We start from the raw sequence: 60,948 nt of genomic DNA, 5'->3' as shown, positions 1-60,948 counted from the left end.
TACGAATACATAAATATTTAATCCCTAGATGACGTGCTTACGTCCGAATATGTTCATATATGCTGTACTTCTAATTATGCCCCACCCAACTTTGCAAACTGAACTTACTGGTTTGATTCAAAATAATAATACATACACACCATTGGGGGTAAAGGTAGGTTAAAAGCCAGCTAACTTTGTAAATCTGCAAATAATTAATATATTACACTGTATTTTGTGAAAATTTCCAGACCGTGGCAGTTAATATAAAACGACATTTACCTTCTTTTGAACTCTCCTTCACAGTTCGGTAATTCGGATAAATGCCTAATTACAAAGCTAAGAACGTTGAGTAAATTCGTCGATGTGTCCTGCTTGGAACATAGATGACTCACGAGTTGACATTTGTCCATTCAGTACCACATTCTAATATCTGTTTCAAGTCTGATATGATCCTACAATATTTCCTAAATTCTTCTGGGTTACATGTTCTTTTCAAAACCGGGTCGCCAATAAATGAAAATCTCGCCAATGTGGGCAGAACGTACTGAATAATAATAATAATAATAACAACAACAATACACCATTACATATGCTTTTGCTTTTGATCAACACAATATTTTTAGTATTGTGATGACGTAATGTTATACGAAATCCATCAGGGATAAATCCATATATAAATTATTCCTCTCATGTCTATTGAATGCATTATTGCGCAGACCCTTCAATATAACACCGTTCCAATTATAATGAACTTATTCATATGGCGATATCCTCGATTAATGTCATGTTCAGGGCTATAAGGCGTGAATGATGTAATAGATTCCTTAATATCAAAGAACTCGATTAATTGATTATCAAAAGAAGCTCGAAAAAGCGACAACTTAGTGACAATGTCAAAGAACTTTATTCATTATGTCCGTTTCTCACAGTATTATCTGAAAGAAATCTGCATTAAGTTTGCTTCCTTAATGCTCAATGTACAATTTTTTTTCTCCGGATAAAAAAGGTAGATCTGTTTCAATAGTTGCACTGGTTTACTGATTTTAAAATATTTACTGAATTTCGTTTTCCATTGATTGGTAAACAGTACATACCACAGAAAGAACTGAACAGCTTGTAGTACTGGTTGCGGAGAGCTCTTTCCTTGTTAACTAGAGTCTTGGAATGGGTGAGTGTTTGCTTTTGTGTGTATGGAGTGGGGTGTCTTTTACAGTGACTGATGTGATATACTGCGCAAGGAAGGGAATAGAAAAATAATGCAGAATTGTAATATTTACACATTCTGATGAAGTGTGAGAAGTTTGTTTTGCAAAATATGATAACGAAATGCATATTATATATGTTGTTTGATGGCGGTGGGGTTATCTAAATGTAGATTACGGGAATATATGACAAAATAGAACCACGAGATGCAAACATTGCTATGTGCTATTTTGGCAGGGTTGGTGTAACTAAATATTGAATATTGGAATAGACAGGGGTCGAAAACCATGCAATGCAAAAACAACATTCTGACCAGGTTTGGATGACAATGTACATGTAATTTTTAAAACAGTGAAGATTAATTTGTTTTATGCTGTTATGAATTTCTGTACCGCACTAAAAATATTATGAACTTTTGCATTCAACTTTTTTCCTTTATCCAGTGATACCTGTTCCACAGAAGCATATGGTGCTTTATGCGGAACGATAGAAGAAAAAAAAACTGAATGAGTCCACAAAAATAACCTGTCCATGGGTATTATATTAACGGTTTTGAATAGGGTGTATCTACACTGGTGAAGGCTAATTTATTTTATTGAATCGGGTTTGAGTTTTCGAAGATAGATGTATTATGACTTATTTCCATTTGTATATATGTAGTTAATTATCTCTCTCTCTCTCTCTCTCTCTCTCTCTCTCTCACTGAGCAAAGGAAATTCGGTACAAATCAGTTATTTTGCACTTTTAATACAAACAGTAGCTACGTGATGTATAGTTTTGCTATATGTTACCATAGACCGATAGACAGCTGCTAGCATTACATCCAGCCTGATTTAGCTTCCCCTTTATCACGCTGTCTGTCAGCATTAAAATAAATATCATACGGCATCACATGTGTATAATGTTGTTATACTATGCAGATTTATTGTGGATGTCTAGCTTAATAATATGAACAGGCATGGTCGCAACAACAGAATAATCAGTGGTTAAATGGAGCCAATTTTGAATCTTCACGAGTCTTTGCTCTCCCATCCATCCGCGGGTTCGACGATGTAGAATAGGCCCCACATACCTTATTGCATGTCGTAAGAGGTAATTAAGAATGCCAAGAGCCGTGGTGGAGCAGTGATTTATCATGCTAGATTCGCGACAGCAAGGGCATAGGTTCGAATCCAACAATCTGATCACCCCAGGTCATCTACTTTGGTGTCCCTATGTTATTTTTCTCAGATTTTCAAGTTTTTAAATGAACTACTTGTGTTGTGTCGTAAAACATCAACGCAAAGACGTCTTTCCCGTCCCACGACGGTTTATAAATCCAGATGTGGGAGGCCTTACAACAAAATCTGTCTATTAGGTCAGATAAAAACGCGTCGCGTTACATCGTAATTCCTGTTTGGTTTCACTGCAACATCACGTGTACAAATATTTTTGTACGTAAATAAAATGCTTCCTTTGAACGTATTACATAAGCCGGTCTGTTGTCCTTTGTTCTGTATTAAAATGCATTTAATTTCCAGTTTAAATCACGTGACTGATGGAAACGATCGATAATCAGATGCCATGTAGATTAGAGGTTATGTAACGGGAATTACTCTGATATCGTGGAAATACCGAAAATGATTTTTACGATGGCACATACATGACGTGATTTTGTAACCTTGATGTATATACTGAACAAAGTTTAAATCAGTTCGAAAATTGGATTGATGCCACCATGGCACTCGTTCTGGTACATCCGCAGTCCTACAGGAACTTATTAGATATAATTAAAGAAATAAATTTGTAACCCTCCGAGACGGGGAGAGTAGCGCCGGGGTTGGAGATGATAATGGACCACGAACATGAGCATATAAGTACATGTCGGCCTCAGACTGCCATCTCACCTCTGTCTGCGTGGGTTCGAGCCTCAGATTCGGGTAATGTGGGTATGTGAAGGTTCTTCCTCCACCATTAATACTGGCCGCCATGTATAGCCTATCGTGTGCTGAAAAATGGCGTTAAAGCCTACAACAACAAAAACAACAAAAACAACTAAATGGAATAACGAATGACTGGAAAGTGCTACAAACAGTATGCGTGAACACAAAACTAGTTAAAATATATATGTATGTTACTAAACAGTGTTTGATGTCTTAAGAGTTGATTCTACTGAATACAGGAGTGATATTAAGGTGGGCTTTGTGGAATGTAATCTGGGTACGTGTGCAGTACCTATATACATGTATGTTGAGACGTAAATATTTTCAGGATTCACCAAAGCTTTGAGCACTTCTACTCAAACTGACATAATTTGTATTACTTTCATAATTTATATTTGCTTCTTCACCAATTGCATCAAATCACTTATAACAAATTACGACATCGTTTATTAGCCTATACTTAAGGTGCTTACCTACCTACTCATTAGAAAACGGATTATTTGAAGTTCGTCCGAGAATGGAGGGTGGTTGTTCTTGTCACAAGATTATGGCAAAGCTAAGGATTAACTATTAATTAGTCATAATAGTTTAATATCTCTTTACTTAAGTCTAGCCTTTAGCTGTTCTTCAGATTGGCCACGGCTTACCAAAATATGAAAAGGGTGAGTGTCCTTAAGGAGGGGGGACTAAGCACGTCACGGTGACGCGTTAAGGCTTGTTTTGGTTTAACCAATAAAGTGCTACTTGATCTACATATTTTATATGCATTAGTTTACAGTTGTCGGTGTACAGAGCTTCAAGTTTCTAATGAAATATTGTCAGGTAAAAGCATTATATTTTCCTACAACAAGGTAAACGTCTGGCGAATATGATTTAGTAACCAGTGCCTGTGCAATAGCAAGTGATCACGGTCTTCTTTTTACTGCTTAATATAACTGAGAGAAACACAACGCAACAAAATATCAGTACTTAGGTGAGAAATACGGGAAGGGGTATCTTCTATTACAATGGTTCCCAACCTGAGGAGCCACTAAACACACATCATAAGGGGGGGGGGGGGGGGGGGCGTATTTCAAGGGCACTACAAATTTACAGACGAAATATGTTTCACTCATATACCACTATTCTTCAAATGTACTTTTTGTGACGGATAAAAAGTGAATTCATTTATAAAGTTTTCTGTGCTCATAATCCATTTTTGTCATTAGGTATTTTCTCATTTCAAGTAGGCTTAAAAGATCAACAATTAGCATGTGGGGGTTCGAACTCATTTACGTTTAAAATGGGTACTTATACTCGAGAAGGTTTTGAATTACTGCAGTCTACACATGTTGACGTGTTATTTTCAGTGTTTTTGGTTAGTTTGAATATCTGCTTTATAACTTCTATTACTTCACATGCATTTTTTGAAATTTGGTTCTGATATATACTGATTCATCTGAGAGAGAACATTTTACATGCAAGCTGTGAATTCCACTAAAGAAAAACAAATCGTCCATCTTTTTAACATGACATGCACGGTTTTGTCTGCGACAAGCCAGTTAGAAAGTGTCACTAGACCAAGACCCTCACTAATACTGTCGACATCATTACATACGATTTTCTTATTCGTATATACATCGAAATATATAATGATATTACTATGTTATCTGAAATTCTGTAACGCTACATTGAATTGATTTTGCAACCATCTCTTAAAGCGAAATTACTCTGAAGATGGCTTGCAGTCGTTTGAATGGATTCGGTTACAGGGACTGATTAAAGATATCACTGTCATGAATTGTTTAGGCCTCGACATGATGGAAATGATCAAAGGTTAATACATCAGGCAATATAAATCATTTCGAGCAGTGAATGACATGGAATTGTACACTATAGTTGCAAGAAAGTAAATAACAGTAAACATAAAGCTTACTACACTCACCACCTATCATTTATGTCGTAGACGTGACTTAGTTTGCAGTTTTTGCATCTTAACGTTGCTAACTATTGCAGCCGATCTTCAGGATGATTTGGTCTCGGTCATATGGAGAGAAGATTAAGCATCGCTAGTCCTTACGAGTGTGTATCTGCATCTGTGGATATATGTTCATGTGAGAAGCTACCTCGGCACTGTATATATGTTCCCTGGGATTTCTAGGTTTACGATACGCAGCCAAATGATGTTTGCAAAATATGACCTTCCGTCGTTGGCAAGAACCGAATGCTTCAGAATGATCTACTCAAAGCCAAAATGTCAGCATTTTACGACGAGTGAAATTTAGTTGAAATGAATATTTATATTACTGCAGCATTACATTTAACGTAAGATCTATACGAATAAATTGAAGTATATACTGTTTGCGTGCTTGATAAGCCTAAAACGTATACATTTATCTCAACCCGTTCAATCTCGCAAACATTACTTGCTGGAATTTTTGCCTGTTAAAACATGTTCTTTACAAGAATGTTGTTGTATGCAATGTTAATGAACGTTACAACAAATTATAAACGGAGGACCATAAACAAACTGAACGATTTTGATCTATACAATCACACTTGCCTAATGCCTTGGGCAAAACGAAATTCGGTATAGATCAGTTAATCTTAAACATGGGGGGGGGGGGCATTGGGGGGGGAGGGTGAAAGTTTTTTTTAGTTGTGCATGGTTATGTTCTGTAAAGTGTATACTCTGCAATCACGCCAAAGTACATATAAAAGCAGCTTTATTCACGTTTGTATGTACCACATTCCTGACATACATCAGAGCCCGCAATTTCGTTCCTTTATGTATCCTTTAGTTTATACGAATTATTGACAGTGTCATTTCCTAGCAGCCAATGTTTAAGGTCAGTCCCGCATTTTCTCGTGAAGATAATGTGAATATATTATTTTAGGCAATTATAACAAATATGAAATAAATATGTTTTAACTCCGTTTATCATTGACATTTTTCACTCTAATAATTATCCATGTATGGGATTCGCCCACCTTTATGTCCTAGCCAAGTCAGTATTAGTTTTGTGAGCTCAACTGTGCCAAACGGCCGACTTGGAACTGTGCCGAAAGGTGTTACCTTCTCCGATTTCAAGGTGACTATAAGATAAATCATGAGAAGTCTTTCACACGTGTGTTTGAAAAAAAAAGGAGTCGTCTAAACCAGTAACCACTAAAATATTCCCCACAAACAATCTTTATCGTCATTTGTTTACGTCATTATTACAATAGATAAAAAAAAAATACTTTTTGGTAAAAAATTAAGAGGATCAATATATATATTTTCAACTCATTATCAAAAGTTGGCTTGCCAACTGTTGTTTCGAACTATACAGCTAATTCGAATTGAACATGTATGACGTGGATGCAGAAGCAGATATGTGTGTGGAGAAAACACTCACCACAAAAAGCAAAGAGTGAATTCATTAGTATTCAAATGTTTCGTTTGGAAATTATACTAATATATGCATGATGACTTCTACTTTACGTGGAAATAAAGACAACTGCTATGATATATTAAAACGCGATGAAAATAACAGCAAGCAGCAGGAAAGGCGAACAGACCACTTGGTTGAAATATAATTTGCTTAAAGCAAAACATCATACGGAAAAAAAAAAGGTTACAAACATCTTAGGGGTTATTTTTTTTTTCTTCGTATGTACTTTGTTTATATATATGAGGTCGCGCCTTTCCTGCTGCTGTAATTAAATCATTATGTTGTAATAAATAATGGTATATCCGGAATCTTATACTGCAATGATAGCCCGAGAACGATTAGAAGCAATCAAAAAATTTCTTCCTGTTAGAGACTCATTTAGAAAAAATCTACAAGCGCAGCAGGAAGCACAAGTTAGTACGAAGAAGACACTAAAAAGTTATTTAAACCCGTCACTGCAGCTACTGAAAAAGTTACAACTGTCATCAAGGAAGATCTTCTTCCAGTATCAAAACAAACCGCAGAACAAAGTGAAAAAATAGCAGGGAGAACTAAGAAAATAAAAAGGATTTTACGAGATTTTCCAACTGATATAGCTGTAGCTCAACCTCCACCTCAACCTCCACCTCAACCTCTACCTCAACCTCCACCTCAACCTCCACCTCAACCTCCACCTCAACCTCTACCTCAACCTCCACCTCAACCTCTACCTCAACCTCCACCTCAACCTCCACCTCAACCTCCACCTCAACCTCTACCTACTGTCATTGGCCCTGTTGATGAAGAACATGTTACTTTTACAGAAAAAAATTACTGATGAAGGTATGCAGGTAATTAAAAAAAAATTTAATTAATAACTAATGACGATATTATTAATTTTGGTGTGTTTGCTACTTCAAGTTTCCCATACAGATATAATTATTTAAAACCTGAATATGTTAAAAACGTTAATCGTAAAACATGGATTGATTGGGTGTATAAAATAAACCGGGGTATTAGCCGGATAACTAAAGATAATATTTATGATATTTTTAATAAAGGAGTGTTATTACAAGAAAAATTTGAACGAAAAGAAAAGGAAAAAAAGAAAAAGGAAAAGTTGGAAAAAATTAAACAAAACAGAGGAAAAATGGCACAAGAAGAGGAGGAAATGACACAAGGAATAAGTAAATTAATACAAAAAAGTAAGAAGGAACTAAAAAGTGATCAAAAACAGCTAGAAAAGCAAGAACCTTCATATCAACTTCCTCCACCTTTGCAAACACAGCAACCTCTTCCACAGCAACAAAATACTCGACCACAGTCTCCAGGAGATGATACACCTGGTGCTACTGGTAGTGGTTTGGGAAATGGTTTTATTGCCTGTCCTGATAATATCCTCAATGACATATCACGGTTAGAAGTTCTCATAAGGGGAAAACGTGCCCGAAATAATCCACCAGAAATAATTAATGAAGCAGCTGATATTTGTCGGCTATTATTTCAAGATGGTATCATGGATATCAATATTTACCGAGAATTTATCGATGAACTTGTTGATGATTACAGTGACTAGTTGTTACCATGATTAGATAAATGGCAATTAAAATAAGATGATTGTACACAATAATGATCGTAAATCTGTACCTGTCAGAGTAGTGAACTCACGATTACCAGTCTACGAGGTCTTTTACGGAGATGGACTTGGTGATGTTGTACGGGGATTATTTACAAGGATGGCCCCAAAAGCAGCGCCTATTGCAAAACAATTATCGATGAAGGCTATTGATACTGTTCGTGACAAAAATTGTTAATGTTGCTGGTAAGGCTTTCTCAGCAACCAAAGATAGACAAACACGAGTAATAAGACGAAAGTCACAACCAGTAAAATTACCAAGTACTGAAATTATGCCCGCAGACGTCAGTAAAATAATAAATCAAGCTGCAAATCAGAGACTAGCAGCACCAGCAGATCAAGGGCTCGGTGAACCAAGGAATAATATTTCAAGTTTAATATCAGGAAGCGGAATTTCCCGAACACGATGATTCTCGTGTTAGACGAAAATAATTATAATAAAATGTTCAAACGCGTATCCGACGAAGCATTTGATATGGAAGAACCTGTCCGTAACGATGAATCGGTACGTGATTATCAATTTTATTCCCATGATGCACGATTACCAGATCAACGTGGAAGAATTGAACTACAAGTTCATGACACAAGTAGATATTTTCTACCCGCTGATGCTTTTATTGAGGTAGAAGATGAAATTATAAAAACGGATGATACTGAATTCGCAGATGCAGTACAAGCTGGTTTTGTCAACAACGGTATTATGGTATTGTTTGATAGCGCCACCTATATGATATATGGAAAAAATATCGAGACGATACAGAAAGATGTCGACGTTGCTATAACAATAATAGGGTTGGCAAGATACTCTGATGATTATACAACATCAGCAGGTCCCACGATGATGTTTGTAAAAGATAATTCTAATCATCCAGATGATAATCCGTATAATATACGACGACCAAGAACTTTTGCAGGAAACGATAACGCTGATGTGGCGCCAGTAGTTCATGGTTCTAATCCAAATTTCAACTTGGGATTTGCAACACGCCGATCAATGTTGAATACAGGGAGGCGAAATTTTTCGTGTGCTATTCCACTATCGCACATCTTCGGATTTTGTAGAAATGTTAGAAAAGTTATCTTTAGAGTTAGACACACGGTTGCTGTCGTGAGAAAGTTTACCGAGACGATGCTCTCTGGAGACCTGCTGGTGATGCTGGTAAAGTAGTACTAACAAAACTATCGTTGTGGATGCCGGTAATGACTCCAACGATCGCAGAAGAACAAACATTGCTTTCTTTCATGGATACAGGTGGTAAGTCTCTGTTGTCGTGGTTAACAACAACCAAGGATAGTATGCAAACTAATACTAACCAGTTTACATGGCATGTTGCATCACAGCAAAGTGTTTCTGCACCGCGACATATTTTTATTGCGCTGCAAAATTATAATCGGTTGAATAGTCAGGAACGTTCACATATGATATTTGACCAACTAGATGTTAGAGAGGTTTCGATAAACGGACAACAAGAACCAATGGAAAATATACTAGTAAATTATGAAAAAAATTATATAGCACATGTTTGATGACATTCATGGGGCGTGATCAAAATGTAGATACTGGGTTGCAAATATCACAACATGATTTTAGAACTCGGTATCCGATCTATTATTTTTCGCTGGAGCATCTTGATTTATTGAAGCAATCTGTTGTAGATATACACTTTAAAGCCAGCGTGAATGCAGGTGGTGTTAATTACAGAGCAATCGCGGTTATACTCAGTGACAAAACAATGTTACTTGAAGGTGGTAGTGGTCGAATGAGAATCGTTGATGCACCAGTGGAAAATCTATAATCATTATTTGGAACGTGGCAAGTATTTATCATAAAATGGCATGCAATCATGTTAACGTAACTCTGACTCCCGGTCAGGTGAAAAAACTTCAATCAAATTCAACAAACAAACTGCGGAACAAAAATAACGTTAAAACAAGATCAGATTTCTAGTGGTGGTCCAAATAAACTGTCACTAACCAAGAATCAGATTAAATACTTCAATAAAGCACTGAAATCAAAAACTGGAGTTCAACTTGTTCTTTCTCTGAGCGCCATTAAAGATATGGTTAAAACAGGTGGTACTTTCCCACTTCGTGCAGCAATACCAGCATAAATAGCTGCTGCCGCTCCAGCTGTCGCAAAAGCAGCCGCGTTAGGTGCTGTTGGAACAGCTGCTGGAATGGCTCTAAAGAAAGCAACAGGAAAAGGATATAAAAAAGGGAAGGGGTCTTACATTACCAGCAACTTACCTGGGGAGAGGCCTAAGATTACCAGGAACCTATCTAGGAAAAGGTCTGAGGATTCCAGGAACCTAAACTTCACACCGATGTCAAATTTTGATTTACTTGATGCTGCTAAACAACTAAAAATAAAAAAAACTTCAGAGGTGTTTTTATGCGAGATCAATTGCCGAAACAACCAAACGGTGTTGAAACAGGTATTATTAATCTTGACTCGAATTCAGGAACCGGTACTCATTGGGTATCATACGCGGTTGATCCACGTGGAATCGTTTATTTTGATTCATACGGGTTAGCTCCACCGCGTGAGTTTATCAAGTATGTCACGCCTCTTCACACGCTATTTTGGTATTCAACGCTACCCACACAAACAATGACAGATCCGCCAATACGCGGCCGTGAAGTAATTAATGTACTTAACGCTATATCAAAATCATCCAAACCGCCACATAAAGTCGTGCATGATTATACAAGTAACCGCTTCGTTTTAAACAGATCTTAGATCTTATATAATGGTTGATATTTACGGAAGATCTTCTTGTACAGACGTTAAAAAAAAGAAAGATGACATTGATCTGTCGAAGTACGCGACTAAGATGAACTCGCTGATATTATGAATCTTGCTGGAGTTGACCCAGATGAGGTTGTTATTTTTCAGGATCGATATGGTAAACTAAAAACTAGCAATATCAGGTGGAATGATATAGTTCGACGAGTACTCGGTGCGGTCACGGATAACATCCCTGTGTTTACTGACAGCGAAAAAATCAGGGATTCAAGTATATCGTTTGCAACTATCAGAGATGAAATTACAACAAGTGTTGCTAATCGCATGAAAAATACCGGTGACACAATGACGGGAGAACTCAGTATGAACGGGAATAAGATAGTATTTTTAAGAGATCCAACATCCGACGAAGACGCAGCAACAACAAAATATGTTAACGTTAACTACAACACCGTAGATGGTAAATTATCCACGTTGCGGGCTGAGTATGACGTTCACGTAAACGCCTTTATAAATCTCGTAGAAATTTTAGAAAACTTAACTAAACCGCAGATGAATTTTTTGGTAATCAGTTGACCGTTGGCGCAAAACTATCTGATATAAACAAAACGTTAGATACGATCAAACAAACACAGCAAGATATCGTAAGTGGAATTCCAGAAATCGTTAATAAAACTAGTTTGATTAAAATTCCACTCGGAGTAGCTTCCGGGCATATTACCAACATCGTATACACGGTATCATCTGGATTTACAACATGTGAAGCGCAAAATAATATTCTTAAATATACCGCAACAGTCACTGGCATGTACAGGTTGTCTGTGTTCAGTGCTGCAAAATTTGAAATATTTAAAAAGTATCCATGGCAACATTCCACCGATAGGTTTTCCGGGGTTGTGTCTGTTGTATTAAATAAAGGAACCAAAGAAGAAATATTCTGGAAGCAGCTGATGATAAATTAACCGCGGCATCTTACTGGTGATGTTTGGAATTTGTAGCTGGAACACCTCAATTATTTACTACATAAAATAATAATGAGTACCCCAATCGACGATGCATCTCAATACAGGTACAATCAAGCACGTGAATGGCAAGCAAAATTAAAAGATATCGTCGAACAATATACAGAAAAAATAAAAAAATATCGACGACGACTAGTTATCGTCGACGTGATTGTTTATTTAGTATCCGCTGTTGTTGCTGGAACCGGTGTGATATTATCAACAATGACAATGATGGCACCAGTAGCTGTGACAATCTGTATTTCAGCTACAAAAACGATTGCAGGTGTTCTTAATATCATCGCAAAAAAAATATGTACTTGCACGAATGAAAAATTATTCAATTACATGATAAAATTACATACGGCGACAACAGCGTACTCGAAGTTATCTTCGTTGTTATCAGCAAGTCTCAGTGATGGAATTATATCTGATTTCGGGTTTTCAGAGTTGATTAAAATATACAACTGCGCTGGTATTAATGGTACAAATATATTAAATAATGACATCAGTAGAACTACTCCAGCAGATCGTGATAAACACAACCCCGCACAAGACCACGATGATCTCAGTAGGCCCGACTAATCCTGAATTTAGCATCAATTTTCCAACTGCAATTCCAGTAAAAGAAATCGCACTAGCACAATTACGGGTATATCATAGTTGGCCAAATATCAAATCGAAATCATTTAATGGTACACCAGCAAATAATTCACTTGTATTTACTAATAAGAACAAACCCGATGGAACTCCCGATTAGCAGGTTGTTGGAATATCATCTGGTAGTTATCAGATTGAAGAGATCAATGAAGAATTTGCATGTAGAATAAAATCAATAACGGGAAGACAGTCAAAAATATCAATTAACGTTCATGAACCGACTTTATCTGACACGATTGAAATACATTCACCTGATTATACCGTAGATAATTATCAGAGTTCGATCAGAACGGTGTTAGGATGGTCTGAAATCCCACAACCGACACCACCAGAACCAAATAAGTCTGACTATATCACGAACAAGCAATCATATCATGATGTTAATCCCCATACGAATACCATATACCTAGGATAAAAAGCGCAACGTTGGGTAGTAGGTTTATCTTTATCAACAAGGACAGTATTCAGTGGACTTTTATTGCTGAGATAATTCCCATAAAAGAAGGAATAAAGGAAAATTTTATATATATTGAACTAAGTCAAATTATTGAATATCTTAAAGAACTTAATCAAGAACATAAAACACAATTACAGCGACTACGGCAAAGTTTCCAAGAACATATTTTTGATTTGTCCTCACCACGCAGCGAAATCATTAAACACATAGAAATACTAAATCAGCTCGTATCCGACATGGAATATATTAACCAGCGATTAATTCAGGCAACAAATATTGAAAAGTCAGACAACAAACAAGTTTTTAAAAAGTATTCGTTGACAGAAGCTACACTGGTAAATTATAAATTTCCCGGGTATAACGCACCCGAATAAAGAAAATCAGTCAATAATATAATTGATAAATATTTTTCTGAAATACTAGCTGCGTGGAGAAAAACAATACCACCAGCAACTGTTCTTAGATACAACAATTATCCATACGGTGGCGGTAGACATGTATCTCCGGGAATAGTCAATATAACATTGACAATCTCGGTTAATCTCGTTTGTGATGTGATCGATGGCAGCTATCAAATAGACCTTGGAAAATCAAATCAAGCTCAACAAGGATATATCTTATACACGTTCACTTCACAAGTTCCTCCTGGAAGTTTAATCGTGCAAGAACAAACTAATCCTGTTTATCTACGGTGTCATAATAGTGTATTATCACGAATAAATTTCAAACTCACTGACCACCTCGGACACTTTATTGACCTGCATGGGGAAGAATTAATTGTGAATCCATATGTGAAATCGTAATGATTTTTATCGTAATGATCTTTGATCAGAAATATTTTATTTTGTCAGAAATATTTTATTTATTCTGAAATATTTTATTTTTATTTATTTTATCAGAAATATTTTATTATTATTCTGAAACATTTTATTTTATAGAAATATTTTATTTTATTCTCAAATATTTTACTTTTATCAGAAATATTTTATTTCATCAGAAATATTTTATTTATTCTGAAATATTCTTTTTAAATCTGAAATAATTTATTTATCAGAAATTGATGGGTTGTTACATACTCAAAATTATACAAATCAATCAGTTTGTCAATTCTGATGGGTAGTTAGGTGCTCAAAATTATACAAATTGATCAGATTGATAATTCTGATGGGTAGTTAGGTAGTCAAAATTATAAAAATCGATCAGTTTTGCAAAAGATACTGCAAAAAATATCTTATTATTATTTCGAATTTTTTTATTATTCTGAAATATCTAATTATTATTCTGAAATTGATGTGTAGTTAGGTAGTCAGAATTATATAAATCAATCAGTTTGTTAATTCTGATGGGTATTTAGGTACTCAAAATTATACAAATCGATCAGATTTTATGGAAACAATATTCAGAATAAATAAAATATTCAAAAAGATTCAGAATAAATAAAATATTCAGAATAAATAAAATATTCAGAATCAATAAAATATTCAGAATAAATAAAATATTTCAAAATAAAAAGATATTTCAGAATAATAAATTATTTCAGAATAATAATTAAATATTACACGTGCACATGTTCGGTCGTTTCATCAGTAATGAAGTTACATTGGATCGTTTCACGATCTAACATAATTTTTCTTAATTGTTTACACGGGCATTAATGTTTTTGTGCCTGTATTCACGAGATAACTCCAATCTAAGTTTATCTACTGCGGCAGATGGAGGGACGAATTCCTTGACCTGATCGTCTTTTACTGTAGCTAGTGACTGGAACATCGCCGCCTGAATTCGGTTTATAAACCTGTATTCTGACGGCAGTGTATAACCACCATCATTTTTACATTCTTCTAAAAATTCATAATCAGAAATAATTTTTTCAGGATTCATTCCATCAGATAGATTAATACCACCTTTTCCTAATTTTTTAATAGCAACAATTACATCATTGATATTTTCGTGATTCATTATTTAGTATATATATATATATATATATATATATATATATATATATATATATATATATATATATATATATATATATATATATATATATATATATATATATATATATTTATATCTTTAAAAAAGTTGTTAACAATCTGAAGTGTTCGATATATCGTTTCTTCAGCAATAAAAAAAATCCCCATAACCCATAAACTCCTATATTGCCACCGCATTCTAGCAAGTTCAGAGGATACACATAAGGACAATACAACTCTCATATAAACTCCTAGATTGCCACCGCATTCTAGCAAGTTTAGAGGGTACACGAAATACAACCCCCTATGAGAACCCATAACCCATCAAACAACGGTCTAGCAGGTTCAAGAGGGCGTGTTTGGTGAATGACGACACAGACAGCACAACATATAATCCCCATATAAACTCCTAGATTGCCACCGCATTCTAGCAAGCTTAGAGGACACACATAAGGACAATACAACATATAATCCCCACATAAACTCCTAGATTGCCACCGCATTCTTGCAAGTTTAGAGGGTACATGCAATATATACAATATATAACTTATTTCTAAGGACAGCACAAACATATAAATATTAATTCAGGACGGCACAACACGCAGTATTGATAATATTTACATATTTGTAGCATTGTATTTACAAATTTACAGTAGGACAGCACAACATATACGGGGGCCTTCTCTACACTCAACAGATTTTGACACCCACCCACCCCAGTAATCAGCCCATGGGTGATATAAAAACGTATCCACCACTGGTGACGTGGTAGGAGGGTGTTTTTACTGTTGAGTTCCGAAGCTTTAGCGGAGCCCCCAATTAATTATAAAAATTGCAAATAAGCGTAACCACCGACAGTTGTCAGTCACGGGACTCGATCGCCAGACCTCGAGTTTCATAGTGTGAATCGGTGACAGAAATAATTTTTCTTCCCAACACCAAGCATTAGATAACCAGTATTACTAACAAGACCAACTGGTTTTTTAATCTGCAATTTCTAATCATACCATCACGATTTGATTCGTAGTTAGTTATTATAGGATGCTTCACAAATTCTCCGTTCATTATAATAATACTATTTGTTTAAATCATAACTTGTCTGAAAACTTAGATAATCCTCCACAGATTTTATAGCGTTGTTGCTGTTATTTTTTTTATGTCATAATATCTTTTAAGCTCGCGATAGTTTTTTTACCACAACTTGCAAACAACTGTGTTTTCCTCGTATTCCAATACCACATCGCAGACATGGTATTGGTCCTAAGCTTCCACTACGAACGCTCTGTAAGTGTTGTCCGCAGAATTCCTTTTTACAGGATTTATTGCAAGGAGTTAATGAACCCACCATGAGCCATTTGCATCGAGACATTATATACATAGTATTTTAATTTAGACATTTGTTTGAAATATAATATGAACGAATTCGATAGATTATCCAGAATCAAGCCTTGGAAAACAGATAAATTTAATCTCGACAGAATATCTCCTGACCTACCGATGCGAGATCTGGTTGATCCGAAAAATAAAAGTTTGATTAATAAAATTCACGACGCCAAGAAAGAATTTCACGCAGAATGCGCATCTCATGTCTGGTCAACGTTCAAGATTGTACGCACAAAGATATCATCGACGCTACGATGAACGACAAACGAGCGGCAACTATCATTAAATACCTTGATAATCGAAGATATCTTTTCAGAATAAAATTTGTCGTGCTAACAGAAACAGACGATTGGATTATCCGTGACAAATATGATAATATGATCCCGTTCATGCTAATAAAAAAAACTGTCGTACTAAGTAAAGATTCCAAACCAGGAATGTTGACTGGCGTTGACAAACCGTATCATGAGCGAGCGTATCCTGTAATAGCAGTTATTTATGAAATCTATCCGATAAATGAAATACCTAGCGTTGATAATCTGAAGCCGATGAAATTTTCAAAAATAAGCTGTGTAGCTGAACGAGTAAGAGAACATTTTACCGTTTCGACTCGTGGAAACGGTTTAACAGATAAAAGACTTAAAATAATAAACGAGTGGGGAGAAATGGTTAAAGATACCGGGACGTCTATCAAGGATGTCGCCGAGTTAGGAAAACAATAAAAATTCCCAATAACCATAGCAACGATAACAGGAGAAATATTATATGAATCAAAATATAAATCAAATGGAGCTTCGATTGAAATTATTAATCATAACGCGCACGTGTGGACTAGCGCAGTAACAATATTTCCACGAAATCGAACTGCAAAATTTTACCGCGGAGACATATTTGATTTTATTAACGAAATAAGGAAAAACGATCCTGTGTCGGTATGGTTGTTTCAAAGTTCCGAAAATGACGAATATTGTACCGAAGAAAAAAGTAAATTTGATCAGTTTGTAAGACCGAATAGAGTTGCTTATCGAACAGATCTTCTCCACGAGAAAATGAGAAATCTTGCGCTGTGATATACTGATGATACTGACGAACTATTGAGCAGCTGTTTTACTGTTCCGTCAGTTGCGGCTCATTTTGCTAGCAAGAAAATTTCGTGGAAACCAACTAGATTTGATTTTCTCAATGATATAATATCGAGTTGTGTCGAATACGGATATGGTGGACTATGGAATACTAAATGCGATCATAAAGATGTTATTTCGGTTGATATGGTTGCGTGTTATCCGGGAAGCTTTCTCAGATATGGCGATTGTTCTGTATATTTTAAAAGATTCGAAATGACGCGAGTATCGATAAATGGAACATTACCGGATTTTGATTTAACTGGATTTGCCTGTATCGAATCATTCGAGTTTGCTAAAGATCTCCATACGATTTGTTATGTTTGGATCGGTAGGCATTTTTCAGAAAAAACACTGGGTACCAATAGTACTATTACGATATATGCTTGATTGTGCGACATTAATATCGTTGATTGTAAGTGAAGCAATTATATCATATCGGAAACAAACCGAAGTTTGGTTACCACAACAAAAAGAATATTCCGATGATGAAAACCCCAACAAATCTGATTATGAGAAAATAATTACGAAGGATCTTGGCAGAAAAATAATTGGCAAGTTCACCCAAGGAGGATCATATGATCATAAACGACATTGTGCAAGACTGATCATGGACGATGCTGAGTTAGATTTTATAATCGCTGATACAACGAACAGAAATAGGTTTATAAATCCAGAAATAGCTTTCTTACCAAATGGAAATAACTTAGGTACAATTGTGAGCTATATGGACGGTGAGTCACCTCAATAAACTCATTTAAAATCATCAATGTTAGCGTACGTTTCGATAAATTTATTATCGATGATAAATAAGGTTTCTGAGTTTGCTGTCAGAGTCGCTACGGATTCGTTTTATATCAATAAAAAATATTTATGATTGTTAAAAAATTAAATACAGACACTTGTGTATCGTGGGGTTCGTGGAGAATAAAAAAGGAAAATATACTTAATTATTCCGAATCCGCTGATGTTGCGGTTAAAGATATTTATTGTAAAAAATATCAAACATTAAAGCTATCATCTTCACCATCTGTATACGATCCAATAACTAGAAATAAAACGGTTTATCTGAACGGACCTGGAGTTCTGGTAAAACCAGTCGAGCGATCGAACTATTTTAGAATTCAGATATGATCGTGCTAACACCTACACACAGACTCGCTCGAGAGATGAAACAACGAGGAGTACAATCGTGTACTTATCACAGCTTCTTCAGATTAAAGGGTAACGCTTGGACTTCTGATCGAATCGGAGAAAAATACATTCCAAGGATTATGATCTGGGATGAAATATGGACAGTATCATCAGAAACATTAAAAACATTTATTGATTTGTTATTAACAAGAAACACTGCTGTGATAATGTGCGGCGATCATGGTCAACCACCAACTATAGTTGGACCATCTCCACACGATTGGCTGAAAAACTTCGTTGATTACTATGGAGAAATAACTGATGATCATAGAGCACTTGATGCAGAATTAAGAGAATTAAAATAATTAACCAGACTACAACCGAATAAAATTCAGTGTGAAGTAATGCGTAAAATATTTTCAGAAACTTCAATGAACAATTTTTGCAAACGTGGAGACCGAATGATTTAATAGTTGCAAGTAGAAAGATAGTTCGTGATACACTTCAACGCTAGTTGTTTCAGTAACAACGAGAAAAATTTCCAACGTTGCCAGTTCCGTTATGTTATCGACCAGCAGATACGCGACGACAAAATATTGACGTTGATATACCAGGACAGGGGAACAGAATCTTGTACTGAATGATATCGCTGCAGTTGATGTTGATGTTGTTGAGGATGCTCTACGTGCTGATAAATCCCCGTGGACGCTTGGATACGCGATGACGATTCATTCATCTCAAGGATTAACTATTACTGATACAGTTGTTTGGATCGTTGATGATCGTATCGAATGGTCGAACTTAGTTTATCTTGCAGTGTCTCGAGTTAGAAAAATATCTCAACTGCGGAGAATCGTCATGGACTCGTCAGTGATCAATGATGACATCGATAAATATCGAGGCGATATAGTAAGAAAACATATTGGCTCGTTATAAACAAAGTGACAAAAAAAAAATAAACGCGATTTTGATCTCGATGTTCAATTTATCAACACGCTGAAATAACAGCAGAATAATCATTGTGCAAGTTGTAATTGTATAATGTTATGGCGGTATCTGAAAAATGATCCAAGACAATTTACCGTAGATAGAAAATATAACAGTCTTGGTCATACACGAGAAAATACTATGTTGACCTGTCTTGAGTGTAATCGACGTAGAGGTGCTAGTTAAGTGATTTGGGAGGTAATTGTGTGACCTCGGGAATTACTTGTAATTGTTCACGTGTAAATCCACGTTGAGGAGCAGTTGAATCCAGTCTGTAGATTGCGGGTCTACCAGTGGATTTTGTTACGCTAGATATCTTATGAGTCGTAATACTCCAAATAGGATCAGTCGCTCTTTTTCTACCACCTTCAAGTTCACCGGGTTCCTATAAATATCTCACAGTGGTATTACCTAATACTGGCTGCGCTGAAAAATCACGTCGTTGTGTAGGTTTATGGTATTTTTTTTGCAATTGCATTAATGGGTTTCATGTTGGTTGTTCGAGTAATTTCATTATTTAACGCAGCTATCACATTTGGTAATCTTGCAACCCATTCACGAGATCTTTTATCTTGAGTAAATTCTTTCGCGTACTGATATCCAAATAATCGCTCAGCAAGTGTTCGGTTAAATCGTTTAACGAATGCCTCATCACGATGAATTGCAGTATGTCCTCGTCGTATTTTGACATTATGTTGTTTCATCAACGATGATACTGGACCAAGAAATTCCTTGCCAGGATCAACCTGTAACAGCTGTGGCCATCGTAGACCACCTCGTTGATAAATTCGTTCAAACGCAGAAGCTATCTCAGATGCTATTTTAGTTGATAGTGGTTCTGCATCTTTATATCTACTTGCAACATCAGCAACAGTTAGCGCGTACTTGTATGTTATTTGACGTCTTTGGATTTTAACGGTATCATGTTGTAGAAATAATATATCAGCTTGATGAACTTCATTAGGAACACTAACATCAAAATGTGCAAATCGAATTTGCTTAGGTGGCGGTAGATAAAATTTGCCATATTGCCTGTTTGGATAACCACGCTTTAGCAGTAGAATGTTTAACCGCTGCTGCATTAGCGAATTTACTAATTGCTGCTTTACCCCTCCAGTATCCTCTTGGAGAATAATAAATAGATTCCATTTATACATTACCAGCACCTAGCGCTAATTTACCTTTCATTGCGGATCTTACTAACCAGTTAGCTAATGATTCTCTTATATTTTTTTTTATATAGAATTTAGCGCATGAATCAACCTCACATCTGCAATATGTCTGTCTTGTAGGTTTTTGCTTTTATATGCTACATCATGCACATGACACGCTTTATCAATAGCGTTTATTGGTTCCTCGCCTGGGTTTGGTTGATCCTGATTATCAAGTCTGATATCAAGTCAAGTACCAGGACCGCAATAATTATATCCTGGTAGATGCTTTTCTCCTTGGTATTTAGCCCACGGAGTTCCTGGGAACTTTAACATTAATATAGCAATATCACCACCATCTCTTTTAGGTAAAAAAGAAAACTTTTTTCTGTTACATACTGCACATCTTCCACCATATGCTATTTTCGCATTGTTTTTGTAACCGTGGATAGATCATTAGTTAGGGTTTTAGTTCTACAGCGTAAACAATATAGATTTATGTATTTATATAATATGGATATAATTGATTTCTCAGCGACTCGAAAACGAGAACCTGTCAAACATCATCCTGCGTTACCGAACTCGATTAGGATGATAATAATAGGACCATCTGGAAGTGGAAAGACACAGTTGTTACTTAATCTTATAATGAGATGGCTAAAATGGGATAAGTTGTATTTGGTAGCCCGGTCTGTAGATGATCAACGATGTTATGATGTACTTAAAGATTTTAATGAAAACGCAAAATTGTTAAATGAGCATGGTGATGATGTTATCGAATTTATCACCGATATTAATGAAGCACCGTCCCTCGATTCTATTGATGGATTTATTAATAATTTAGTTGTATATGATGATGTGATGCTGGACAAACAATCAAATCCTGCTAGGATTTTTTCTCGAGGTAGACATAAAAACACTGATGTGATTTATGTTACTCAGCAATACACACAAATACCAAAGGTGATCAGAGACAACTGTAATATTTTAGTTCTGTTTAATGGAGTTGATACACATACGTTGCGAAATATTCATCAAACTTGGTGCAGCGGTGACATGGATATAAATAAATTTAGAAACTTTTTTTTCACAAGCGCAAGCTACTCCGCATGGATTTATAACAATAAATTTACATGATCCTCGAACACGATATCGTGTAGGTCTCGATAAAATATTTCGATAAATTAATAGCAGCAGGAAAGGCGCGACCTCATATATATAAACAAAGTACATACGAATAAAAAAAAACAATAACCTCTAAGATGTTTGTGACCTTACTTTTTTTCGTATGATGTTTTGTTTTAAGCAAATTATATTTCAACCAAGTGGTCTGTTCGCCTTTCATGCTGCTCAGCACGCTTTTAGTATTGGCCGTTTAATTTTTTAGTTTAAGGTCTCTTGAGTAATTATCACTTTCTCTTAAAATTCTAGTCATTTACAAACCTTTTATATATCTATCCATTTAAATGTGTATTTTTATATATGTATACGCCTGTCTTTTGCGCTTCCAGCTATATCATCAATCTGACTCTTCGTTTCGTTTGCATATCTTCCCATATGTACCCTCGCTTATATTTGTATCATAACTGATCATGAAATACTGTTTTAAGTTGCAAACAAAAATACCAAGCGGATGAAATTTCCATCATTGTAAGATAACTATAATACATTTTCCTTGAAATACACATACTTTATTTTACTTTTCTGTTTTAATACTTGAGGTGTGACATTGTAATGTTCCATTCTGGGGCATGCTTGAATCCCCGAGAGACAATTAAAATTTTCCAGGCAGCGTACCTGAGGCAAGCTGACGTTTATCAAATTTTTGAAGCCCTGCAGACTGACTCTCAACTTAAAGGATGTAAATGCGAAAGATCATCGCGATATTCCTGTTTCAGGTGTTCTTGAAGTGAAGTAATTAGCAAATCTGGTGTATAGTAGGATTAGATATGTATTTCAAATGTCACAGTGAAGTAAAGTTTTCAATGAGCATTGAAACGGAAAGAAGATTAGATGCAGATTAAAGCAATTACCGCTAATCTAAAGTTAAAAAGCCCTTTTTACCAATTTAACAGATCCGGCGCAGACACTTCAGTTAATAGAATGTTTGTAAAAGGTGGTTTATACTGAGAAACGCAAGATACCTATAACTTAACAAATTTATATATATATATATATATATATATATATATATATATATATATATATATATATATATATATATATATATATATATATATAACACAGTTAGGTCCTTAAAATGAAAGCAAAACGCCACAGCATTACAGAAATAGAAAAAAGAGAACATACATTTTTAGAGGAAAACAATTGTGGATACTACAGATAAGTGGCTTAATTTATTTGGAGAACATTTAGAGACAATCGAATAGAGGGTATACAGTGAGCTGGAGGCTTTACATTGAGACATGGATGGATAGAAGAAATTATGGAAGACTATAATATTTTGCAACAGCAGTTATACCAGTTAAAGAGAGTCCTGAATTATCAGCTCCGACAAAATAGCCAAACACTTATAATAGTAGTACAATACAATACTTTTGGATACATATTTCTTTTTTAAACAGCGTAATCTTTACTAATTCTAGTAACCATACAGGGCTGTAAAAGAAGAATAATTTAGCAAACATAATAAAACCAAAGAGAGCAAAAATATAAAAATGTGTGGCAAGGCATAATATAATCTAGTGAACTTGCAAATGGTATGCGTTATCTTTGAAAGATGGCATCAAAACGTTAGATTAATTTTTCAAAAGGTATCGGTTAAGCTTGAGGAATATGAGTATCCAGTTGAGAATATTTATAAAACATGATTAGCATACTGAGGGACAATGTAATATCGATCAATTCCATAAAAAGATGAAACGAAAGAGAAAACATTTAATTTCAAGCATCGTATTACAACGAATTTAAATTCGTCATTCAAAACTGATTCGTAGCAATAAGTTCTAACATTGACGGAGGTCAAACCGAAATTCCAAATTGACATAACAACGGAAATGGGTGTAAACAATATTAGAATTAGAATACTGAATAAGGAAATCGATAAATTCAAAAAAAAATATTTTAAAAAAAGAAAAATAGAAATGGATACCTCTGGCCGTTAAGAAGTTTATGTTATAAACGTGTGAGTTCAGGTAATCTAAATTTCACTTTTTGTAAAAAAAAGAATACTTATTATGTATTAGTATTAAATGGCAGGTCAGCACAGGTATGGCGATATGGTACATCTATTCAGAAAACAGAGGATTCAAATAATATGGGGTTAAACAATTAATGCTTTGAAAGAGCTTTTGAGCAAATTAAATTTTGAATTAATTACCCAACGACATTATCTGAGTTATGCAGCCTCAGTATTCCAGTTAGTAATACAAAGCAAGGGCGCCTTACCTTGTCCATTTTCTTCCACTGTCCGTCGCTCTCCTACTTCGGTGCGTTTCTCTTTTTTCTTGAACTGCCAAATTTTCGCCTTTATAAACACTTTAAATTTAGTTTACATATGACTCGCTACTTTAAATGTTTTTTATAACTGTTTTTCAAAAATTCAAACACATAGTTAATTAAATGCCAATAACATCCGATTTATATCCATACAAGTAATTGGTATATGTCTCACCCTAACGTAACTATGGTCTGAAAGTATATCAAACATGGAATCATAACCCCATCAAGGTCCACTAACCTCAAAGATGGCTAACTATATTTTAATTCGGTAACATTTAGTTATATGTATCAAAATCTAAATATTTCGAGCGTATTGCAGATTGTCTTTATATTTTTTAAAAAAATGCAAAAAAAATTACAAAAACAAAACAGATTACAAACCTTTCCGTTGCATAACGATCATTCGAAACGCCTCTATTACAACAATGGCGGGTAAAACAAGTCACATTTCCCAGCTGGAAAATCATAAAAGTTTCAACCATTCCATTACAATCTGTTTTGGGACAAACATGTTCTCTATTAAATTGCCATTTTGTCTGAGATCGCAATGTTTGCACGTGACAACATATTTTTAATCATTAAGCTAATCATTTGAATAAAACAACGGAATATGAACCAACATACACCACCCAAATTAGGATGGTTAAACATTTGAAAGTAGCATAATGCCTAATTTTGGGAAATCATAATCACTATGTGAGATGTTGTGAACAGCCGATTCTAGCAGTGTGTATAATGCCATCGTCCTCTCATCTTAAAGGATGTCACGCGTCTTTAAACATGGATGATCTGTCAGTCATTGTGTTGACAATTGTGTATTCGGCCCTCGGCTGTCAAATCATGGGAAACAACTCCAGCTGCAGCATATAAGATAACAAACATGATAATAATATAAATAATAATAATAATAATAATAATAATAATAATAATAATAATAATAATAATGATTATTATTATTATTATTATTATTATTATTATTATTATTATTATTACTGGACTAGCTTAGAGAAAATCCGTTGTAAGCTCTGGCTTAATTGTTTGATTTTCTATGATTTTGTATTTGGCTGAACCTAATGTCCTATATTGGTTTATATGCCAATAGATCGAACCAATTAAACATAGTAAAGACATGTGTATATAAAGTACATAATTATACTATCCCTGATTATCTTTTAGTGACACGTTTATGTTTATTATGTAAAATTTACTAAATTATTATTGTTATTATTATTATTATTATTATTATTATTATTGTTATTATTATTATTATTATTATTATTGTTATTATTATTATTATTATTATTATTATTATTATTATTATTATTTTGTTTTTGTTTTTCAGATGAGGCAATTGATCAGATTCCTCACACGGAATGGTATAGCGTAAGTTTTCATATACTTTTTAATTTTAAATTTGAATCTCAAAAACCGAATATGAAATCGGTACATTTATACTAACTTAGCACACAGACGAAATCAACTAAAATAGAATATTGGCAAAATATGGTGACAACTTTAACAGGATTCCTATGTGCAATTATCTAACTTTTAATTTCCCTAAGCTAGTTTAAGGTTTTCAGTTCGTTATATGGAACAATATTCGTCATATGCAATTAAAGTGGAAAGCAAAAATTGTCATTTGTCCACGTTAGAATTGGTATTTGTTATTCAAAGGACAGTTATATGGGTAATTTCTTTGTGATTTGTTTTCAATGTGTACTTTATATTTGTTTTCTAGTTTATCCATGCGTATGCTAATTCATGAAACTTTAAAAGCATAATATTTATATTTTACCTAGAAGGGGCGTTCTTATTTTGATGCACACTTAATCTGCGGTTGATTGTTCATGTCATATATCATAGTTTCTGAAAGGCTAGATCTAGTTAAGCGATGTAACTCATTTTAAACTGCGACTTATTGTTGTTTGTTTGTTTTTGTGTTTGTTTGTATGATCATTTCGAGGAACATAACAGTGTTTGATTTTTAGAATCAACAGATTTCAAACTAAATCAAATGTAAGACGGAACGAAACGTGAAACAGGTTTGTCTGGTTGAAACATGATTCTAGCCCTCCAATAGAAGTGATGCGTTCCTCGAAAGTAACACACAAATACAAAAGTCATAATTTGAAGTAAATTTTTATTTTTTTAAATTAAGTTACAGTCATATATTCTCAAGAATTGTATTAAACACTCTTGATGGTTCAAATGGGTCCTTTGTGGTCTTTTGTGAAGGGGTTAGAAAGGGAGATAAGCCACAATATTACCCGCACCTGCTAGAGCAGGATTCCAGAAATGCATGTCGAACGTGTTAACACTATTTAGTCCAGGCCTCCATATCAATGGAACACGCGAAAACATTGTTTTTTGTCCAGATATGTACGTACTTTATTTAACAAACTGTAACCATGTCAGATAGACTTTATCAATTCTTTGTACCTATGGAATGCATACCAATGGCAAACGTACAGGTATTATGTAATCACTTGCACAATGGAAACGTGTCAACCATTCAGCTTTATGGTCCTTCATGTACGCCACCGTCACTGCATATCATACACATATAAAATTGTTAGAACTATTAGATTTTCATCAATCTTTTACGATATCGCCATTTTGTATTTAAGCCAAAGGACCGCTCCGGTGGCCTTGTGGTTAGAGGGTCAGCCCAGGATGCGGGAGGTTGCGGGTTCGAACCCAGGCCGAGTCATACGAAGGTCTTATAAAAATGGTACTAACAGATGCATCGCTAGGCACTCAGCATTAACATGTTAGTGTTAGGACTGGTCGGACGGGTATCAGGAGAATGTGACTGGGTGGGACATGATGCTGCATGTCTTCGGCATCTAGCCCCAGTGCTAGATATCACTAAAACTGTCACACTGTAGACATCGTAGTGATATGACTGAAAACTTGTTAAAGCTACGTTAAAAATCCAAATCACACACACATACATTTAAAATAAAAATTATTTTAATGGGTTTGTTGCTAGAAATAATCATTTGATCTTGTGAGAGATATGCTATGCAGATACTATATGCATATGCGGGTTTTCTCTGATCTTGAGAAATACTATATTTTATTTCATTTCAGGATTCTTCTGGCGTTATTTATCATTGTTTCCTTCGAACTTTTCAAACTCCCAGGCAGCAATAAAGACAAAAGGACATTTGTGGATCCTTGGTTCCGTAACATCGTTGATCCAACGCAAAGAGGGTCTGAACAGAAAGCAGAAGTACAACATATTGCCTTCCTTAAAGTCCATAAATCTGGAAGTACAACAGCTCAGAACATGTTCCTTCGATTTGGATTCCACCGTAACTTGACATTCATTCTTCCTCCATTTAAGAATCCATTTAAATATCCTAACATCATTAGCTTAAGAGACAGTCTTAACGAGAACAATACTCTTCCGGCACCTAAGGGGAAAAGCTTTGACTTGTTGTGTAATCATGTTATTTACAACAGAACTGCATTCAAAATGTTTTTGCCAAAAGATACTGTTTATATTGGTATTTTGAGAGAACCTTACGAACAGTTCAAGTCCACACTAAATTATTTGAGACCTGGCTACGTGTTTAAATTGAAGAGTTCCCTTCCGGGGTCGGAATATCTGAAGGACCCCTTGAAATATGAACCAAAAGGCTCAGCTGTTCGGTCTTTTACAAACAACAGAATGGCTGTTGAATTTGGATTGCCAAATGACATAATACAATCACAAGATCTAAAGGAGGTCGCAAATTATATTGCGACCTTAGATAAAGAATTCGCTCTTGTTATTATCACAGAACTCTTTCAAGAATCCATCGTTTTGATGAGGAGAATTTTAAACTGGAGTACAAAAGACGTACTCTATCTCGACAAGAATATTGCCTTGAAAAAGAATGTCTCTAGTTATATGGGACCCTATGACAGGCAATTATATCGAAAATGGGCCAAGATAGACTACGGGCTCTATGACTACTTCTACAAACGATTACGTCAGCAAATTCGGAAACAGGGAGCTGATTTTGATGACGAACTCCTACATTTTAACGAAATCCTTAAAATGGTGTCAGAATTTTGTGCGCAGAGTAAATTAATACGTAATGCCAAATTAGAGGTACATGCAAGTACATGGAGCAAAGCTTTCGATGTTAATCAAGACGACTGTGAGTTACTGAAGAAAGGAGAAATGCAGTTCATTCAAATGATTAGAAAACGCCAATATGGAACAGAGAATATATGAGTTGCACATGAAAATCCTAATATGAGATTTAAAAGAAGGAGACATATGTTTCCCGCAGCTTTGTGGCAGCAGAAACGTGACATTGTCATTGCTGTCGGAATTTCTAAAAGAAGGCTTTAGGATATGCACCTGGGTAACTGCATTGGGAGTTTTTAATGCATGTCCCAGTTTAAACTGGTACACATAGATTAATAAATTCATTAATATGATGACTTTGCACGAATTTTTATATTTCAGTCTTTCATATTGACCTTGTCTATGAAAGCTGTACGACGTTCCGTAAATTGTGCATTGATTTAATTTTATTCCTATTATTATAAGTTGTATGTGTTCATATTTCCGATAGGAATTCAACGAATAATACGCATAAATAGGCAATTTTATTTAGACATGCTATTATCTTTATCGAATACAGCAGATCTATATTTTGTATCTCGGTATTCCATTATCATTTTTGTTATGGTTTTTAGATATCATTCATCTGCCACTGCGGGTATTGTTAATCTGCATATATACTTGCCTTGCAAATTCCAGAAAAATCGAAAATTAAGTCTTCAGCAGCCTACATCTCAATGTATATCATAACATATCGGGTAATGGTTAGGGATTATGGAAAGCATTAGATATTGAAAAGTATGGTACTGGAAACCTCAAACAGTTTATGCGAAAGACAGAAATGTAGGATATTAACATTCTAGGAAAAGACTAGCGCTGTGAAAATCTATCTAGGCCTCACAAGGGAAATTATTCCTCATCTAACTTATGTCCATACATACTAGAATTGATTGATGTCTTCAATTTCGAAAGACGTTTCGGGGACATAAACCAAGATTTGTGCAGTGGAGAATTTATCTTCATAGATGTATTCTAAAATTATGGGACAACTAGATAATATATCCTTCACACACCACGTTAAAATGGTTTAAATCACAATGTTTATTTATAACAGTTGTCATTTCCATTTACTTAATTAAATAGAATTTTAATAGATAATATTTACATATTAGGTAAGGAGTATACAAAATGTTTGTTTAGTTTTCCGACCATTTATTCATTGCTGATATTGTGAAACGTGAAGTTGGTGCGGTTTGAACTACTGCACATAAAACTGGAATGATTTTAACTGCTGCGAGTGAAGTCAGTTAAGAATTTAACGTTGTTTTTTCTGAGATTATCGTGGTATAAACTGTCAGTTGCCGACTCACAGAGCAAATAACGCCCGAAGGGCGTTATGTAAGCTATGTGAGTCGGCAACGGACAGTTTATACCACGATAAACTCAGAAGAAAAAAAAAGTTAAACTCTTATAATTGAAATTTCAATTATTTATTATCTTATTTTGTTTGCATGATTAAAAAACAGAAATCTTATATGAGCGTAGTAATACATGTTTGGGGTTTTCTGTTACGTAGCTATTTATAGTAGTTGGGATTGTCCTGCTTGATCATAATAAGGTCATCATAATATCAGTCCTTCAACCAATGGAAGCCAAATGTATTCAGTTATGTTTGTGTTTTGAATTATTATAATGTTCTTTTCCTTTAATTCTTAATTCGTGTCTGCCTTCACTGGCAGTGTTTATCTTATGCTGTACACGTGACTATTTATAGAAGCGGGTATTCTTAGAAAAGTAGTTCTCCTTACAGTTCTTACTGAAGTAAACACAGTTCTTTAGATCACGTGGTAACATTCTGACCAATGGAAATTTTACTTTCCTTTACCAGCTACTGGCTTTTCAATTATTGCAATGTGATGTGCTGCAAGAAAAGTCAGTGCGATGTGACCGGCTGCACTTAGAGTCGGTGAGATGTGAACTACAGCAAGTAAAGTCAGTGCGATCTGAACTTCTGCATGTAAAGTCAGTTCTGCGTTAACTACTGCAGATAAATCGATGATATGTGAACAGCTGCAAGTAAAACTGATCCGATATGAACTGATGCATTTAAAGGCATCTGATTAATACGAATGTTCAAGACCTTGAGCTGAAAGAAAGGAAATTAAAGAAAGATTATATGAGAGAGCTGACATGCTTTGTTGTTTAAAATCGGTAGTTTGTACGGATAAATTATCAAATGGTCATTTACTTGAAAAACTAAATGATGAAACAGTGAATATAAAAATAAGGACCAATGTATGTCAAATATTTAAAAGTAGCGTGTCCTATAAATAGTCACAAAACAGTCCTGTGGAAAATAAGAACGTAATGTAGCCACTAAAATAACTAATGACATCTAATTTACTTGGCAAAAGTGGCTTTCACTCGTTTTAATTTTGGTAGTGTGCATATGACTTTAGGAGAACATATGGGGACATTTTTCCTTAGTGAATGTTCTAGTAGAATATGAAAGTACATGCTAAACTATAAATAGCTGTGCTAACAAACGCATCATTTTGTCTTTTTTTCCCTCTTTTCAAACGTGTATTCTCTACAAAGTGGTGTATATATGAATGTTCACTGTTACTACTATCTTCCCAAACCTGTAACGTTTGTTGCAGAAATTTATAACTTTACATATATGCAGAATTTGCGTTATTGTTCGAGTTATTTTCCCCACGTTGAATAACCATAATGTATGTATGTAATTAAAGCAATATTGAAATACAAAATAAGTCATTTTGGTTTAAATTATGAAAAGAATCTTTAACGATGATTTGATACATTATTAAATGCTTGTCATTGTTACCATCAAAGGTGATTAGGGGCGCCCACAGAATTATTTAAAGGGTCGGTGGGGTCACATATGTAGTGGTCAGCTCTTTTTAAGTTTTACATGCTTAGAGGTGAATGGAGGAGTCACTCTGTCTTACCCCCTAGGTGCTGTCGCCTATGTAGGTAGTTGATGTCATTGCGACTCACTCAAAAAAGGTCCTTTCTCTGTCTTAGTTTCAAACTATCAAGTTGATAGACTCATTAAAAACTTTCCACCCAACACGATACTGTATGTATGCAATATGTGTGTTCGATTTAATTATCGTCAGAAGGCTTTGAATGTCTAGTGGATAAAATAAAGGTACGATAAGCTGACGAGTAAAGACATACTTAGCTTTGTATGTATATGTATGTATATATTCAATTAACTGACAACGGACAGTACAAATCTAGTATCCAATTAGCCTAAGCATTTTCGACTCTAAATGAGTCTTTTTCAATGGCAAATACAAAACAGAGACAAGACAAACAAAGAAGCAGATTTTTAAGAAAACGTTGATGAGCAATATCGCCATATGCTGTTTGATGTAAATTATGTAACCGCAAATTATGTCCTGGATATTTAATTTTTATAGTAGTAATTATATTGGGTGACAAATAAGCAAACGTAGTGAATTCTTTTAGAGAAAAGTGCAGGCTGCAAAAGGATGATTTCATTTGTGCGTTGCTCTCTTCTACTAGTCTTCTTGAATTAGATCGCTTCGTTTTTTTTGTTCAAAGGTAGCGTATCATGTGAGTTTCCTTTCCTTTCCTGGTTTTGCAACTACAGTTGGGATGGCGAGCAATTGCAACAAGTGTTCTATCAATGAAAGTGTGGCCACGGGAGGAGAAATTTTCTGCGACAGGACATCTGTACAGCTTCTTCGTCATCCAGTCAGAACTGGGAAGGTTGAACCTTTTGTGTAGCTTTCCAGTTTATCCGACATACTGAAGGCAACATATCTTAAAAGTGATGATATAAATTACATTCTCTGTTTTGCACGTTTACTTTTGACCATGAATGTTATTTTCTCGTTAGTCGCTGTGCTAGAAAATGTGCTCGCATCCATTGTATTTTGACAGAATTTTCACCTTATATCGCCACAGGGGCCAGATTTACTAGAGTGGTCTTCTTTGGTGATTGGTGTTAGCTCTGATTAGAGTGTAATTGGAGTTTTTATGGGTCTCCGGTAGGCTACTAATGGTTTTTTCGGGAGGATTAGCATTAGCGTGTCACACGATTCCACGATGGGCCAGTGTTAACTGATGATTTTTACCTACTTTAGGGTTGTATGGATGGCAGGTCATGATAAATGGTATCCTTTCAGCCCTTTCATTTTCTTTACATTTCCGTAGGCCATTGCTGTTCGTTTCTTTAGCCATCGTGGTTGTCTCAGCTAGCGGGACTCTGTCCTAGCCTCGGTTAGTCAAATGTTCAGATACCCCCCCCCCCCAGATCTTTATTGCAATGTTTCATTGTTGAAGCAGAATCCGCGTATCCTCAATGCCTGCCTATATGGGATGTTCCGAATGCAGTGTTTTGGATGAAAACTGGTTAGGAGAAGATATTTATGTTTATCAGCTGGATTGGAGTCGATGTCTATATCGAGTTTGTTTTCTACCAGTCTGGATGTTCTTTGCAGGAACACATGGTTTGGGTGGGAAAACCTCTGCCATGAATTTTATTGAAGGATGGAAGTTGTTTTCAATTGATACGAACTGTTCAGTAACGGCATCTTCAATATTCACAAGCCTGTTTGGATGACAATGAAGCTGTACAGAAGTTCTTTCGCGTAAATTGGTTTTCAAAAAGTTGCATAACTTTGAAGATGGCGATATGGCTCGACAATTTCTAGGTCAGTATAAAATATGTTTCATCATCAACATCAAGTTGAAGCCAACTAAATGAGACATTACAACTTTCAAGCATTTATTCCTGTAAATATAGGTATGTAAAGTTTTGTAACATTAAATATTTTTTCTGTTTTTAAGTTTGACTTGTCTCTGTTTTTAATAAGATTCCTTTAGAATCTAAAGCACTCAGGCTAGTTAGAATCTAGTTTTGCACTGTTCGTTGTCAGTTTAATACATGTCTGTCTGTCTGCCTGTCTGTTTGTCTATATGTATGTATGTATGTATGTATGTATGTATGTATGCATGTATGTATGTATGTATGTATGTATGTATGTATGTATGTGTAAATGTATGTGTATGTGTGTGCGTGTGTATGTATGTATGTATGTATGTATGTATGTATGTGTGTGCGTGTGTATGTATGTATGTATGTATGTATGTATGTATGTATGTATGTTCGTATGTATGTAATTTCATGAATCATTTTTAGATTGCTATATTAGTAACAATAACATATGTGTATAAATGCCGCTTTAAGATGAAATTATTGATACAATATTTGCATAGTTTATTATTCTAATGATGGATATAGTTTGCATGTAAATGATGCAAATAATTGCTGAATGGGTATGTATTATATTCCTCTGCTGACAGTTTTCTCTTGCCTCAGTTACAGATACAAACGTTGTGTTTTTTGTCTCAAATTCTTTATTTTATATATTTTGAAACGTACATCATGATAGTTTATGTTCCACTTACAATAATGATAAAGAAAATATACAATACCAAAAACGTGATACTGAACTGATATGTATTGTCCGCCTTATTTGATTCCTTTTCTTTTCCAAAGCGTATTTGATCCAGTTAGGAAAGTTTAAATACAAACTTTTCATCACTAACTGTTACTCAGCTTCGTTTAAACAGTAAAACAAAAATTTGCAACCTGTCTGTCTGTCTCTCTCTCTCTCTCTTTCCTTCTGTGTATATATAGATTTGCATCTTTCTGTGTATCCGTGTGTGTACGTGGCGTTATTTGGTGTATATGTGACAGAAACGTGAGAAGGCACATTTGCAACCTGTCTGTCTCTCTCTCTCTCTCTCCTTCTGTGTATATATAGATTTGCATCTTTCTATGTATCCGTGTGTGTACGTGGCGTTATTTGGTGTATATTTGACAGAAACGTGAGAAGGCACATTTGGCCGCCTTTTTATGACACCCTTCTCTCAACTCTAACCACCCAACAAAGGATCTAGTAAATTTAGTGCTGTCCCATGAATTAAGACACTGTCATATATGCCAATTTACTAGGCAACGTAGAGTTTTCATCATCACGAATTCTGAACCTTTTCTTATACGAAGGCTCAAGCCATGATACGGATTCTCTGACTCTTACATTAAGACGTGAGCTAGCAATGAATATCGAATTATTATGAAAGTTATATTTTTGTTTTAAATCTTTCACGATGATGATAATGTAATAAAATTACTACCCCTAAGTAAACAAGAAAACCAACTGCTGAATATTTAAATCTGTTCAGACTATCGTCATCCTAAATCAAGAACCGAATTACACGCTGATTAGCATATATGCGCATTAATATTGTTCTTTTTGAGTTAAGCTCACGAAACGTCGTTTACTCAATTTCACTACGAGTAGTGTCAGTAAGAATTTTTTGGGGGAAGTATTGGGCAGCATATGGTATACAGTTGTTGTGCAGTTGACAAACGTTTTATCGTGTAAGTTTTCAACAACTGAATGTCACTGAAAGTTTATCTTTTGAACACAATCGGAACATTCTAGAAGGCTGAGTTCAAGTCAAAATAAGTTCAAGTTGAAGATGCAGTGACTGACTATGAATGGGTTATCCTGACTTTTAGACTCTTAAAGAAATCCAGTCTAAGCGATTTAACAAAATTACTGAGTGGTACCATCTCTCATTGAAAGTGTTCTCGCTATTACAAAGTCAGTAAATATAATATATATTTTGTACACGTTATGTAAACGTATGTGGGTGTGGGAATGATGCCTCCTCTTTCTTTAGAAGGCTGCAATGAACGTGACATATCGTATAATTCCAAAATGCACTTGTCGTCAAGAGGACTGCCGTACACCAGGTACCTAACAAAGGGTCTGGTCTTGGAGAAAGCATTGCAATTATAATGGGACACATGATGTGGATGTTGTCCACGCTACGAATATGTATTTTGTCCATTGGAACTTCCCTGAAGTTAGACGAATTGAGTTATGATTGCTTCTCGTTCGGTTTTGTGGGGAAACACACTATTTTGCACCACTTGATAGGCTCTTCGTGAAGGCCATTATATTTGTTGTAGGAAGAACACGGAAAAATCCTAGGAACGACCACGCTGTAGACCATCTGGGGGCAGGTATATAAACATAAATACATACATACATACATACATACATACATACATACATACATACATACTTTGAAATATCAAAAGCAAAGAGTTATACCACAACACAAGTATGCTGCTGAAATGAGACTAAACGCATATATTCTGTGCCGGAATTCATTTTTTAAAAATTATTGGTGAGTGTGATATTTGGGCTATTTGTGTATCACCTTCGTTACTAAACAATACGAAGATGCCGTCTGTTTTATGCCGTGTGAAGATATGTATTGTGTTCCTTTGAAAATCTTTGTTTCCAGATCTTTTCATACTAATGAGTCAATGTTACAAAATTAAGATTATGCTTTTAAATTTTCTCATACTAGTGAGTCAATGTTACAAAATTAAGATTATGCATTTAAATCTTCTCATACTAATGAGTCAATGTTACAAAATTAAGATTATGCTTTTAAATCTTCTCATACTAGTGAGTCAATGTTACAAAATTAAGATTATGCTTTTAAATCTTCTCATACTAATGAGTCAATGTTGTAAAATTAAGATTATGCTTTTAAATCTTCTCATGCTAATGAGTCAATGTTACAAAATTAAGATTATGCTTTTAAATCTTCTCATACTAATGAGTCAATGTTACAAAATTAGGATTATGCTTTTAAATCTTCTCATACTATTGAGTAAATGTTACAAAATAAAGACTATATTCAGCAACAGTATCAAGAGGCAACCGTTATATTGCCAGGTAGGTGGTGGCTGGGAGAAGGGGATTAGGTAGTCCCTGTAAAATAAAATCTGTTGAATTAAAAACGCATTTGCCGGAGAAAGAAGACCCTTCCTTTTGTGACATGGATTTCCTTGACGATTTGTTCACATGTTGCTGTATCATATCAGCTTTGGTTGTGCTGGCGAAAGTCTCACATGATACGTACGGGCAAAGATTGTAATTTAAAATGTTTAGTTTACGGTCCTACTGGTTATCGTTCACATGAAAATAACCATTGTATAAAACTGATATCAGAAGCAGTAAATGTTAACACAAACAATCCTCACGCCAGCTATTACTTGAGATCAACAAGGAAACAACTAAAAGAAGCGATTAATTGGTGGTAACATATGACACTATTAGATTTTCGTGTATGTAAAACACACTTCCGAAAGACACACGAGGCAATCCATCTGAGTATCCGCACTGGTACCTCAGTATATCTCTGGGGAAACACTTTGTTCTTATTTAATCGACATTATAGTGCCAGACTGCAAAAAGAAGAAACAATAGATTACATGCAGATGGGTCTAGGACTAAGTACACTTTCTCCTGTGTCCCCAAATTTGTCAAAATTGAAATCTAGTTATAATGTAAGCTGTTCATTTTACTTCGTGCTTTCATCAACATAAAAATTTGTTTTCAGTTTGTTATTCCATCGTCGCAAGTCATTGGCGACAATCCGCTTACTTCGTCTTCTCAGTAGAGCTGTGGTTTGTTGCCCATACCATGCGATTCTTTCAATTCATTTTAGTCTTGTGATCTCTGCTTTGTAATTATGTCAGCGTATTTATTGCCCAGTAGATTTATCTATCAATGTATATGTGCTGAATGTTCTCTCAGTGTGTGTGTGTGTGTCGTGTGTGTCGTGTGTGTGTCAGTTGCCGACTCACACAGCAAATAACGCGCGAAGGACGTTAAGTATGATGTGTGAGTCGGCAACTGACAGTTGATACCACGATAAACTCAGAAAATAAACAACGTTAAACTCTTATAATTGAAATATCAATTATTCGTTATGTCATTTTGTTTGCGTCATTCAAAAACAGAACTCTTAATTCAGCGTAGTAATACATGTTTGGGGTTTTCTGTTACGTAGCTAAAAAAATTTAAATTGTTAGAAAGTTTTTTTCCTTTAATGCTTTAGTTAATAGCTGTACTTGCGACCACTAACAATAAATGCGCCTACATACAATGAGTCAAATTTTTAATATGGCTAGCTTTTTTGAGGCCCAAGCACGAGAAACTATTAAAAAGACTCAGTGTGATGTGGATGAAATAACAAATTATAAATATCGCTATATTAATTAACTTCTGTTTATATTTCCAATTGTTCCACTTTGTTATAAGTTCAGATACATTATTGTATAGCTATTCTTTAATACCGCTATCTGTATATTATGAACTAATTAAGGAATCTCCAGGTCAAATCAGCGACAAAATTCATGTTCTTTTAGGGATTGTAACTGGACAGACAAATACCGTCAGGTTCTATATTTTTTAATTTTCTTCATTCGGATATAACAGGAAATGCTGTTTTGCTCAATATATACTTTCGGACTGGGTTCCTTCAGTTCATTAATTGAAGGACGAATGTTATAATGCCCCATGTAAAACAGCATATATGTTATAATCGACTGACTTTTTGGCTAAATTTTGAGGTAAGCTCAAACGATAAAAAAAAACATTAATTCCGTAATTTATATTAAACCTTGTTATTGTAAGCATATTTCATAAAATATTCTCTCATAACCAATGAGCGAAGGGTAAAATCATTAGATAAACATCTCATTTGTCTGCGCCATATACATGCTTATCAGCCACTGATGAAACAGGAACGTGCTACCCATAAACATATTTGAGTAAGAACACCTTGCTGCCAGTTTACACAATAGTAACTTCAGTACTTTGAGATATTATCTTTCCCCATTGTAACAGCGGCCCATATAGTTTGAATAAAATACTCTTTATCCACAAATTGATATAAACAGCTTTGCAGTGTAATATCAAAATATTACTACTAGATGTAAACTTTTTTTTAAAAACTATACACCTCTCAAATATATTATTTTTCACTGTTCTTGATTATGGACTGTACGTTTACTTGAGAGGTTGTCTTTTTACCAACGCACACATGCCAATAATCCTCATATAGTTATATTTTAACAAGATGTTTATTCTTATTGCAATTCCACTTCCTTCGTAGAAATATTATACACTTAAGAAACGCATGGACATGATTAGGCTTACAATAGCTGGAGTTTTGTACCAGTTAACATTGATCATATATTTTGTGATTGTGAGATTGGGGACCACATAAAAGACTGACTTATACCCACTATTGAAGAGCTTTACGCCATGCAAAGAATAAGTGCTGCAGGAAACTCGGATAATGTTACGTTTTGATAACACACAACTTAACACATTTATATAAAGAGATTTACATAGTTTAACTCACAAGCAAGACATATTTGATTGACTATAGCAAAACACCGAGAGAAAGAACATCAAGGGCCGAGGTTTAGGAACTATTTGTTAGAATGTAACATTCATATGTGCCCACCTTGCGGATCCATGCCATGTGGTATCCAGTCTGTACAAATAGTATCTTCACGGTAGAAGATAAACTACATTATACCTAAATGATGTATATTGTTACATGCAGTGCTCGGGTGGCAGAGTGATCTAAAGTGCTCGTCTTTTGCCATCACTGCCGTCTCACCTATGTCAGCGTGGCTAATGTTGGTATGTGAGTTTTCCGATCACTGTCGTCTCACCTGTCAACGCGGCTAATGGTGGTATGTGAGTGTTCCGATCACTGCCGTCTCACCTATGTCAGCGTGGCTGATGTTGGTATGTGAGAAAGCTACTAATGCCTTTCCGTGAATCCTGGTTCTTACCGTAGTTTTCCGTGCTTCTTTCTCCACCAGATATCCCAGCTGCAATGTATATCGCCTATCTTGCGATGCTAAATGGCGTTGTTATACCCCAAATCAACAAGTTTGCTTGCTTGATTGTGCCTTGGAATTCTAGCATAAGCAGACCTTTAACCTTATGGCGTGTACAGTTGGAGATATACAACTACTTTAATATTGATCTATTTAGTTTTTGTGATGCCAAATCGAAATAAAATTGTAAAAAGTTCGTTTGTAACTTGTAAGTCTACCAAAATCGCTTTGTTAGGTATTCAGTGGTGGTTTGTAGATGCGTGCGATAAATTCACACCTATTAATTATTATGTCAGGTGACCATGAAGAAATACTGCGAATGATATTTTCATAATTGTTCATACGGTCTGTTTTGAAAGTAGTTGGTACGATTTTCTAGCCGGATGAGGAGGGGTTGTATTGCGAAGAAAGGTATATGAATTAATATTTCTGAATCTCGATGGCAGAGGTTTTCTTGTATGCTTTGGGACCTCCCGTGGAGCTGGATTGAATGAGTTATGTATCTCTAAATGACTAATGTTCAATAGAATATTCTTATGTATTTTTGGTTTTCATTTTTGTTGTTGTTGTGTGTTTCAGACCATTTTCTCAGCACATGATAGGCTCTACATGGCGATCAATATACTTACTGGACTAAGATCCTGGGAAAACTCGAGGAAGAATAATGTTTTAAACAATCTACGTATAAGTATGATTGTATGTATGGATATTTCTCTGTATGTACGTATGTATTTTAGTTTGTTAAAGGTTAATTTTATCTGTGTAAAATGCCACTTGTACGTTGCTGAAAGAATCATGCCAAGATATATTTTCATCCTATTTTTAATAATTCCAATATATATGACCTACAAAACCATGCAAAACAATATGTGATAACAACAAGTATGTTGCCTAAATGAAATATCACGTGCAAATAGATTTTAAAATGTTAGTGATGTGCAATACAGTTTAGCATTTTGTGTAACACCTTTGCTACTTGACAATGCAAAGACGTAGTTGTTGGTTTTTGATGAGTGAGGCCTTTGAAATGTGCTGTTTTCCGACACTGAGCAAACTCAGGTTTTTATGAAATTACAGATTGCCAGTAATATGGTGGCTAATTGAGATTTCACAGTACTTCCATAGTCAATGTGGATTTCTTATACATCTTAATTTACCTATCCAAATTTATCATACGGATAAATCAGAGCCTCCCGTTTATTGTATTGATTCCCTACAGTCAGTTTTTCATACATGCTCATTTTGCATCACCTTTTATATAGCTCAAACAGCTATCAATTGATGTAAAGGTAACCACAGACAATCACAAATATGGCTTAAGATTAATAAGAAAAACAGAAGCGAGTAAAGTGATATGCCACAATTTGACTTTTTTTCTTTTTCTTCTTATTTTGTTGTTGCATGTAATGATACTTGCAACACATATATAGTTGTATCATGCTGAGGAAATTGGAACCAAAGACCATCGACCGACCCAATTGCCTGACCAGGCCAAGTCATCTCCACTGTCCCTGTGTGTCCTGGTGTGTCACTTAGCTCTCATTTCCTCGGTATGATATAGCCAATAATATATTAAAAGTGCCAAACCGCAAAAAGGCTAACTACGTAGGACATGGATATAAGTCTATAAATAAGTATATTTTTTTACGTGTGCCAAAATCTGTCTAACATCAAAAGAGAAATCACTCTCTTATATGTATGTGTATATGTATATACATATATGATGCAAAATAAATACACTTTGCTTCAAATATTAAATTGTGTTCATTTGTTTTTATAAATAAATACCAGTTGTTTATGCGCGTACTCGACGGTAATAATAGTAATAACAATAATAATAATAATAATAATAATAATGTCTTAGTACAGCTCTTAATCTCCAAAAGATCTTAGCCATTTACAATACTAGTTTTCACACCGCTAAATTACAAAGAAAAGCTTGGTGACTGCAACTAAGGTTAAATGACAAGTGTTATGTATTAAGTCGGTTCTATCAGTCTAACGAAGTGAGTGTTTAGATCACTCTTGAATGTGATCACTTTTCAATGTGCCTAAAATCAACTGGCAGCTCGTTCCAGGTACGTGAGCGCTGGCAGTCGAAAGAACGTTTTTTTTTTTTTTTTTGTTCTGTAGGACATAGTATTCATAGTTTGAATATTGAGAATGCGAAGCTCTTGAGAGAAGAGTGATTGACCTAGAAGGAGTGGACAAATAGGTGTGTCAGAGAGTTATCATACTGGTGGCGGTCAACGAAACGTATATTCCAGAATGGATTTTTTTCTTTTTCGTTCTGGAGCGAACGAGTAGTCAGAGAACGGCACAAAACACGGGAAGGAATGCTCAATTTTTGATAATCTAAGGACGATTCGAGTAGGTCAGTTTGAACACAATGCAGATAGTTCGTCTCAAATAAGCTATATATTCACACACACACACACACACACACACACACACACACACATATATAGGTGAATTAGTCGGCTACGTAGACATCGAGGCTGTCACGGGTACTAAATTTGACGGAAGTAACTTGTTTTTCTTTATGAAGGAGGGGAAAAATCATGCTTCCCCTATGGCGCCTAAAACGCTCGATCCGGAGACTACCTACTTCTGCCTTCCTTAGATCAATGGGCTCAAATTAACTTATTCAGTTATATAAAAAAGAAAAAAATTAATCAATTTATCAAACAAACAAGCAATCAAAGAAATAAATATATAAATATTTATTTAGACATGCAAATAAAAAAGAAATAAATAATTAGACAAAATAAATATATAAGAAGCAAATCAACAATATGAATGTGGAAAACGGTGTATATATATATATATATATATATATATATATATATATATATATATATATATATATATATATATAACTTAACCAAATAAATGTATATGAAGAAAAGAAAGAAAGAAAGAAAGAAAGAAAGAAAGAAAGGTAATTAGGTAGGTAGGTAGGTAGGAAGGACGGAAGGAAGGACGGACGGAACGAACGAACTAACGAACGAACGAACTAACGAAGGAAGTAATGAAGGAGAATATCGGTACAATATGAAAGTAAAACCATATTTTTGTACATTTGTTAATTGATATTAAACGGCTAATGCATTCGCCAAATTCGTATTTTGATTTGGACTTATTACATGTGAAAATAAGTATTTTTTTGCAAACGATACATTGCAGGAAGGTGAAGATGTCGAATATATTGAATGTTCAATTTGCACCTTTTTCATTTGGAACCATCTAAACATAATTGTTGTATCCAAACGTAACATGCCCATATGTACACTTAATGTCGCATTGTCATCATTTGTACGAACTTTAGAAACCTCTATACAGGATCATCTGCACGCTTTTAGTATTGGCCGTTTAATTTTTTAGTTTAAGGTCTCTTGAGTAATTATCACTTTCTCTTAAAATTCTAGTCATTTACAAACCTTTTATATATCTATCCATTTAATTGTGTATTTTTATATATGTATACGCCTGTCTTTTGCGCTTCCAGCTATATCATCAATCTGACTCTTCGTTTCGTTTGCATATCTTCCCATATGTACCCTCGCTTATATTTGTATCATAACTGATCATGAAATACTGTTTTAAGTTGCAAACAAAAATACCAAGCGGATGAAATTTCCATCATTGTAAGATAACTATAATACATTTTCCTTGAAATATCACATACTTTATTTTACTTTTCTGTTTTAATACTTGAGGTGTGACATTGTAATGTTCCATTCTGGGGCATGCTTGAATCCCCGAGAGACAATTAAAATTTTCCAGGCAGCGTACCTGAGGCAAGCTGACGTTTATCAAATTTTTGAAGCCCTGCAGACTGATTCTCAACTTAAAGGATGTAAATGCGAAAGATCATCGCGATATTCCTGTTTCAGGTGTTCTTGAAGTGAAGTAATTAGCAAATCTGGTGTATAGTAGGATTAGATATGTATTTCAAATGTCACAGTGAAGTAAAGTTTTCAGTGAGCATTGAAACGGAAAGAAGATTAGATGCAGATTAAAGCAATTACCGCTAATCTAAAGTTAAAAAGCCCTTTTTACCAATTTATCAGATCCGGCGCAGACACTTCAGCTAATAGAATGTTTGTAAAAGGTGGTTTATACTGAGAAACGCAAGATACCTATAACTTAACAAATTAATTGATACCGCAACATGAAGGGAATACACTGCGAATAAACCAATATATATATATATATATATATATATATATATATATATATATATATATATATATATATATATATATATATAACACAGTTAGGTCCTTAAAATGAAAGCAAAACGCCACAGCATTACAGAAATAGAAAAAAGAGAACATACATTTTTAGAGGAAAACAGTTGTGGATACTACAGATAAGTGGCTTAATTTATTTGGAGAACATTTAGAGACAATCGAATAGAGGGTATACAGTGAGCTGGAGGCTTTACAATGAGACATGGATGGATAGAAGAAATTATGGAAGACTATAATATTTTGCAACAGCAGTTATACCAGTTAAAGAGAGTCCTGAATTATCAGCTCCGACAAAATAGCCAAACACATATAATAGTAGTACAATACTTTTGGATACATATTACTTTTTTAAACAGCGTGATCTTTACTAATTCTAGTAACCATACAGGGCTGTAAAAGAAGAATAATTTAGCAAACATAATAAAACCAAAGAGAGCAAAAGTATAAAAATGTGTGGCAAGGCATAATATAATCTAGTGAACTTGCGAATGGTATGCGTTATCTTTGAAAGATGGCATCAAAACGTTAGATTAATTTTTCAAAAGGTATCGGTTAAGCTTGAGGAATATGAGTATCCAGTTGAGAATATTTATAAAACATGATTAGCATACTGAGGGATAATGTAATATCGATCAATTCCATAAAAAGATGAAACGAAAGAGAAAACATTTAATTTCAAGCAACGTATTACAACGAATTTAAATTCGTCATTCAAAACTGATTCGTAGCAATAAGTTCTAACATTGACGGAGGTCAAACCGAAATTCCAAATTGACATAACAACGGAAATGGGTGTAAACAATATTAGAATTAGAATACTGAATAAGGAAATCGATAAATTCCAAAAAAAATATTTTAAAAAAAGAAAAATAGAAATGGATACCTCTGGCCGTTAAGAAGTTTACGTTATAAACGTGTGAGTTCAGGTAATCTAAATTTCACTTTTTGTAAAAAAAAGAATACTTATTATGTATTAGTATTAAATGGCAGGTCAGCACAGGTATGGCGAAATGGTACATCTATTCAGAAAACAGAGGATTCAAATAATATGGGGTTAAACAATTAATGCTTTGAAAGAGCTTTTGAGCAAATTAAATTTTGAATTAATTACCCAACGACATTATCTGAGTTATGCAGCCTCAGTATTCCAGTTAGTAATACAAAGCAAGGGCACCTTACCTTGTCCATTCTCTTCCACTGTCCGTCGCTCTCCTACTTCGGTGCGTTTCTCTTTTTTCTTGAACTGCCAAATTTTCGCCTTTATAAACACTTTAAATTTAGTTTACATATGACTCGCTACTTTAAATGTTTTTTATAACTGTTTTTCAAAAATTCAAACACATAGTTAATTAAATGCCAATAACATCCGATTTATATCCATACAAGTAATTGGTATATGTCTCACCCTAACGTAACTATGGTCTGAAAGTATATCAAACATGGAATCATAACCCCATCAAGGTCCACTAACCTCAAAGATGGCTAACTATATTTTAATTCGGTAACATTTAGTTATATGTATCAAAATCTAAATATTTCGAGCGTATTGCAGATTGTCTTTATATTTTAAAAAAAAAATACAAAAAAAAAATTACAAAAGCAAAACAGATTACAAACCTTGCCGTTGCATAACGATCATTCGAAACGCCTCTATTACAACAATGGCGGGTAAAACACGTCACATTTCCCAGCTGGAAAATCATAAAAGTTTCAACCATTCCATTACAATCTGTTTTGGGACAAACATGTTCTCTATTAAATTGCCATTTTGTCTGAGATAGCAATGTTTGCACGTGACAACATATTTTTAATCATTAAGCTAATCATTTGAATCAAACAACGGAATATGAACCAACATACGCCACCCAAATTAGGATGGTTAAACATTTGAAAGTAGCATAATGCCTAATTTTGGGAAATCATAATCACTATGTGAGATGTTGTGAACAGCCGATTCAAGCAGTGTGTATAATGCCATCGTCCTCTCATCTTAAAGGATGTCACGCGTCTTTAAACATGGATGATCTGTCAGTCATTGTGTTGACAATTGTATATTCGGCCCTCGGCTGTCAAATCATGGGAAACAACTCCAGCTGCAGCATATAAGATAACAAACATGATAATAATATAAATAATAATAATAATAATAATAATAATAATAATAATAATAATAATAATAATAATAATAATAATGATTATTATTATTATTATTATTATTATTATTATTATTATTATTATTGATATTATTATTATTATTATTATTATTATTATTATTGGACTAGCTTAGAGAAAATCCGTTGTAAGCTCTGGCTTAATTGTTTGATTTTCTATGATTTTGTATTTGGCTGAACCTAATGTCCTATATTGGTTTCTATGCCAATAGATCGAACCAATTAAACATAGTAAAGATATGTGTATATAAAGTACATAATTATACTATCCCTGATTATCTTTTAGTGACACGTTTATGTTTATTATGTAAAATTTACTAAATTATTATTATTATTGTTATTATTATTATTATTATTATTATTATTATTATTATTGTTATTATTATTATTATTATTATTATTATTATTGTTATTATTATTATTATTATTATTATTATTATTTTGTTTTTGTTTTTCAGATGAGGCAATTGATCAGATTCCTCACACGGAATGGTATAGCGTAAGTTTTCATATACTTTTTAATTTTAAATTTGAATCTCAAAAACCGAATATGAAATCGGTACATTTATACTAACTTAGCACACAGACGAAATCAACTAAAATAGAATATTGGCAAAATATAGTGACAACTTTAACAGGATTCCTATGTGCAATTATCTAACTTTTAATTTCCCTAAGCTAGTTTAAGGTTTTCAGTTCGTTATATGGAACAATATTCGTCATATGCAATTAAAGTGGAAAGCAAAAATTGTCATTTGTCCACGTTAGAATTGGTATTTGTTATTCAAAGGACAGTTATATGGGTAATTTCTTTGTGATTTGTTTTTAATGTGTACTTTATATTTGTTTTCTAGTTTATCCATGCGTATGCTAATTCATGAAACTTTAAAAGCATAATATATATATTTTACCTAGAAGGGGCGTTCTTATTTTGATGCACACTTAATCTGCGGTTGATTGTTCATGTCATATATCATAGTTTCTGAAAGGCTAGATCTAGTTAAGCGATGTAACTCATTTTAAACTACGACTTATTGTTGTTTGTTTGTTTTTGTGTTTGTTTGTATGATCATTTCGAGGAACATAACAGTGTTTGATTTTTAGAATCAACAGATTTCAAACTAAATCAAATGTAAGACGGAACGAAACGTGAAACAGGTTTGTCTGGTTGAAACATGATTCTAGCCCTCCAATAGAAGTGATGCGTTCCTCGAAAGTAACACACAAATACAAAAGTCATAATTTGAAGTAAATTTTTATTTTTTTAAATTAAGTTACAGTCATATATTCTCAAGAATTGTATTAAACACTCTTGATGGTTCAAATGGGTCCTTTGTGGTCTTTTGTGAAGGGGTTAGAAAGGGAGATAAGCCACAATATTACCCGCACCTGCTAGAGCAGGATTCCAGAAATGCATGTCGAACGTGTTAACACTATTTAGTCCAGGCCTCCATATCAATGGAACACGCGAAAACATTGTTTTTTGTCCAGATATGTACGTACTTTATTTAACAAACTGTAACCATGTCAGATAGACTTTATCAATTCTTTGTACCTATGGAATGCATACCAATGGCAAACGTACAGGTATTATGTAATCACTTGCACAATGGAAACGTGTCAACCATTCAGCTTTATGGTCCTTCATGTACGCCACCGTCACTGCATATCATACACATATAAAATTGTTAGAACTATTAGATTTTCATCAATCTTTTACGATATCGCCATTTTGTATTTAAGCCAAAGGACCGCTCCGGTGGCCTTGTGGTTAGAGGGTCAGCCCAGGATGCGGGAGGTTGCGGGTTCGAACCCAGGCCGAGTCATACGAAGGTCTTATAAAAATGGTACTAACAGATGCATCGCTAGGCACTCAGCATTAACATGTTAGTGTTAGGACTGGTCGGACGGGTATCAGGAGAATGTGACTGGGTGGGACATGATGCTGCATGTCTTCGGCATCTAGCCCCAGTGCTAGATATCACTAAAACTGTCACACTGTAGACATCGTAGTGATATGACTGAAAACTTGTTAAAGCTACGTTAAAAATCCAAATCACACACACATACATTTAAAATAAAAATTATTTTAATGGGTTTGTTGCTAGAAATAATCATTTGATCTTGTGAGAGATATGCTATGCAGATACTATATGCATATGCGGGTTTTCTCTGATCTTGAGAAATACTATATTTTATTTCATTTCAGGATTCTTCTGGCGTTATTTATCATTGTTTCCTTCGAACTTTTCAAACTCCCAGGCAGCAATAAAGACAAAAGGACATTTGTGGATCCTTGGTTCCGTAACATCGTTGATCCAACGCAAAGAGGGTCTGAACAGAAAGCAGAAGTACAACATATTGCCTTCCTTAAAGTCCATAAATCTGGAAGTACAACAGCTCAGAACATGTTCCTTCGATTTGGATTCCACCGTAACTTGACATTCATTCTTCCTCCATTTAAGAATCCATTTAAATATCCTAACATCATTAGCTTAAGAGACAGTCTTAACGAGAACAATACTCTTCCGGCACCTAAGGGGAAAAGCTTTGACTTGTTGTGTAATCATGTTATTTACAACAGAACTGCATTCAAAATGTTTTTGCCAAAAGATACTGTTTATATTGGTATTTTGAGAGAACCTTACGAACAGTTCAAGTCCACACTAAATTATTTGAGACCTGGCTACGTGTTTAAATTGAAGAGTTCCCTTCCGGGGTCGGAATATCTGAAGGACCCCTTGAAATATGAACCAAAAGGCTCAGCTGTTCGGTCTTTTACAAACAACAGAATGGCTGTTGAATTTGGATTGCCAAATGACATAATACAATCACAAGATCTAAAGGAGGTCGCAAATTATATTGCGACCTTAGATAAAGAATTCGCTCTTGTTATTATCACAGAACTCTTTCAAGAATCCATCGTTTTGATGAGGAGAATTTTAAACTGGAGTACAAAAGACGTACTCTATCTCGACAAGAATATTGCCTTGAAAAAGAATGTCTCTAGTTATATGGGACCCTATGACAGGCAATTATATCGAAAATGGGCCAAGATAGACTACGCGCTCTATGACTACTTCTACAAACGATTACGTCAGCAAATTCGGAAACAGGGAGCTGATTTTGATGACGAACTCCTACATTTTAACGAAATCCTTAAAATGGTGTCAGAATTTTGTGCGCAGAGTAAATTAATACGTAATGCCAAATTAGAGGTACATGCAAGTACATGGAGCAAAGCTTTCGATGTTAATCAAGACGACTGTGAGTTACTGAAGAAAGGAGAAATGCAGTTCATTCAAATGATTAGAAAACGCCAATATGGAACAGAGAATATATGAGTTGCACATGAAAATCCTAATATGAGATTTAAAAGAAGGAGACATATGTTTCCCGCAGCTTTGTGGCAGCAGAAACGTGACATTGTCATTGCTGTCGGAATTTCTAAAAGAAGGCTTTAGGATATGCACCTGGGTAACTGCATTGGGAGTTTTTAATGCATGTCCCAGTTTAAACTGGTACACATAGATTAATAAATTCATTAATATGATGACTTTGCACGAATTTTTATATTTCAGTCTTTCATATTGACCTTGTCTATGAAAGCTGTACGACGTTCCGTAAATTGTGCATTGATTTAATTTTATTCCTATTATTATAAGTTGTATGTGTTCATATTTCCGATAGGAATTCAACGAATAATACGCATAAATAGGCAATTTTATTTAGACATGCTATTATCTTTATCGAATACAGCAGATCTATATTTTGTATCTCGGTATTCCATTATCATTTTTGTTATGGTTTTTAGATATCATTCATCTGCCACTGCGGGTATTGTTAATCTGCATATATACTTGCCTTGCAAATTCCAGAAAAATCGAAAATTAAGTCTTCAGCAGCCTACATCTCAATGTATATCATAACATATCGGGTAATGGTTAGGGATTATGGAAAGCATTAGATATTGAAAAGTATGGTACTGGAAACCTCAAACAGTTTATGCGAAAGACAGAAATGTAGGATATTAACATTCTAGGAAAAGACTAGCGCTGTGAAAATCTATCTAGGCCTCACAAGGGAAATTATTCCTCATCTAACTTATGTCCATACATACTAGAATTGATTGATGTCTTCAATTTCGAAAGACGTTTCGGGGACATAAACCAAGATTTGTGCAGTGGAGAATTTATCTTCATAGATGTATTCTAAAATTATGGGACAACTAGATAATATATCCTTCACACACCACGTTAAAATGGTTTAAATCACAATGTTTATTTATAACAGTTGTCATTTCCATTTACTTAATTAAATAGAATTTTAATAGATAATATTTACATATTAGGTAAGGAGTATACAAAATGTTTGTTTAGTTTTCCGACCATTTATTCATTGCTGATATTGTGAAACGTGAAGTTGGTGCGGTTTGAACTACTGCACATAAAACTGGAATGATTTTAACTGCTGCGAGTGAAGTCAGTTAAGAATTTAACGTTGTTTTTTCTGAGATTATCGTGGTATAAACTGTCAGTTGCCGACTCACAGAGCAAATAACGCCCGAAGGGCGTTATGTAAGCTATGTGAGTCGGCAACGGACAGTTTATACCACGATAAACTCAGAAGAAAAAAAAAGTTAAACTCTTATAATTGAAATTTCAATTATTTATTATCTTATTTTGTTTGCATGATTAAAAAACAGAAATCTTATATGAGCGTAGTAATACATGTTTGGGGTTTTCTGTTACGTAGCTATTTATAGTAGTTGGGATTGTCCTGCTTGATCATAATAAGGTCATCATAATATCAGTCCTTCAACCAATGGAAGCCAAATGTATTCAGTTATGTTTGTGTTTTGAATTATTATAATGTTCTTTTCCTTTAATTCTTAATTCGTGTCTGCCTTCACTGGCAGTGTTTATCTTATGCTGTACACGTGACTATTTATAGAAGCGGGTATTCTTAGAAAAGTAGTTCTCCTTACAGTTCTTACTGAAGTAAACACAGTTCTTTAGATCACGTGGTAACATTCTGACCAATGGAAATTTTACTTTCCTTTACCAGCTACCGGCTTTTCAATTATTGCAATGTGATGTGCTGCAAGAAAAGTCAGTGCGATGTGACCGGCTGCACTTAGAGTCGGTGCGATGTGAACTACAGCAAGTAAAGTCAGTGCGATCTGAACTTCTGCATGTAAAGTCAGTTCTGCGTTAACTACTGCAGATAAATCGATGATATGTGAACAGCTGCAAGTAAAACTGATCCGATATGAACTGATGCATTTAAAGGCATCTGATTAATACGAATGTTCAAGACCTTGAGCTGAAAGAAAGGAAATTAAAGAAAGATTATATGAGAGAGCTGACATGCTTTGTTGTTTAAAATCGGTAGTTTGTACGGATAAATTATCAAATGGTCATTTACTTGAAAAACTAAATGATGAAACAGTGAATATAAAAATAAGGACCAATGTATGTCAAATATTTAAAAGTAGCGTGTCCTATAAATAGTCACAAAACAGTCCTGTGGAAAATAAGAACGTAATGTAGCCACTAAAATAACTAATGACATCTAATTTACTTGGCAAAAGTGGCTTTCACTCGTTTTAATTTTGGTAGTGTGCATATGACTTTAGGAGAACATATGGGGACATTTTTCCTTAGTGAATGTTCTAGTAGAATATGAAAGTACATGCTAAACTATAAATAGCTGTGCTAACAAACGCATCATTTTGTCTTTTTTTCCCTCTTTTCAAACGTGTATTCTCTACAAAGTGGTGTATATATGAATGTTCACTGTTACTACTATCTTCCCAAACCTGTAACGTTTGTTGCAGAAATTTATAACTTTACATATATGCAGAATTTGCGTTATTGTTCGAGTTATTTTCCCCACGTTGAATAACCATAATGTATGTATGTAATTAAAGCAATATTGAAATACAAAATAAGTCATTTTGGTTTAAATTATGAAAAGAATCTTTAACGATGATTTGATACATTATTAAATGCTTGTCATTGTTACCATCAAAGGTGATTGGGGCGCCCACAGAATTATTTAAAGGGTCGGTGGGGTCACATATGTAGTGGTCAGCTCTTTTTAAGTTTTACATGCTTAGAGGTGAATGGAGGAGTCACTCTGTCTTACCCCCTAGGTGCTGTCGCCTATGTAGGTAGTTGATGTCATTGCGACTCACTCAAAAAAGGTCCTTTCTCTGTCTTAGTTTCAAACTATCAAGTTGATAGACTCATTAAAAACTTTCCACCCAACACGATACTGTATGTATGCAATATGTGTGTTCGATTTAATTATCGTCAGAAGGCTTTGAATGTCTAGTGGATAAAATAAAGGTACGATAAGCTGACGAGTAAAGACATACTTAGCTTTGTATGTATATGTATGTATATATTCAATTAACTGACAACGGACAGTACAAATCTAGTATCCAATTAGCCTAAGCATTTTCGACTCTAAATGAGTCTTTTTCAATGGCAAATACAAAACAGAGACAAGACAAACAAAGAAGCAGATTTTTAAGAAAACGTTGATGAGCAATATCGCCATATGCTATTTGATGTAAATTATGTAACCGCAAATTATGTCCTGGATATTTAATTTTTATAGTAGTAATTATATTGGGTGACAAATAAGCAAACGTAGTGAATTCTTTTAGAGAAAAGTGCAGGCTGCAAAAGGATGATTTCATTTGTGCGTTGCTCTCTTCTACTAGTCTTCTTGAATTAGATCGCTTCGTTTTTTTTGTTCAAAGGTAGCGTATCATGTGAGTTTCCTTTCCTTTCCTGGTTTTGCAACTACAGTTGGGATGGCGAGCAATTGCAACAAGTGTTCTATCAATGAAAGTGTGGCCACGGGAGGAGAAATTTTCTGCGACAGGACATCTGTACAGCTTCTTCGTCATCCAGTCAGAACTGGGAAGGTTGAACCTTTTGTGTAGCTTTCCAGTTTATCCGACATACTGAAGGCAACATATCTTAAAAGTGATGATATAAATTACATTCTCTGTTTTGCACGTTTACTTTTGACCATGAATGTTATTTTCTCGTTAGTCGCTGTGCTAGAAAATGTGCTCGCATCCATTGTATTTTGACAGAATTTTCACCTTATATCGCCACAGGGGCCAGATTTACTAGAGTGGTCTTCTTTGGTGATTGGTGTTAGCTCTGATTAGAGTGTAATTGGAGTTTTTATGGGTCTCCGGTAGGCTACTAATGGTTTTTTCGGGAGGATTAGCATTAGCGTGTCACACGATTCCACGATGGGCCAGTGTTAACTGATGATTTTTACCTACTTTAGGGTTGTATGGATGGCAGGTCATGATAAATGGTATCCTTTCAGCCCTTTCATTTTCTTTACATTTCCGTAGGCCATTGCTGTTCGTTTCTTTAGCCATCGTGGTTGTCTCAGCTAGCGGGACTCTGTCCTAGCCTCGGTTAGTCAAATGTTCAGATACCCCCCCCCCCCAGATCTTTATTGCAATGTTTCATTGTTGAAGCAGAATCCGCGTATCCTCAATGCCTGCCTATATGGGATGTTCCGAATGCAGTGTTTTGGATGAAAACTGGTTAGGAGAAGATATTTATGTTTATCAGCTGGATTGGAGTCGATGTCTATATCGAGTTTGTTTTCTACCAGTCTGGATGTTCTTTGCAGGAACACATGGTTTGGGTGGGAAAACCTCTGCCATGAATTTTATTGAAGGATGGAAGTTGTTTTCAATTGATACGAACTGTTCAGTAACGGCATCTTCAATATTCACAAGCCTGTTTGGATGACAATGAAGCTGTACAGAAGTTCTTTCGCGTAAATTGGTTTTCAAAAAGTTGCATAACTTTGAAGATGGCGATATGGCTCGACAATTTCTAGGTCAGTATAAAATATGTTTCATCATCAACATCAAGTTGAAGCCAACTAAATGAGACATTACAACTTTCAAGCATTTATTCCTGTAAATATAGGTATGTAAAGTTTTGTAACATTAAATATTTTTTCTGTTTTTAAGTTTGACTTGTCTCTGTTTTTAATAAGATTCCTTTAGAATCTAAAGCACTCAGGCTAGTTAGAATCTAGTTTTGCACTGTTCGTTGTCAGTTTAATACATGTCTGTCTGTCTGCCTGTCTGTTTGTCTATATGTATGTATGTATGTATGTATGTATGTATGTATGTATGTATGTATGTATGTATGTATGTATGTATGCATGTATGTATGTATGTATGTATGTATGTATGTATGTATGTATGTATGTGTAAATGTATGTGTATGTGTGTGCGTGTGTATGTATGTATATATGTATGTATGTATGTGTGTGCGTGTGTATGTATGTATGTATGTATGTTCGTATGTATGTAATTTCATGAATCATTTTTAGATTGCTATATTAGTAACAATAACATATGTGTATAAATGTCGCTTTAAGATGAAATTATTGATACAATATTTGCATAGTTTATTATTCTAATGATGGATATAGTTTGCATGTAAATGATGCAAATAATTGCTGAATGGGTATGTATTATATTCCTCTGCTGACAGTTTTCTCTTACCTCAGTTACAGATACAAACGTTGTGTTTTTTGTCTCAAATTCTTTATTTTATATATTTTGAAACGTACATCATGATAGTTTATGTTCCACTTACAATAATGATAAAGAAAATATACAATACCAAAAACGTGATACTGAACTGATATGTATTGTCCGCCTTATTTGATTCCTTTTCTTTTCCAAAGCGTATTTGATCCAGTTAGGAAAGTTTAAATACAAACTTTTCATCACTAACTGTTACTCAGCTTCGTTTAAGGTATAACGGTACCAATTGCGCAAGTCCAGGTGGGCGGAGCTTAAGGTGTATGGAACATTGTATTCAGAATTAAAGAACAAAACTAGCTGTGATTGGTGCATTATGTAAGACTTGTACTTTCTGTTTGGCTTAAAAAAAAGTTGAGCCTCTTGGCAACATGTGAGTTTGTGTTAATTTCTATCTAGATCATATTTTGTATTTTTTATGATTTTTTTAAAATATGGTACACATGACTGAAAATGTGCTTGTTGTGACTAGATAACTCTTACCCTTGTCTAGTTCCAGTAGAGTTATCTCTCTTAAATGCAATGGAGTACCTGGTTATGTCATTGTCAAATTGACAATCTAGCATTGTTCTATATGACAGCGTGTGACATGCATGCCCAAGTAGGACAGAAAGTATATTTATTTCACAAAACATTAGCATTGAGGTATATGGAAAAACAATTGGTACCGTGATACCTAAAGGAAAGAATAGCCTCACAGTGTTTCCATAGAAACGCATACATGTGGGCGGCATTTATGAACTATACTAGTTTGATGTAGGAAAACAAATGTATGCTGAACACTTTTGGTCAAATATTGAAAGTTCTTTAAGAATAAAATGTATGAAATCTTTAGAAAATAGCACAAGATGGCTTTGGATGGGGACTTTTGATAACTATAGCTATGATTGATATAGACTTGTGTTACCTGATGCCTTTATGTATGTGCTGTTACCTCCTAGATTGGAATGCATGCAACAAAATAAGTTATGTAAACATAATATAGTTGATTTTGGCCAAATATTGGCTATTGTACCTGCAAAAGATGAAAAATCATGTGTACAAAAACAACTATCTTGTTCTTGTAAGGCATGCCATAAACCAGGATAGAGAACATTCTAAGTACACTTGTAGATAGATCACTTGTACCATGTGGGATGTTCTGGCATGAGTAATTTTTAGGTAATTTATTAAGGATTTGGTATTCCTTCCCATTTTGATTTGAATTGTCCTGCTCTAATTGTCCCTTTTTTTTTTACACTCTCCTGCTTTGAAATTGTTCATGTAGTTAGTTCAGTTCTCTTGCATTCCCTTTTGTTGAAGTAGCAGTGAATACCAACAAACAAGAACAGTTTCCTTAAGTCAGCATTTCCCATTGGCACTTGTATAAGCCCAATTATAATCTACTATTGACTTTCAATTAATCCTATTTCTTTCTGTCAAGCTGCTCCTGTGGAATTTCCATGTTTGGTCCAACATTACAGAATGATAACCATTTTAGTCACACAGTGCGTATTCATTCCATTCAAATCCACACTGTTCTTGAAACTTTGCATCCCATCGCAAGAATCCAAATTGGCATGAGATGATATCTGCATGGTTATGGAAGGCTGCACTCTACATGCCGGCATTGTAGAAAATATGAACTATGTGATATGAAAGAGCTGCGTCATCTTAGAAATTAAAATTACATGACTCTTGAGGTCTCCACTAAACATAGGAGTCTAAATGTTAGGTTCTCACTTTGTCAGTAATGTATTTTGAGATAATTTAATTGCAATGAAGTTAATACAGGTTGTTGATGAACTCATCTATATTACATGGATAATGTATTCAAGGTTACCACACTTTATGTATATCATTCAGTTATCTCCCTTACACCAGTCATAACATTTCAAGGAAATAAAATCTCACATTTTCAGTGACTGATTATGAAAATAAAGAGAAGATTTGTGAAGTATTATATTAGCCCTCAATCTTGATGCAAATGTAAGTAGAAGCAATTTGATAATTTCTCACAGTAAAGTTTACAAGTTTAAAAACTGATAAGGTATGTTCTGCTTGGCTCTGAGATAAGTTTCTCTCTATCTTATGCCAATTATTATTAAATTCTTATGTAGAAGAAATATACTTTATATGTATCTATATTATCTAAATTATTCACCCTTTTATATTAGATGGAAATGAACACAACTTCACTTGAAATTTGGGTCCTGTAAGGGATGTTATAGCACAGTTGCCTTTGGGCTGTCCTTGGACCTGTTGGGCCCTGCCCCATATATTTGTCCAAGGTAAGGTCATCAAACTTTCACTTCTCATTTTTCGCATTGCTGATTTTGCCACCTTTAATTCCTTTATCATAAGCTACCTCTCCCTTTTAGATAAACACTTTCCTCCTGTTTTTAACTCCATTTGATGTGCTATACTTAGTGTTTATATTTGGCATTTTTCTGTATTTTATTCCCCTAATTTCACCTCCCAATCCAAACATAACCACTTAGAAACTGCGATTTACTATATTTGGTGACTGACTGGCTTATTGAAACAATTTTGTTCACATTACAAAGGAGGAAAGCTTACTATTTGTGTTACAAAGAGGATGGGTAGGTGGACCTTTGTGTGAGGACTGGTGGTTAGTGACCTCTTGTATCTGTAGATAGTGTAAAGTGGTCAAAGCTTATACTTTATAATAAGATTGGGTCATGTCCACCTGTCTCTGATGTTAAGTTCTGCACCTACCAAACAAATATAAATTCCTTTCTTTTAGGTGAATTGTACATTTTGAAGTAGGACAGGTGCATACTATTTGGTACATTGACCTTTGACCTAGTTATTACATAATATGATATAATGTGATTTATCCCATATCACCTATGTGAAGTTCAATAATTGCTGATATGAATAAGATACAACCCATAGTTGAAAGAATTCATTTTATTTCAAAAGATGATTTTGATGGTGAAGCAAAAGTATGAAAACAATAGTTCAAACAGCTCAATGACATTTCTATACACATTCATATAAGACATAGGTTAGTACCTCATCAAATTGTTTTTCACAAGTGAGACTAAGTATATTTGTTACTTATACAGTCCCGAACTATTTCACAGATTATTGGAAAAATTAAGGTTTGCTATAGGTATAACGGTACCAATTGCGCAAGTCCAGGTGGGCGGAGCTTAAGGTGTATGGAACATTGTATTCAGAATTAAAGAACAAAACTAGCTGTGATTGGTGCATTATGTAAGACTTGTACTTTCTGTTTGGCTTAAAAAAAAGTTGAGCCTCTTGGCAACATGTGAGTTTGTGTTAATTTCTATCTAGATCATATTTTGTATTTTTTATGATTTTTTTAAAATATGGTACACATGACTGAAAATGTGCTTGTTGTGACTAGATAACTCTTACCCTTGTCTAGTTCCAGTAGAGTTATCTCTCTTAAATGCAATGGAGTACCTGGTTATGTCATTGTCAAATTGACAATCTAGCATTGTTCTATATGACAGCGTGTGACATGCATGCCCAAGTAGGACAGAAAGTATATTTATTTCACAAAACATTAGCATTGAGGTATATGGAAAAACAATTGGTACCGTGATACCTTAAACAGTAAAACAAAAATTTGCAACCTGTCTGTCTGTCTCTCTCTCTCTTTCCTTCTGTGTATATATAGATTTGCATCTTTCTGTGTATCCGTGTGTGTACGTGGCGTTATTTGGTGTATATGTGACAGAAACGTGAGAAGGCACATTTGCAACCTGTCTGTCTCTCTCTCTCTCTCTCCTTCTGTGTATATATAGATTTGCATCTTTCTATGTATCCGTGTGTGTACGTGGCGTTATTTGGTGTATATTTGACAGAAACGTGAGAAGGCACATTTGGCCGCCTTTTTATGACACCCTTCTCTCAACTCTAACCACCCAACAAAGGATCTAGTAAATTTAGTGCTGTCCCATGAATTAAGACACTGTCATATATGCCAATTTACTAGGCAACGTAGAGTTTTCATCATCACGAATTCTGAACCTTTTCTTATACGAAGGCTCAAGCCATGATACGGATTCTCTGACTCTTACATTAAGACGTGAGCTAGCAATGAATATCGAATTATTATGAAAGTTATATTTTTGTTTTAAATCTTTCACGATGATGATAATGTAATAAAATTACTACCCCTAAGTAAACAAGAAAACCAACTGCTGAATATTTAAATCTGTTCAGACTATCGTCATCCTAAATCAAGAACCGAATTACACGCTGATTAGCATATATGCGCATTAATATTGTTCTTTCTGAGTTAAGCTCACGAAACGTCGTTTACTCAATTTCACTACGAGTAGTGTCAGTAAGAATTTTTTGGGGGAGGTATTGGGCAGCATATGGTATACAGTTGTTGTGCAGTTGACAAACGTTTTATCGTGTAAGTTTTCAACAACTGAATGTCACTGAAAGTTTATCTTTTGAACACAATCGGAACATTCTAGAAGGCTGAGTTCAAGTCAAAATAAGTTCAAGTTGAAGATGCAGTGACTGACTATGAATGGGTTATCCTGACTTTTAGACTCTTAAAGAAATCCAGTCTAAGCGATTTAACAAAATTACTGAGTGGTACCATCTCTCATTGAAAGTGTTCTCGCTATTACAAAGTCAGTAAATATAATATATATTTTGTACACGTTATGTAAACGTATGTGGGTGTGGGAATGATGCCTCCTCTTTCTTTAGAAGGCTGCAATGAACGTGACATATCGTATAATTCCAAAATGCACTTGTCGTCAAGAGGACTGCCGTACACCAGGTACCTAACAAAGGGTCTGGTCTTGGAGAAAGCATTGCAATTATAATGGGACACATGATGTGGATGTTGTCCACGCTACGAATATGTATTTTGTCCATTGGAACTTCCCTGAAGTTAGACGAATTGAGTTATGATTGCTTCTCGTTCGGTTTTGTGGGGAAACACACTATTTTGCACCACTTGATAGGCTCTTCGTGAAGGCCATTATATTTGTTGTAGGAAGAACACGGAAAAATCCTAGGAACGACCACGCTGTAGACCATCTGGGGGCAGGTATATAAACATAAATACATACATACATACATACATACATACATACTTTGAAATATCAAAAGCAAAGAGTTATACCACAACACAAGTATGCTGCTGAAATGAGACTAAACGCATATATTCTGTGCCGGAATTCATTTTTTAAAAATTATTGGTGAGTGTGATATTTGGGCTATTTGTGTATCACCTTCGTTACTAAACAATACGAAGATGCCGTCTGTTTTATGCCGTGTGAAGATATGTATTGTGTTCCTTTGAAAATCTTTGTTTCCAGATCTTTTCATACTAATGAGTCAATGTTACAAAATTAAGATTATGCTTTTAAATTTTCTCATACTAGTGAGTCAATGTTACAAAATTAAGATTATGCATTTAAATCTTCTCATACTAATGAGTCAATGTTACAAAATTAAGATTATGCTTTTAAATCTTCTCATACTAGTGAGTCAATGTTACAAAATTAAGATTATGCTTTTAAATCTTCTCATACTAATGAGTCAATGTTGTAAAATTAAGATTATGCTTTTAAATCTTCTCATGCTAATGAGTCAATGTTACAAAATTAAGATTATGCTTTTAAATCTTCTCATACTAATGAGTCAATGTTGTAAAATTAAGATTATGCTTTTAAATCTTCTCATGCTAATGAGTCAATGTTACAAAATTAAGATTATGCTTTTAAATCTTCTCATACTAATGAGTCAATGTTACAAAATTAGGATTATGCTTTTAAATCTTCTCATACTATTGAGTAAATGTTACAAAATAAAGACTATATTCAGCAACAGTATCAAGAGGCAACCGTTATATTGCCAGGTAGGTGGTGGCTGGGAGAAGGGGATTAGGTAGTCCCTGTAAAATAAAATCTGTTGAATTAAAAACGCATTTGCCGGAGAAAGAAGACCCTTCCTTTTGTGACATGGATTTCCTTGACGATTTGTTCACATGTTGCTGTATCATATCAGCTTTGGTTGTGCTGGCGAAAGTCTCACATGATACGTACGGGCAAAGATTGTAATTTAAAATGTTTAGTTTACGGTCCTACTGGTTATCGTTCACATGAAAATAACCATTGTATAAAACTGATATCAGAAGCAGTGAATGTTAACACAAACAATCCTCACGCCAGCTATTACTTGAGATCAACAAGGAAACAACTAAAAGAAGCGATTAATTGGTGGTAACATATGACACTATTAGATTTTCGTGTATGTAAAACACACTTCCGAAAGACACACGAGGCAATCCATCTGAGTATCCGCACTGGTACCTCAGTATATCTCTGGGGAAACACTTTGTTCTTATTTAATCGACATTATAGTGCCAGACTGCAAAAAGAAGAAACAATAGATTACATGCAGATGGGTCTAGGACTAAGTACACTTTCTCCTGTGTCCCCAAATTTGTCAAAATTGAAATCTAGTTATAATGTAAGCTGTTCATTTTACTTCGTGCTTTCATCAACATAAAAATTTGTTTTCAGTTTGTTATTCCATCGTCGCAAGTCATGGGCGACAATCCGCTTACTTCGTCTTCTCAGTAGAGCTGTGGTTTGTTGCCCATACCATGCGATTCTTTCAATTCATTTTAGTCTTGTGATCTCTGCTTTGTAATTATGTCAGCGTATTTATTGCCCAGTAGATTTATCTATCAATGTATATGTGCTGAATGTTCTCTCAGTGTGTGTGTGTGTGTCGTGTGTGTCGTGTGTGTGTCAGTTGCCGACTCACACAGCAAATAACGCGCGAAGGACGTTAAGTATGATGTGTGAGTCGGCAACTGACAGTTGATACCACGATAA

The 60,948-nt window shown here is 34.7% G+C and overlaps 2 protein-coding genes across 2 annotated transcripts; both read left to right on the top strand.

The window, feature by feature from the left end:
• Positions 1-7,649: 7,649 nt before the first annotated feature.
• LOC149799762 (galactose-3-O-sulfotransferase 3-like) lies at positions 7,650-29,151 on the top strand. The gene is made up of 3 exons (XM_089958271.1): positions 7,650-7,854; positions 25,553-25,586; positions 27,304-29,151. Exons 1-3 carry the CDS (start codon positions 7,650-7,652, stop codon positions 28,436-28,438), a joined length of 1,374 nt encoding a protein of 457 aa, XP_089814397.1. The 3' UTR covers positions 28,439-29,151.
• A 15,831-nt stretch (positions 29,152-44,982) lies between these two features.
• LOC149799761 (galactose-3-O-sulfotransferase 3-like) lies at positions 44,983-49,549 on the top strand. Its single transcript, XM_089958270.1, has 3 exons — positions 44,983-44,989; positions 45,951-45,984; positions 47,702-49,549. The coding sequence occupies exons 1-3, from the start codon at positions 44,983-44,985 to the stop codon at positions 48,834-48,836; spliced, it is 1,176 nt and encodes a 391-aa protein (XP_089814396.1). The 3' UTR covers positions 48,837-49,549.
• The last annotated feature ends 11,399 nt before the right edge of the window (positions 49,550-60,948 follow it).

The sequence above is a fragment of the Sinohyriopsis cumingii genome, chromosome 5 (assembly GCF_028554795.1).
Source record: "Sinohyriopsis cumingii isolate HCF-2022 chromosome 5, ASM2855479v2, whole genome shotgun sequence".
Lineage (NCBI taxonomy): Eukaryota > Metazoa > Mollusca > Bivalvia > Unionida > Unionidae > Sinohyriopsis > Sinohyriopsis cumingii.
The sequence above is the reverse complement of the archived record's forward strand: the minus strand, read 5'-3'. Positions and strand labels throughout refer to the sequence as shown.

Excerpts from the sequence above, each read along its gene's own strand:
- LOC149799762 (XM_089958271.1), top strand. The coding sequence starts at position 7,650 with ATGGCACAAGAAGAGGAGGAAATGACACAAGGAATAAGTAAATTAATA. Across the intron at positions 7,855-25,552 it reads TGATACACCTGGTGCTACTG|ATGAGGCAATTGATCAGATT; the intron begins GTAGTGGTTTGG and ends TTTGTTTTTCAG. Across the intron at positions 25,587-27,303 it reads CAGATTCCTCACACGGAATG|GATTCTTCTGGCGTTATTTA; the intron begins GTATAGCGTAAG and ends ATTTCATTTCAG.
- LOC149799761 (XM_089958270.1), top strand. Across the intron at positions 45,985-47,701 it reads CAGATTCCTCACACGGAATG|GATTCTTCTGGCGTTATTTA; the intron begins GTATAGCGTAAG and ends ATTTCATTTCAG.